Raw genomic sequence first — 70,958 nt, 5'->3', positions numbered from 1 at the left:
GGAACCCGCGAGGGGGTGAAGCTTTTTCTTGACACTGAAACCCGGACTGGGAAGGGGCGGGTCGAAGAGGGCGGGATGAAAGGGCGGGGATGGAGAGGGGTCGCTAAGGAAGCGCTGTACCAGCCAGGCCGTCCCGGGCCGCCGCACGTGCAGTTCGTGGCCCCGCGGGGTCCGGGGGGGCGGGTGGCTCTAGCAGCCGCGGGTCCGCAGAGGAAATCCGGCCTGGCCCCGATTTCCCCCGCTGTCGGCGCCGCCGCAATTAGCCGGGGAAACAGGAGAGGTGACGGCGGGGCTGAACGCGGAAGGAAATGACCCTTTGCTGGCCCTGGGGTGGCCACAGAGGGGGTTCCCCACACCGCAGCCATCCCATCTGGTGAGTCCAGGCAGGTAACTTCTCCTCTCTGGATTGTGCTCTAGTGTCCAGACTCTTCCTCCTTCATCATCTCCTGGACCCTTAAGCAGCCCTGTGAAAAGGTCCCATCAAAGCCCCCAGAATTCAGGTGGAGAAACAAGCTATGGATGGGGTCATCGAGTATAGATAAAAATCACTCGTCTGGGACTAGTAAGGTCACCATTTATATTTAGGGAAACCGAGTCTCAGAGAGGTTAAATAGCATATCCAAAGTCACACAGAATGTAAGAGACAGGGATTTCCCCCCAGTCTGTCCACAAAGCTAAGCCCTGCCCAAACTGGGTACACTTTTCCAGCACTATGTTAGTCAGGTTGTCTTTGAGTGCTGTGCAAAAAGTAGCACGGTGGTATTACTGTCTTTTACGTGGGAGGTTGAGGCGCATCTTCCCAAAACCACCTCCTCTTCTAGATGCCTTGGCCCTACCAGATCACAGCTGCCCCGCCCTGCCCTGCTGGGTGTGGACCTGAGGAAGGGGAGCCTAGGAGAGGAGGGTCACAGCTGTCCTTCAGGCCCTGGTTCCAAGGGTAGAAGAGAATTCCTCCTCCAAAATTTTTCTCTTCCGTGATGGTCACCAGCCCTCAGAGTAGTACAGCGTGTCCCATTTTACTGGTGGGAAAGTGACCACCCAAAGCTTTGTGGTAAATCAGGGTGAAGCTAGACTTAGAAGCTGGGTTCCCTGAATTCTATATAGATGGCAGCTGCATTTCCTTCCTCCCATCTGGCTTACTGTGGGGACAGGCCTGGGGAGATGGGGACAGCTCAGAGAAGACAATCTGTGATAGCTAGGAGGGCAGGGTGGGGGTGGGGCAGGGCCTAACCTAAACTCAGAGGAGGAGGTCGGGGAAAGCTTTCCTAAGGAGGGACCTGAGCTGCTATGAGGGCATAGGTAGGAAAGGTCACAGGACCTGGGAAGGGTGTCCACACCTTCCTCTCCCTCCCAGCCACTGGGAACCTCAGATCTATGCTGAGGGAGGGCCCAGCTGGTCAACCCCCTCTCCCCGCCTCGCCGGCTTTAGTCCTCATCTGGTCAAATGGAACCTCAGTTTCCCCATCTGTAAAATGGGAAAGATAGTAGCTTCTTCTCGGGTTGGTGCCAAAACAAAGAATAACGGACTTAGCCTGGGGCCTGCACCCAGTGGGTGTTAGGCAACTTCTGGCTGTCTTTCTTGTGGCGATTAATGATGCCTCTGCCACGCCCTGTGGGCTTCCTTTTCCAGATCCTTGTCCAAGGGGCCAAATGTCCAGGAAGTGCTTCGCAGCAGCCCTGCAGCATGGGCAGAACATGGCTGAGTTGGACTCAGACAATTCCTGGGCTCTCCCACCTGACCTGCTCCCCCCACATCCAGCGCCACCTCACCCTTGTCTGAGCTGCTGCCAGCAGAAACCGCTGGGCTGGCGCAGAGCTTTGGCTGGGGCTGGGGTAGGGCGGGGCTGGGGCTATGGTGGGCTTGGGGGAGAGCGACCTGCCTCCCACACACCCCCAAACGCTGCGGTTGTGGTTAGTCAGTTCACAGGGGTCCACTTCACTCAGTGCCTGGATGGGGCTCCCCAAGAGTTGGAGACAGATGGGCAACCAAGCGTGCCTACCCGCTGCAGATGCCTCTTGGGACTGGGGGCTGAAATCGGGAACCCCACGTGCTCAATGCCCCTTCCTTCACCTTTTCACTTCTTCAGCATTCATGTTGCTGTGGGACTTTTGGCAGTTTGCTTGATCTTTCTGACCTCAGTTTGCTGATCTGCAAAGTGAGACTAATAATAACACCTGATGTTCTGGCTTGTTGTGAAGCCCAAATTGCAGCAACGTGTGTAAATACCTGGTCGGGGGCCTGGCCTGTGGTCCTTGCCCAGGAAACATGACCTCCCTTCCCTGGCAGGTCCCGGAATCAAAACATAAAGGACCTACCCTTGTGGAGCTCCCAGACCAGATGGGAGGCAGATGAGAACATAGGATGATGGAGTCCAGAAAACTCAAAGGCCAAGTCCGGGAGTCGGAGCTGGATCTGAAGCGGGAGGAGAGGTGGGAAGTGAGCAGGGTTGGATTTGCCTGGCAGCCATGTGGAGGGTGGCTTTCTTTTAAAGGCCACCAAGGCCAACTTTCCACCCAATGTTGCTTAGCGCCTGCTCGCACCCCTCCAGCAATGGGGCGTTCTCCTGGACAGCTCAGCAATGGGAGGCTCATCTTCACTGTGTTGGTGTTTTTGCGGAAACGCTTCTATACCCTCATGCATCTGTCAGTGAAGATAGGAGACACATCCTTTCCTGTGTCTTCAGGACTACCATTCCGAGATGAGAAAACCCTCCCAGGCACGAAGACAGGCTCAAGGCTCCCTGGGGGGGGGGGGCGGGGGAGGGTTTCTTAGGCCTGGCTGATAACCAAAGGTCCCAAGTAGGAGTGAGTGCCCAGGAAAGCAATGACGTGCACATCCCATCTGACCTCGGACAAGTCGCTAAACCTCTCTGAGCCTTGCTGGCCTCATCTAACTGTAGAAATGGGGTGGGAAGGACCATGGCACCCTGGACCCCTAACTTAGTTTCTGCTGCTCTTTTTACTGAACGCCCACTGTGGGCCAATCCTTTATCTCATGTGGCAAATCAGAATAAAGATAGCCACAGACAGCCTCAGGTGTCTTTAGTCTCAATTACTGACTAGGAAACTGAGGCTCAGCGAGGTTAAGTAACTGGCCCAAGTCACACAGCTTGGGAGTCAGGAATTGAACCTGGGTCTCCAGACTCGCAGACTCCCAGACCAGATCGCAGTGCAAGGATGTGGCTCTCCTCACTCCCTGCCCCTGCCCAGCACCTCTGTGGGCCCCCAGGGAGTCAGGGAGTTTCCTCATCAGCCCCTTTTGGGGCCCTGCCTTCTGTGGCAAAACCTTGGGTTCCCCAGTTCTTCTCCTGCCCACCCTCCCATGCTCCCTAGGGCAGCTAGGTTTAGACCATACCAGCTATGGGCCACCTCCCAGAGGGACAGTAGGATAGGAGAGAAAATGCTTGGTGTCAGCTGTAGGGAGTTTGTGAGCCAAAAAGCAACCTAGGGTGCTTGGGAAACAAACGCTGATAAAGAGACAGGTGGTGTTTCCTTTCTTCTGAGGACTAGCTTACGTGTTTAATGGGTATAATGAGGGCTGCAGGACTGGGCATGGTGCCAGGTACTTTACTTGCACTGTCTTCTCCTCACAGCCACCCGGCAATAGGAGGCTATTGTTCCCCCCCTTTTACAGAAGAGGGACCGAGGCTCGGGGATCCTGTGACTTGCCCACAGTCACACAGCTGATAGGGCGGGGCACAGCAGCCCTTCCCATCGAGTCCTCAGACTCCAAGGCCCTCATGCATGTGGCCAGCGACTGGCTTGGCTAGTTTTCTGCTCTCAGTGGGGACACGAGACACCCCCTCCCTGGGCGCTCGAAGCCATCAATGCGGGGGGAGCGGGTGCTGTGTACCCCTTGGCCGCCACACGCGAGGCTCTGAGTCTGGTTAGTGAGACCTGGGGCTGAGGAGTCTGGAGGCTCCCGGAGGCCCCAAGGGAGAGGGGGGGATGTTAGGTGAGAAACTTCGAGACGGGGTGAAGAAGGCAGGGCAGGATCAGAAGCGTCTCCACAGCTTGACTGTGCTGCTCCGTGGACCATGAAACCACAGCTCTCTGCAGGCCTCAGGCTGCTGGGAACCTGAGGGTTTGTCCCTTTGAACCACACAACTTTTTCATCTGTTTTAACCATTTGAAGCTTAAACCCCATGAATCCTTTTCTTGATGATCCAGGGTTATCAGGATGGGCCTTGGTTAGGGTCTGTGATGTCATAAATGTCACCTCCAAATTAACACATCAGCAACAGAACCGAGCCCGGGGTGAGATAGCTGCGCACACACGAGTGCCCCCGAAGGCAGCGTTAATTAGAGGCGAGGCTGCTGTGGGGCGGCTTCCCCCCACAGGGGAGCTGGGCGCCCTTGGGCAAGTCATTCTCCCTTGGCGTCCTTGATTTCTCATCTGTCAAATGGGGACAGTCATTCTGCCGACTTCAAGGGGGTGTTGAGAGGATGACATTGTAGAAAGCTGAATGGAATGGGGACTGGGTCAAAATGACTGACATGGCCTTCCTCACACGAAAGCCTGTGACTCAGCGGTAGCCTGAAGGGACCTGTGGGCAGAGGGAGCACCCAGTGATGGGAGACAGTGACCGGGAGGGGCTGAGTCAGAGGGACCATGGCGCTGTGGGCTCAGGACCCAGGGCAGAGGTGGGTCCCAGGCCCTTCGGGGGAAGGGCTGTGACCCAGATAGGACAACCCATGGTGGGGCGCCCCTGCCTCTAGGGGTTCCCTGGAGGTCCCTTCCCACATTCCCAACCCTTCCAGACTTTGGGATCCCCACTGTGCTGAGCTCCCGCAGGCTATAGGCTCCTGTCTCCCTCCAGGTGGTCAAAGCCCCAAGGCCTGGCAGAACTTCCAGAAACTGGCTCGCCTGTACCCAGACGGTTCCCACAGATAACGGTCACCTGCTGAAGTTTCAGAGACTCCTTCTTGCCTCCTCTACTTCCACTCCCGGAAGGACAACAGATTCTAGGCCCAGATAGCATGAGGTCACACGTGGGTGATTTCCCCCCCCGCCCCCGCCACCCTACTTTCCTTCACTTGCCTCACGTGAGGGACTCCTGGATCACAGAGCAATCTTTTCGGAGGCCTCACCCAGTTCCTCTCAAACTTGAGAGAGTATCAGAATCCCTGAGGGCTTGTGGAGGCATATTGCCGGGCCCTACTCCCGAGAGTCTGGTTGCATTTGAGGGGCAGCAGCTCTATTTTCTTCATGCTCGTTTAGTTCAGGGCAGGAGTGAAGTGGTTCAGGAAGCTTCCCTTGTTGGTGCTGAAGGGATGTGGGGAGAGGACCTGCCTAAAATGTAGCTGTGGCTGCCCTTCAGGAGAGGGGACAGCATTCCCACCCTGCAAGGGGACAGGTGGAGCCCCCGGAGGTTGGGCGGAGGCCTGGCCACACCCAGCTCTCACTGGGACGGTCCTCTTCAGTACAGTTCACAGTGGTCTCTTCTTATTCTACTCACATTGCCTTCCTCCTCATGACCACAGGGCCTTCCTAGAATTCATCAAGTACTGACCCTTGAGGGGAATCTGAGGCTTGAGTGGGGCACTAACTAGCTCAGGTCACACAGCTGGGAGATGGTGAAGTTGGGGCTGGAACTCTGCCCCTTCTGCTGTGTTGGGCTCTCACACCTCCCTCCATGACATCCCTCCTCACACACACGCTCCCCCCACAGACACAGTCACCTGCAAAAGCACACTCTCCCGCCAACACACGCAGCACACACACATACACACAGCCTTCATATACACCGTCAAAGACAACACAGGACACACAGGGCCGCAACTCAGGAAAACAGGAAGCATGCATCCACCTCACATGTCACACAGGCACACACATTGTCCACAAACATTTCAATCATTTCAGAGACACCCTCAAAAGTCACCTAGCCACCACACACAGACACACCGCCCCCCCAAATTCAACTCTCGAATATCCACTATGCATGCACACACCGCAAGCGTGCACACTGAACGTACAGGATGTGTACGCAGTGCGTGTATCTCCCACGCAAACGCCAGTCACAAACACTCCATACGCATCGCCCACAGACACACTTCATAACCCAAGTATACAGCAAAGACTTAAAATACCCAGGCTCCCAAAAGCAGTGCACACCCACAGGACACAGTGCACAGAGAAACACACCATCTGTGTGTGTACCATCTGTGTGTGTGGACACACTCGTGGGAGCAAAGCTGTGATCTCGAATTGCTCGTGAAGCTGATTTTCTCAGAAGCAGACCACACACGAGTCGAGTGGCTCCCACTAGAGCTAATTCCCTGGGGTGTGAAAGGGAAGAAGGGGAAAGGGCACAGTTAGACTGTCGTGGCCTCCCAGGGATTCCGTGATTCATCCGTATGGGTGCTGTGGGCTCAGAACCCCAGGAACTTGGAGGCTGGGCTGGGGCTCCAGAATGCAGAGGGCTGGATCCTGTCCCCTGGGGAGTGTACGCCCTGCCCTGTCCCCAAAGCCAGCCCCTCTCTCTAGGTCTGGAAACTTAGAGATGGGTATTCAGCCTTACAGACTCCTGCCCTCTGGCCTCTTCTGGGCTGTGTGACTTCTTCCTGCTTGCCTTCCCTACCCAGGGAATAGGAGACCTGGGTTTGAGGCCTGAACCAGACCCAAAAACCAACCTCACTTCTGCCTGCATCAGGGCCCACCTGGCCTCCCGGAGGACAGGCTGTGCTTTCTGCTGGCGGTGGCCACCTCTTAGGAAGGCTTCTGGGCAGCTCCTCTCCCTGCAGGTTCTCCCATCAGCATAGACATGCCCCTATTTCACAACTCCCTTCCAGACCTCCCAGGTGCCCTGCCAGCCACTGCCCACCCACCCTCTTGTCTCCTCCTGGCCAGGCCTGTCAAGGCTGTTGCCTACTCTTGTGACCTCCATTTCCCAGCCCCATCATTCCACCCAGCTCACCCCCGGCCTCCACGTCCGGAACTGCTATGGACAGACACTCTTCCGTCTTCAGCTCGTTTGGTCACTTGACGGCTTTCTTCACAGCTGCCTGCTCCCGTGGCTCCTTGTGACACCCTCTCCTGGTCCTCTTCCCACCTCTCCATCACCTCCTCCTGCATCCTTTTCTGGCCCCTCATCTTCCTCTTCCTCCTCCTGATCTTTAAATGGGTCTCCCTCCCCCTTGGCCTTGCTCATTTCTCTTTTCACCTTCCTCTCAGGAGAGCTTCCTGCCCCGGGATCTCCCTTTCCTGTTCATCCATCCAGCCATTCATCCTCCACGTGGCGGCCAGATGGAGTCTCTCTAAAACACAGATTTGACCAGGTCACTCCCCTGGTTAAAACACTTTGATGGCCTTGGGGGTCCAAGCACATGTCACATTTCCCATTTTCCTGTCTCTTTCACTCTCACAGGGGCAGAGTCCCTATCAAGTGGCCACATGCATCCTCCATCGTCTCCTCTCTCCTTTCCGGATCTGTCCCAACTGTGCACAGTCATCTGTCAAACTCCCTCTCCTCACTTCTCTCTTCTTCCCTCTGCCTCTCCCTTCCCATCTCTCTGCTCTATCTCTGTCTCTGTCTCCGTTTAGAGTTGCCAGAGGGGAGGGCTGTAGGAACTAGCTTGTGGGGCTCGATACAAAAAGAAAAGAAAAAAAAGCTAAGCCCTCTGACTGAAAAGGCTCTTCATGTCCATGCTACAGAAGTCCAGAGGCCAAGAGAGGGGAGACTGTGGCCACAGAAATGAGAAACCCACCCTCCTTTGGGCTGCCCACAAGGGGAGCCTTGAAGACATCCTGCCCAGTGCCTTAACCAGCCCTTTAAAAGGCTCCTGGATGGTCAGAGTTAATTCACTCTCCCAGTGTCTCACTCACACTGCAGGTTCCGACCTTGACCTCTGTCCACAGCACACTCGGACGTCTGCCCCATTCGGCTCTTCCATCCACCATCCGGACACCTGACTGTTGGCCTTGGCTTCACCCGGGGCCCCAGCCGCACCTGCCTGCCCCTCCGGACCTCACCCCAGAACTCACCGCATTTCCTTTGGCTGGTCTCACCCTGCGGCTGGTGACTGAGGCTGTCACTGTGCCTGCGTCACTTTTTTCCATGTGGTATGAGGCTGTGGCTGACAAGGCAGCCAGGATGGCGTGCGTGGTGGGGTCTTTGGAGTTGAGGTCCAGTTCCACCACTGGTTTACTGGGTGACCTTGGACTGAGTCACAGTAGCTTCACTGAAAATACAGGGAGAATGTGTCTCCCTTGCCTGATTGTAGTGAGGACTAAAATGCAGATACTCCATCCACCTCAGGTCCTTCTTGTCAGTGAAATAAAGACCCTCTCATGGGCTGCCTGCAGAGGGAGCGTTGAAGACCTCCTGCTCAGCGCCTGGAAGGCCTGAATCAGTCCTTTAAAAGGCTCCTGGACCTTTGATCAATCCTGTAGTTGCTCTTTGGGTAACTACCAATGAAGCAGGAAGCTGAGGCTGGGTGCTGGTTGACTGGGGGCAACAAGGGGTGATGGGGAAGAGGAGGGGGAAGAGGAGGTAGCTGCCGGGGAGGGACCTGGGAGGGAGAACTGAGGTTCAGAGGGGTTCATGAAGCTTGGGTGCATGATGGGTGATGACGTACTCTCTTCTCTGGCTCCCAGGAAATCTCCAGCAAACTCCAAATTTCTTATTGCTGCACTGGGAGTTTGGACCTGGTTTTAGGGCTGTATCAAGTACTGAGTGTAGGCTCAAGGCAGACACACAGGGAGAACAAAGCCTGCACCCACGGCCTAGCTCCCCCCAGGCCATGCGCCTAATGACAACTCTGGAAATGGGCCAACTGGATATTCTGGTGTTCCTCAGGCTGGAAGTGTTCTGCATCTGGACACAGTGGTGACAGGTCAAGGTTACATAGTCTCCAGACCACTGGTCCCAGGTCTTGGGGGGTTATTATAACTACTAATAGGAATGCTTTTACAATAAAAATCCTCTAGGTTGAAACTGGGGGTCTGAGCAATTTGAGAGGACAAGACAGGGCTGGGCATGGGGTTGGGAAAGGCTGGGTGTCAGGGGAGATGGTGGGAGGGTCCATTGGCAGGAGCTCCATGACGGGCCCTGGCCATCAGCAGTGGGGGAGTGCTAAGGAGGAAAGCAACATGGCAAGGGCTGTGCTGCAGGCAGACTCGGGCCGGCAAGGGCCAGAGGGAATAGAGGCCGGAGAGTGGCACAGAGGCCGGGCTGTTGCTGAGGACGCAGACGATGGGGCCTAGACCAAGGCAGAGACCATCATGGTGGGTGGGACAGACTCGGGGATTAATTATGGGGGTGAGGGAAAGGGTCATGGGAAGGACAGGAAAAAGAGGGTGGTCACCCCTGGTTCTGGCCAGGGGACAGGGCAGAGTACAGTCAGGGTGACCTGTGGCTCATTGGGGAGATGCTTGGCAGGCAGCCGGGTGCTGAGCTGGAGCCCAGAAGGAAGGTCTAAGTCAGCAGTGGAAGAGAACTGCCAGCCTCACTCTCATCTGTGTGTGGGGACCATTGCCCCTGCCTCCCTGGAGAGGGTGTGGTAGGCTGCGTGAGCCAGCGTCCAGGAGAGCCCTGGATAAGGTTAGCATCACCTCCATGTTATTTAATAGGAAATGCAAATGGCTGGAGACTGGACAGACCCCTGACAGATGCTGACTCGGGCCAGGCCTTTCCGATGGTGACACGCTGAGATCTGTCGTCCACTCACTGCCCATCGGTCGTCAGGGAGATTCCCCAGGCAAGGCTCCCCTGTGGGGTGGGGCCCCCACCTATCGCTCTGCTCAGCACCATCCTCCCTCCCTGGCTGCACAGCTGAGCCCAGGGAGCCTGACAGCCTGGGGAGGGGCCCGGAATCTTGGGGTTCCTGGAGGGGCTCTGGTTCTTTCGGGAACAGCTTGCCTGCCCCCTGGTGGACTTCTGAAGAGTCTCAAGGACTCAGGGAAACCTCTTGGAAAGGAACCTCAGAGATTTATTTAATCACCACGCCCACCCCACCCTCCACCCCCAGTCCATGTCCTGATGGGGAGGCTGGCGCCCCAAGCAGGAGCGGTTTCTACAAGCAAGTCCAGGGGCAGAGCCGGGACAAGAGACAGCATGGCTGGCCCTCTGGAAAGCACCGGGCTTTTCATCCCACAGCCCCAGGTGAACTCAGCGGCAGTAGTGGTGAAGGCACCATTTCCTAGGGCTGCGAGGACCACTCCCTGAGACAGCGCACACACAACATGCTGAGTACAGGCGAGGTCCTTCCCTCCTGCTCTAGTCACGTCACCTCCCCTTGTAAGAGTGTAGACTTAGCTCTAAAGTCTTTGAGCAAATCTGGATTTTCACGCAGGTGCATTTCCTTAAAGCGAGATTCACCTGCCACCACGGTGGCCTTCCCCACCTCCCCTGCCCTGTTACATTTCTTCTCCCATCGAAGTCACAGAAAGAGGGCTTCGACTCAGCCCTGCCCTCAGGAAGCCCCCAGTCTGCAGGGACAGGGCTCAGTGCCCAGGGGTCTGAGAGGGCAGAGGAGGTGCCCCTCCTGCAATACGCAGGGGTGGAAGGGAGGGTTTCAGGGAAGGCATCCTGGAGGAAGTGACACAGGAGCAGAGGCATGGAGGGTGAGGAGGAGTTGGCCAGAAGGAGTGGGAAGCAGAGGGGCTGGGGAAGAGCACCCAGTCTTGTGCAGGGGTTGGAGGTGAGAGCATCCATAGCAGCAGGATGGGTGGCGGGGAGGAGAGACAGGGCAGCCATGGGAGCCACGGACTGACACACTGCCCACACCTACCTGGCATGCAGGATCCCAGCTAAGCATTAGACTAAGCAAGCCTAGATGCAGATACAGCAGAGGAGAAACTAGGCAGGAGACTCAGGAGCTGGCACTCATGCAGGAGGGGAGATGGTTCATCGAAACCTTTGGGTTAACTAGTTCATTAGCTTATTCATTCATCAATTCAACCTCCCAGTGCACGCCTCTTCCTGGGCATTGGACGAAAGGAATGAACTAGATAAGGTTCCTACCGACACGTGAGGGTCAGGCAAGGCAACTACTAATTACATACAGAGGGAGGTTGAGAAAGGGTTTTAGGAGGAGGTGGCTTTTTATTCATTTATTTTTAAATTAAAAATTTATTTATTTATTTATTTATTTGGCTGTGTTGGATCTTCATTGCTGCACACAGGCTTTCTCTAGTTGCAGCAAGTGGGAGCTTCTCTTGGTTGCGGTGCGTGGGCTTCTCATTGCAGTGGCTTCTCTTTGTTGTGGAGCACAGGCTCTAGGCACATGGGCTTCAGTAGTTGTGGCATGCAGGCTCAGTAGTTGTGGCGCACGGGCTCAGTTGCTCTGCGGCATGTGGGATCTTCCTGGACCAGGGCTGGAACCCGTGTCCCCTGCATTGGCAGGTGGATTCTTAACCACTGCAAGGAGGTGGCTTTTTAGATGGACATTGAAGGATGTGTAGAAGTTCACCGAATGTTGAAAAAGTTGAAAAGGTCATGTAGGTAGAGAAAACAACAAGAATAAGTTGTGGCATCATGAAGGGTATGGGGAAGAATAAGCAGTCTGACAAGGCCGGAGAGTTGGGAGTACAGGGAACAGATGAGGTGAAGACAGCGTGAGTAGAGCCTTGAATGCCAGGCTAATATGTTCATTGTTTCCAAGGAGACCATCCCAAATTGTGCCTGCCTGAAGGACCCGAACCAAACAACTCCAGATCACCAGGGCCTGCGAGGACCTTCCAGGGCCCCATGGCCCCATCTGCCATATCGAGAACCCCAGCCCCCAGAGATGCTGGCAGTGTCCCATTGCTGGGAACCGACCTCAAGGGACAGGAGGATAGCCCCGGGTTGGTGGGGGGAGGGTAGGGGACTTCATGGGGACCAGCTGGCACTGATTCATCATGAAAGTCATGACTTGGGGCCCCGTCTCTGAGGTTCCACACGAGCATATGCACGGAAGCCCCATGCAAATGCTAGGCCGGCTCCTCATGAGGGAAGGGCCAGCCCCGAGAGCCTCCTCAGCCTCACGAGGAAGGGTCTGTCCTCACCTCGTTCACAGAAACAAAAACAAATTGTGTGTCGCTGAGGCCACCCCCTCTGGGGTGCCGCTGTTTCTCTGGGCTTCTATAGCACTGTGCAGCCACCTCGGATCAGGAGATAGACAGAGACCGGCATGGACAGGTCACTTCACCCCTCTGAGCCTCTGTTTTCTCTTCCAGAAAGTGGGCAAAGCCCTCCTGCCCCAGCGGGTGGCTGTGGTTGAGATAGTGTCGTGGGAGCTCCAGGCACAGGGCCCGGCCCATAGCAGGCAGCGGGCAAATGTAAAATAAACGAACCCCAAAGCCTCTGGGGGCAGAGGAAACCGGCCCAGCCCCAGAAGGGGACACAATGCAAGAGCCAGACAGGCACTGGCTGTCCTCCTGGGTCCTCAACTGATGGGGGAAGGTTGGAGAGAGGTGAAGACCCCAGTGTGTGGGGTCTGTTCATATGCAGTGTGTTGGCTTTGGCGATAGAGTTTCTCCCTGGAGCCCCCAGCTTCTGCCCTGGGGGGTCTGAGCCGAGGCCTCTGAGAACAGAGCTGCCTCAGCCCTTCTCAGCATGGGCAGCTCAGTGCCAGGGGCTACTCTCCCCTCACTACCATTCTGGAGGGCTCAAGAGCAAGGAGACCCAGGTCAGATCCAGGCACAGCCTGACTTATACCCACACGCGCACAAGGTATGCACTGCGACACACACCACACACACAGACCCACATTTTGGGCACAGACACGAATATCAGAAGATCTGCAGCTGCTCCTAGACTTTGGTGCCGACAGACACACCTGGACACATAACATACACAGTTAAGGCAGCAGACATGCAGACACACCAATGCACACACACATCCGTGCACATGTACACAGAGGCACGGCACACGCACAGACATCCACAGACAAGCACACACTTGCAGATGGAGTCACGTGCACGGGAACACGGTCACCTGTCTGCTCAGCGTCCTTTGAACGCTGACATCCACACAACGTACACGAAGCCACCCAGGTCTGTTTACACACGTGCACCCTCAGTCACGGCCGCTGCACACTCTCCTCGGGGACAGCGTGCTTTCAAAGCGTTGCCTCCTTTGACCTGACAGCATCCCCATAAGCAGGTGGGGCAGGGCACTGGTCCCCATTGTGCAGTGAGGAGCTGAGGGCTTAGAGGGGCCCACAGACCAGTTCCTGGGAGGAAAGCAGAATGGAATCCCAGTTTGAATTCTGGTCTTGTGTCTGCCTGCTGCTGGGCCTCCATTTACCACCTGTGTGCCCATGGATACGCACAGAGCCTCACACCCAGGGGGACTTCATGGCCATTAGACCAAAAGCTCCTTTTACAGATGAAGAGACTGAGGCCCAGAGAGAAAATCCACAGGCCCCATGTGGGCCACACAGAGTTCATTGGAGGAACCAGGGCCACGCTTCTGGCCTTCCGGCCACAGGGGCACCGCACGTGCAGACACCATCACGCACAGAGCCGTGGGCACGTCCCACAGATGGGCATGTGTGCACCCTCCCTTCTTAGCCCTCCTGCAGGCCTGCTTGGGGCCAGTTGTGGTGTTTCCAGTCCTTTCCATTAATTTTCGCAACGACATGGGAGGTAACGGTGACCGGTCCCATTTTGCATTTGAGGAAATTGAGGAATAAAAAGATTAAGCCCAAAGTTGTGCAGGTCGGGATGGCAGGGGCATTTCCCAAAGTGGAGTCTAACAATTTCCACCACACAGCAGCTCATGGCTCCACACACATCGCCCACATCCCTCTCACATCTACACACACACACAGACACACACACACACACACACACACACACACACATGGCACAGCCCCCAGCAGAGCATTCTCCCCACGACACCCAGTTCAGTTTTAGTGCCAGCTCCACCTCCCAAGGGGTCTTTTGAAGAAGGACGAGTTTGTTTAGGGCTTAACCTGCCCCCTGGTCCCCGCCCTCTCCCCTCAGTCAAGGAAATGAATTCCACGTGTGCCTGGTCTGTCTGCTCTGAAATCAGCCTCGGGGGCTTTGGAAAGTACACTTTGATGTTGGAAGCTAGTTTAATGAGTTGGATGTGGATTTTTTTTTTTTCCTGTAAGACAGAAGTCTCATTTTCCTAAGAACCCAGGAATTATGACTCCCCTCCCGACCCCTCCCCTTAGATTCTGGGAGCCCAAGACCCGGATTCCCAACACAGTGCTCACAGATGCCCAAAAGGTTAGGCCAGCTCAGGGAGGAGAGGCGGGGAAGGAGGCAGCTTGTGCTGAACGTTCGCTGTGCGCTGAAGCCCTCTGTCAGGAACAAGCCTCATGCGGGCCCGCTCCACACCCATTTTAGAGATGACAAAACAGAGGCTCTGAGAAGTGGTGTAACGTGAGCAGGTGGTCCAGTGGCGCCTGGAGCCCTCGACTGCCTGGCTCCAGCTCCTGGTCCCCGTCTTGCTTCTGCCCGGGGCAGCTGTGCCACTCAGGACAAATGACCTCCTCCCTTGGGGCCTGGGCACCTCGGCTATACGATGGGGACGGTGTTCTCAATGGAAGGAATAGTGAGCTCTATAACAAGCTCTCAGAGTCAGAACCATTTGTCCAGAACAAAGCGCTCTGGGAAAGGAGAGAATATTTCTATTTTTATTGTTTCTGTGTCACGAGGCAAGTTTACCTGTAGGATTAACACAGGAACGCATCAATTACTATCACTCTAGGGCACATATTAACGAGTGCCCTGTTGGCGGCCAGGGAGCTCCCAAGGGAGTTCTTTGTGGGGAGTGGAGCAGGGAGAGGGCTTGGGGGTGTCCAGGCTCAGGAGTCTCTGAGCTAGACATTGCTCCGTCCCTCTTTTTAGGTCCTGGCCAAGGCCCTCCCCGAGCTCCAGGGCCCATCTCTGCTCTGGCGGGCTTTGGCAAAGGCCACCTTGATTTCTTGGTTTATGAGGTCCTGCCGGGTGTCCCTCGGGGAAAAGGACCAACAAGAATAATAAACCCCACCCAGAACAACAGTGGTGGGCGTTTAGAGCCCACAGCTGCTTACAAGGAGCCCCTCACGCTCCTTGGCTTCTCCTGATCCCTGCAGCATCCCTGTGACGGGCATACCACTGCCCTCTGCACTTCGAACTTCAGGGCACCGAGGCCCAGGAAGGTGAAGTGCCACTCACTCATTTGCATTTGTGGCTTTGAATCCAGAGGCCTCCCAGGAGATGGGCAGCTAGCCCCAGCTCTGTCCCCTAACGCTCTGCAGTGAGGGGCTCTGTGATACAAATCAGGATAGGGACACTGGCCCCTGAGCCTGCGTACACTTTCATTTTCTCGTCTGCTTCCCACATGTGCCCAGAGGAGCGTAGAATGGGGTTGTCACCTTTGCACGGAGAAGGGAACAAGGCTGTGAGTGACAGCCACGGCCTCACAGCAACCTGGCAGGGATACTTCTGAGCCTGGTTGTTAGGGGCAGAGCGGAGAAAAGGGGCCCCTGTGTGGAGTGTCTCTGTGACACGTGATGGGAGGCCCATCTGTGGGCACTGCTGCCTGGTCGTGGATATACCAAAACACGAAGAGGGGCGCGGGGTTTGGTCCCCTTCCCCTGATCTCCATCAGCTTCCCCAAACATCTCCAAATATAAAGATAAATAACTTCTGCAGATATGGCAAATACAGAAAGTGAGGATAAAAGCAACTTTAGAAAACTTGACTTAAAAATCAAGCTATAGCACACAGTTCAAGTAAAAATTTGGTAACTGCCTCATAAACACAAGTCCAAGACAAGTTCCCATCCAGCTGGCCCTTCCTGCAGAGATTCTGTGTGTCTGCCTGCATGTCTGTCGGTGTTTCTGTGGGTCTATCTGTGACCTCATCTCCAAGCAAATGGAGGGGCACGTGGTAGTGTTTCCACGTTTGTATGTATCTGATGCCCATGCCAGGCGGAGTGTGTGTGTGCGTATGCAGGTGCACTTGGGTGCTCGGGCCCCTGTGCGCCCACCTGCGGGATCTGAGCCCGTGGGCCTAGGTGGGTGTGGGATTCTTCCCTGCTGCCTAGAGGCCTGGGAGGCTCCCAGGTCAGGTGGAGCTCACTGGGGCTAATCTCCGCTCTCTTCCCTCCCTGAGTCAAGAAGATGAAAATGTTGCTGGCACTTTCTAAAGTTTCTGGCCTGGAGTGGAAACGTCATCAGCTGAGAGAGCTCAGGATGATGAATGGCTGCCAGACCTGCTGGTTCCCACTCCTAGGACGGGGTGGGTTGGAGCAGGTCTGGGAGCTCACCTCCCTGGGTGCCTGCCACTGGCAGACCCGCAGGCATATCGGCCAGCCAGACTATCCTGGGGAAAGTTCCGTAAATGCATCAGCAAGAAATATCAGGGAGACCCAAGTGCTGCAGTGACACAGTGTTGGGAGATGGGATGGCGGCTGCAGCAGGGCTCCGATTAGAGTGTGTGATGAGAGTCGCCTCGTGAAGGAAGCAGCAACAGAGCTGAGACCTGCAGGATGGGGAGGGACCAGGCCAGGGGACAGCGAGAACGAAGGTCCTGAGGTGGGAAGCTCGGTGTGTCTTGAGGAGCAGCAGGGAGGCCCCGAGGAGGTGACTCACAGCAGAAGGTGCTGGAAAGCTGAGCCCGAGGGGCAGGCCCAGGCCGGACAGAGCGGGACCTCAGAGGCAGCATGAAAGAGTTCAGGTAGGAAGCCCCCGAGGGTGTTAAACATGGAACTTCCATGTGAATCGTGTTTGTGTTTTATTGAAAGATTGCTCTGGCTGCCGGGCAGAGATGGATGAGGGGAAATGGCGAGAGCCCCCGCAGTGACCAGGAGAGCGGGGGTGATGGAGAAGTCGTCAGCTTCGGGCTGTGATGGAAGCAGAGCTCCAGGACTTGCTGAGGACTCCAGGACAGCGTCCAGCTTTCTGACTGAGGGTGGCGAGGCCACCCACAGGAAGAGAACTCTGGTGGAGGCCAGGCTGCCAGATGGACCTGGTGGGTCTGAGGTCCCATGAGAGCTCCAGAAAGAACTATTGAGGGGGTCTGGGGCCGAGGCCCAGAAGGGGTGTCATCAGCATCAGGATAGGAAGGGATGCCCCGGGGAGGAGCCCTGTGCAGCCCCAGCAAGGAAGAGTTGGGGAGAGGAGAAGAGCTGCCGGGGAGCCCAGGGGGGAGGAGTTGGAGATGGGGAAGCACAGCCAGGGCGCCGAGGAGGCCTTGGAGAACCTTTCTAGGAAGAGGGAGGCCGGGGAAATGTTACCATGCAATCAGGCTGGTAACTAAAACTGCCCACGGAGCTGGTGACATGGGTGGAGGGCACCGGTGACCTCACAGAGCCTTCTGGGTGAGTGGTGGTGGAAGTCAGGCTGCGAGGGCCGGCAGGAGAGGAAGATGAGGAAGTGAAGTCAGCATCAGCAGACAGGCCTTCTGAGAAGCCTGGCTGCCCGTGGAGGCAGAAGTGGGGTGGAGGCCCGACAGCTGTGAGGTCAGAGGATGGCAGCTGGAGAAGAGGACCCAGAGGGACTGAACAGGGTGAGGGGTCCACAGATGCTCCCCTGGGGGTGGGTAAGCTGGGGCTGTTGTGGCCCACGGGAAGGCCAGGGAGGTCAGGGACCTGCCCCACGTCACACAGCCAGTCCCGAGCCCGGTCCTCTCCCGGCAAACCGTCTGCAAAGTTGAAGGACCCAGGGCTGCCTGGGGGCCTTTCTGTGAACACAAGCTGGTTTTGCACCCAGGAATCTGGAGTGTCCTTATAAAAAGGGTGCATCTGTGTGTGTGCTGCACCCTGAGGGCTTCTCCATATGCCCATCCATCCCCCTCCTCCTCCCTACCTCGCTGGACCCCAGTGTGTGTCAGGGAGGGCACTCAGGGATGAAGATGAACAGGGCACTGCCTGCCCCCAGGCACTGCTCTGCCCGGGTTCCCTGGGGTCCTGAGGCCTGGGGGAAGCCTGATAGCTGGGGGGCAGGGATGCTCTGACGGCCCTCAGCTCCTGTCCATATCAATCCTTCCACCTGGAGGACGTGCAGCCTAGGCTGCTTTAGTGCTGGTCTTTTCCCAGGAAGCCCATGTGTGCCCCACACGTTTCTGGTCTTTGAGAGATGGGAGGGGGCCATCCTGGAACTGCTGCCAGGAGTCAGTTGGAAGTGCTAATGAAGGAAAGACCCTGGGCAGGAAGCTCTGATGTGGTCGTGCTGTGGGCCCCTGATGGGGCTCTGTCCATCCCCAGGCCAGCCGCCCACTGGTGGAATGAGCCCGTGGGCCCCTGTGGGCCCCTGGGCCGCCTCATTTCTAGGAAACTAATTCTCAGCTATGGGCAGCACCTGCGCCCTGGGGCCGTCTGTGGACCGCCCGGTGCTCGAGTGGAAGAGAGTGAGGAACAGCACGTTGCAGTAAAATGTTCTTGCTTCCCCCGCTCCCCCATCTCACCTGTGTTGCCCTCAGTGAGGGACATGGGGTCGCAAAGGACAGAGGACAAAGGAAAGAGCCCAACTGCAGGGCAGGCACCAGCTCTGAGAATCTGCTACTTTTGGCCCCTAAAATATGAGGGCCTTTGATCTGTAAATTCCTCGTCTGCGGAAATAGTCTGCAGTCAAATGCTCTACCACTGAGCTATACCCCCTGCGGAAATAGTCTGAATGGTGACAAATGCCCAGTGATATTTATCAACGTATCACCTGTAATGGGCTCAGAATGGGAAGACTCTACATGCTGAGTGACAAGAGGGAGGTTGAGCTAATGACGGCCGCCACATGTTGCAATCCTGATGCTGTAACTACAAGTGTGAGTGAAGTGCTCTGAATGATACCGAGGGCGCTCAGGACGTTGAGCGGAGAGCACAGACCAGAATGAGAAGTTATGGAGGCAGCATGATCTCATCCACGACATAGACATCAGCAACAGGCTGGCAGGAACCATGCTAAAGTGCTAACAGTGGCTGTCTCTCAGGAGTGGAAAGATGGTGATTATTTAATCATTAAAGAATTCTGTATTTTCCAAGTTTTCCCCGCTAAGCAGGTAATACCTTTATAATCAGAAAAATAATAAGTATCAAATTTCAAACAACAGAGGCCAAGCTTTGGGGGAAATTCCACTTACTCACCCAGGGTTTGATGTCCAGAGGTGTGGGGAGGGGTCTGGGGAAGCCCGCCTTCCTCACCAGCCAGTAGGTCTCCTTGAAGCCCCTCCCCTGGAAGAGAGAGGAAAAGAGTTGAACAAACCTTCTCAAGCAGAGAGCCAGGGCAGAGGCACGATTCCCACAGCTGGGAGGAAAGCAGCCTAGAGCCTGGAGGCAAATTGTCTGGGTCCAAATCCTGGCTCTGTCACTTCTAGCTGTGTGACTTTGGCCAACTTACTTCACTTCTCTGTGCCTCAGTTTCCTGAGTACCTCATAGAGTTGTGAGGATTCAATGAATTAATATTTATCCGTTAGAGAAATAAATAAATAATGAATCATGAGTTCTATAACCAGCAGACATGGAATGCTAAGATCCCAGGATTCTGTGATTTGTGATTCTCCCAAACTGTTGAAGGATACAGTGGTCTCCCCTGGGATGGGGGTGCAGCTACCTGGGGGATCAGGATGGGCTGTCCTAGAAGTTTCACACGCCACCTGGACCAGGGATGGGTATTGCCCCTTGGATCCCGCAGGTCAGCCCAAAGAACCTGAGGTTGGCATACTGCCCTCCCCACTCCCACTCTGCATCCCCTTCTGTCATCAGAATCCTCTGTTCCTTGGGACATCTAGTGCCTACTCCCCCAAACAAGACACGCCTGCCCTTATTCCACTCGCCCATAACCTCAGCCTCCAAGGCAAAGGATTCCACTTATGCTGGCCCCCACAGGCTGTGAGGCTTTGGACAAGTTACTGCTCCTCCCTGAGCTGCTGCTCTGACATTTCACCGTTTAATGAAGTGAGTCCCGTGGAGCCCCCCACTGGAGTCCCCCAATTTCTGGGGCCCAGTCGCAACCCTGGGCCTTTAAATGCCCCAGCTGCTCCAGTCACTCCAGTAGGCCTAGCTCTAGCTGAGGAATTGGGGAAATGAAAGGGGGTAGAGTAGGAAGAAAAGTCATTCATAGGATGGTACCATTACCTTACTGAACGTTAACATTAAAAAAAGAATGCAGAGGTGACAGACCAATTTCTGCCTTTGAGGGCTGATGGGCAGGTACAACCCAACATCACACTGACAACATCAGAGGGCCAGCTGTGGGACTGGTGGGTGCACAGAGAAGGCATGACAGTTATTACTGGGGGAAAGGAAGAAGAGGGATATTCCTGGGTCAGGGCAGGCTTCCGTGAGAGCTAAGGTCTGTGCTAGGGTTTTGAAGGATGAGTAGGAGCCCAACAGTGCTGTGGAGAAGGCACAGGCTTTGGAGCCACCAGAACTAGGCTTCAGCTGTGTGACTTTGGATAAGTCTCTTTGCCTCTCTAATTCAATTTCTTCAAATGTAAAATGGGGACGTGGATCCTCCTTTCATTATTTCTGTGGTAATAAATATGTTATTATCTGTGGTGCACCAGCGTGCTGCCCAGGTAGGTCATCAAGAGAAGTAACTTCTCTGCCCCGGCCCTTCTCCTTATGAGGAGCCAAATGAGGGAGGGGCCTCCCGGAAGAAATGTTTCCTTAGAATTTGGGGAGTGAGGAGGACATTAAAGGTGATCAGCTCCCAGGCTGGCATTTCCTTTAGCTATATCAGTCAGATGAGAATCTCTCCTGCTGCCCGCAGAAACTGGACCTCTGGAGACATTTCCCATCAATCCCAGGAAAGAAAGTCTCTCACCTTTAGCTCATTCTGGCCTCTGATATCAATTTTGTAGCCTTCATCCAGGCTGAGCAGTGTCTAGGCGGTGCTTATGCAGACATGAATTCTGTATGTTGAGAAGAAAGGTAGTAGTCAAGTTACCACCTGGTGACAGCATACCTAGTGTTTGGTAAAATCCTTAAGAGCCTGTAACAGCCCCAGTTCCAGCCAGTCATGCACACAATTCTGATTCATGCAATACCTTTTGCCTGGCCCTCTTGTCCCCCTAGTAGATTGCTGGGCACTAAAGTGGAGGTCTCAAGGGAAAGCAAACTACATGGATTGATTGTGAAGGAGAACTCAAGATGAAGTCAGAACCCTAGGAACATAATCTTTACTTGTAGGGAAGTCTTTGAAGGCTGAGTCAGTACAGATAAGCAGTTATTTTTCTATTAAGGGCAGGGCTCCCCTCTAGGGCCATACATTTGATTAAGCAGGATATGTACTGAACGACATTAGGGAGCACACAACATGTGCAGCCAGGAGCAGAGGCTCAATTTTTTCAGCTGCTCTAGCCAGGCCATCAGAGAGGCTCCTGCTGCCAGCAAGGGTCTAAAACGGCATTTTTTTTTTTTTAATTGAAAGGTGTCTCCTCATTGGAAAGATGGGGAAACCAAGACCTAGAGGAAGAGCATTTTGCTCAAAGACACTAAGGACACCGGACCCAGTCAGGGTGAGGACCCAGGTTTCCTGCCTCTGGAGTCATTGTTTTCCCTGCTAATTCTCTCATGAGATCATCACAAAAGCCCTGTGCAAAGTTAAAAGAACCAGTGACATACATCATCTCCTTCTAGTTGTTTTACTGATAACTAGGGTACGCTGCCACCAGGCGGTGATTTGGTTACTAAGCACTGTTTCAAACAGCCAGGCTGCAGGGGTCATTGAGAGAGTCCTTCCCTGGGCTTCCCTAGGATAGAAATATGAGACACTCATGTGTAGCCCTGTAGACTCCATCCGGGATGCGGTGTTAACTGTGTCCCCAAAGAGGCAGTACTGAGGCATGGTGAGACCCACAACCCCCGCCATGCAGGCTCCTGAAACTCAGATGTGCCCAGTGAGCTCCAGCAGGTCCTGGACCCAAGAGAAGTCTCTACAACACTCTTGTCCCCCCCAGTTTCCCCCAAACTGCTGTCCCCACCCCACATCTTGGGCTCCAGCTGGGGGGTGAGGATGAAGCTGTATGGAATCTCCAAGAATGCCCAGAGAGGAGATGACATCTATGCCAGGCTCTGGGCTGGGGGTAGGGGGGCACAGATAAATTGGAGCCAGGCTCTGCTCTTAGGGTGCTCCAAGCCTGATGGGGAGAGATGTATAAACGCTAATCAATGTTGTGAAGAGGGAAGCACCAGGACTGTGCCAGCCCAGAAAGAAGACTCTGACGCAGCCCAGAGGACTTCCTGGAGGAGGCAGTACCTAAACTGTGTCTTGAAGGATGAGAGAATGAGTTGGCAGGGAACAACAGGTGCAAAGGCATAGAGGCAGAGAGCCCACATGCCTGTGGGAAACTGCAAGTGGCTGGGTATAGACAGAGTACCAAGTGGAAAGTGGTGGAAGATGTGGCTGGAGAGAATAGCAAGGGCCTTGGAGGCTATGAGGGGGGTGGGGAGTTTGGTCTTTATCCTGCAGGTGAAGTTATGGAGGGAGGAAGGGGTGAGGGCACGAGAAGGATATTCTATAGTAGAGACCCTGAGGTTTCTCCTAGTCCCCTCCCAGCAAATATTTAGTTGTTTGCATGATCACAGAAGGTCTCTGTTCTGCCTCTTCCATCAGACTATCAGCTCCTCAGCATGGACTTAGAAGACCTTGACAGATGCTGAGATAAAAAAATATATATGTGTGAATCTGAGCATCACAGATTCTTTGATTTATGACATCTTAGAACCTTAAAATAATAGAAGAAAACAAGAATTGTAAAAATTTTCTATTATGGATTTTTAGAATCTCAGGATTCCAGAAGCACACCATTGGGGTTGCCCCAGCCAGCGCCCCAGGCAGGGTTGGGAGACTCCCGCAGCCCCAAGTCCATGTCTGAGTGCGGGCCAACCCTGATGCGAATGGGCACAGTGGGCGCATGCCTCATCCGGAAGTCGCCCACAGAGCTGAGGATGTCCAAGGCCATGTTGGTGATCTCAGCTGCATGCTGGCTCCTGTTGCGCCGGGGCAGCCCCACTGCCACCATTTAGGAATCCCCGATGGTCTCCACCTAGAAGTCACAGCCTTCATGCTCCGGGACAAGAACCCCCCTCCTTGGACTGACCCACATCCCACACAAGGCCACCTCTCTGGAGCCCCTGACCCAGCCCTCAAGTCTCTGGCAAACAGTGCCATCTTTCCCAGGCCTCCCATCCCAGCCACTCTGGCAATGATTAGACCTGCACATTTCAGATCACCTTTGTCTGAATTGCAGGTCTCACCTCTGACCCCAGACCATGAGCTCCTTGGCAGCAGCCCTGGGTGCCCCATCTGCACAATGCCGCAGCAGCAGATCAGGGCTTCATCTGGAGAGGAGTGCATGCATATTGGATATATAGCCTATTTCCCAAACCCTTGGCCTTCCAAGGTGTACTAAAAAGAATGTAGTGTTTGAAATCCGAGAGATGTGGATACAAACCCCGGCTCTGCCATTTACCTTGGTCAGGCCACTTCGCCTGTGCAAGCCTCAGTTCCTCTTATATGAAATGCATATTAAAGATAAAGATTTAAGAGCCAGTTTTGTCATAGATGCTCAATAAACAGCAACTTCTCTCGTTACCATCATCATCATCATCATCATCATCACCATCATCATCCATCACCATCACCATCATGATCATCATCATCATCTTCTCCTGGGCTAATGCTTTTGGAGACGATAGAATCCCAGAGTCTCAGAATTAGGAGGGACTTTAAATGCCACCCACTTGCCTCCCCGTGACTGTCCGGTCCTGCTCACGTCTCCTTCCTGAGGTGGCTGCTTCTCCCTCGGGGCAACTCCGATTTACAAAAGTTGAGTTGAATGGTAACCTGCCTTTCACCTGCTGGTTCCAGCTCTACCTCCTGAACTCAAGCCACAGTTCTTTCCTATTCTGAAGTTCATTCTCTATTCTGAATGCCCTGTTCCAGGTGCTGGGGACACAGATGTATACCGTGGCCTTCTCCCCTGCCACAGGCCAGGCCAGCCAAGGTTGAAGTCGGCAACTCTACACCCCAAGTCTTCCCATCTGCAGGTTAAAGAGCCCAGCTCCTGCACTGCCACTCCTACAGCAGGCACATGCAGGCATCCCTCGGACCTGTGGATCAGAGCTTTCCCTCTGGCCAGGCATAGCCACTGTCCCTCAGCACCTGGTAGACAGTAATAATAATGATGATGCTTCTCGTGCCCACAGGGGGTGCTATAATTCAATAAATTTCTTTTGCACACCATTATCTGTGGACTGTGCCCTACTACCGATGTCCCCCAGCTCTTTCCCTCACCCGGAATATCCCTGCCCCAATACTGGGAAGTGATCTGCCCTAATCCTACCACATTCTGCTCATATACTTAAATTTGCTCCCTACAGCAAAAGGCTTAAAATTCACTCCCCATGGAGCTAGCAATCAGGGACTCCCATGATTTGCAGAATGTCCTGACTTATTCCTAACACTTGCTCCTCGTTCCCCACGTTTCAGCCAAACGGGAAACTTCCTGCTTCCCGCAGAGACACTCAGTGCTTGCTCACCTCCAGGCCCTGATGGTCTAGTCCCTCTGCCTAAAATGGTCTCCCCGAGTCCCTATCTGTTGAGATCCAAGCCCTCCATCAGCCCAGTTTTCACTGCATCGAGTCCATTAAATCTCCCTGGTCACCAGCTGGGGAAAAGATGTTTCCTTCCTCAGGGCTGTGACCTCCATCTCCCTCCCTCCCCATCATCTGCAATTACTGTGGGCTGGCCTGAATGTGGCTGGGTCAGGGGCAGGGCTGCCCCCCACTGTGTACATTTCCACACAGGAGAGAGACCTCCCACCCCATGCCCCCGGGAAAAATATGAGCAAGCTCTGGCTTTCGCTCTGCCCACACCCTTCTTCCCCACAGGAGGACAAACACATTATCTGATTGGCAAGATTGGAAAAAGGACTAAGTAAGTGCTCCCTTATTACTCATATAACCAGACACTATTCCAAACCCTTTACAAGAATTAGATCTTCACAAGAATTCTGTGAGGTAGGTACTATTACTATTGCCATTTTGCAGACAGAAACTGGGCCAGAGAGGTTAAGTCACTCGCCGACGTCACACAGCACAGATTTGAACTTGTTCAGTCTAGCTCCAGAGCCCATATGCTTTGCTGCCTCTTGATGTACATGGCTTGGGCTCTTTCTTTCTCTCTGCTGGGGAGAATCTGCCTGCTATGTGGGGTTTCCCTCTGTCCCTGCTCCGCACATGGTCAGCACGTGTGTCTGGGCCAGGTCCTGCCTCCGAGAGGTAGCCTGGGAGATCTACTGCTTGCTAGCCCCTCTTCCAACCCACCAGGTGTGCAACTGCAATTCAGGAAGAGACACCAGCTCTGGGGACCCAGCACTGCCTCAGATGGGTGACCCAAGGTCCAAATTGGGGAGGAGGAGCAGTAGAAAGCCCCAAGGTGGCCACACATCCAGACCACATTCTCCAAGCGGCTAAGCTGGCCTCTAGCCCTCCACCTTGCCTGCCACCTAAGCTGGAAGGGAGAGTTTGGTGTAATTAATAACCACCCCTATAACCCCAGCAGCAGAAAGATGACCAGGCACAGGCCCTGCTCTTTAGGATCCCAGACTCACAAAGATGATCACTCAGAGACTCCTGTCGTAAGGGGCACTCAGCTACAAACGAGGGCTGCGCAGCTCCTTGAGCACAGGTATGGTCCTTTTGCAGCTGGGAGAACACAGCCAGAGGAGAGGTGGGTGCAAAGGTTTCCATACTAACAACACAGAGGTGAATTCTAACTCCACCACTGGCTTGCTGTGTGACCTTGGGCGAGTCACCCACCTCTCTGAGCCTGTATCCTCATCTGTACAGTAGGGACAATAATGCATCCCTCTGAGGGGCATTTCGAGGGTTAAATGAGATATCCTGTGACAATCCGTAGGCCAGGCCAGTCCTCTGTAGACATTTAGCTGGTACATCTATACCCCCCGCAATTCTGTGCTTTCGGGGGGAGGCCTCAGCGCCCGCACGTGCTGGTGCTCATCGTCGTGTTGGTATGAACGACAGCACTTCCTCTCACACTGCTTAATCTGCAGAACCACCCTAAGCCATAGGCACTTTCACCTCTGTTTTACAAATGGGAACTTGAGGCTCAGAGAGGTGAAGTGATGTGCCCAGGGTGGCTCAGCAGTATGGCCGGGGCCAGGCCCACCCGCCGGGCGGAGCGGCTGAGGTAAACCCTCTCCTGCCCCGCAGCCCACTCGAGCCCTGCTCCAGAGTTATGTCCGTGAAAGTGCTCACTCAGCGCGTGCTGGGAGGGAATCACAGACCCCTGTGGAACCAGGAAATGATCGCCTGGCTGCCTCCCAGCCCAGACCGGATTAAAGAGCAGTAACCAGATCCTGCTGGGACGGAGGGGAAACCAAGGCGGCTGCGTGAGCGATGAGAGATGCGCTTGCACATGGGGAGGACCCGGCCTCCTGTTTCCCCACATCTGGATGGGTGTGCAGGCCTTGTTTTATTTCATTTCACTCTGCCAGAAAGATGCAGACCTCTTGGCCAGAGTTCAGAGCAGATCAGAAAGCGTGATTCAGAGCTGGGAGGGACACATGTGTGAGAAAAGATTAGCAGGGGAGGAAGAGACAAGGTCAGGGGTGACTCAGGGCACATCAAAGCTGCAGGGCTCAGCAAGACGAGATGAGGAATCTTTTCCTGGGGCCCACGGTAGCTCTGGAGGCAAGAGGGAAACTCAGCCAGCATGACAGTGAATGCCTCAGACCACGGGCTGGGGCAGGAACGTGGGGTCCTGAACGGGGAATGGGAAGGAAGATGTGTGCTAGGAATGCCAGTGGCTCAGGTTTCCGCGGGTCAGTGTGGGGCAGTGGACAGAGCTGGGCGGTGGTGGTGGACATGGCACTTTCCTGTCCTGGCTCTGTCACCTACCAGCTGTGTGACCTCAGGCAAGGCACTTCCCTCTCTGGGCCTCAGTGAGCTCCTCATTTAGTCAGCACCCGTTTCCTGAGGACCTACCATGTACTGGACATGGCCAAGCACTGGGGACAGAGTCGTTTAGGTTGGAACCAACAGGTCCAGGGGTAGTTATGAGAGCATCACACAGGAGCTCCTAACCATGTCTGCGAGGGCAGAGAAGCTAACCTGAGACCAGGAGGGAGCAGAAGGGGAGAGAGAGCAGGGTTCCGGGAGGAGGGAACAGCATGTGCAAAGGCCTTGTGGTTAGAGAGAGAGCAAAGCTTGTGTGAGGAATACAGAGGACTGCAGGGGCAGAGTGCGGAGATGCAGTGGGGAGGGAGGTGGGGACAGCTCCTGGAGGGCCTTAGGGGCCGCTACGAACCTGTGGCTTTATCCTGAGGCTGTCCGTGTCCCGGGATGGTGAGCCCTGATGAAGTGGGGCTACAGGACCAGAATGCCCAAGTTCAAGTCTCAGCTTCATATCCTGCTGGGACTATGTAATTAGACAAGCTGCTTAACCACCTGTTTCTTCATCTGTAAATTAGGGGTGCTATTATCTACCTCATACATTGTTATGATGATCAAATGGGTTAATACATATAAGGCATCTAGACTGTGTACCAGTGTCTGGTATACAGTAAGCACTCACTAAGTACTGGCGATTACTGTTGTCGGGACACTGTGTGTAATGCTACCAGCAGACTTCCTGGCACCTCAAAGCGTTAGTTCTCTCCTCTGAAACTTCCTGCCCATGCATCCTTTCGATCCTGGCTTCAGCCCAGGGCCTGGCCCTCCCCAGTCCCGGCTTTCCTGGAGGGCGGTGGCAGGAAGGGGGATGGCATGTCACAAACGAAGGCTAAGGCCAGGGGAACCAGAGTATGGCTGTTTCCTGGAGCTTCCTCCCCACCTCATCCACTGTGTCTGAGGCTGACCTAGGACCCCCCAGCAATTGGATCAGAATAGGGGAAGGGGTGGGGTGGGAAGGTCCCCAAAGCAGGCGTAGAGGGCAGAAAGCTATTCACTTTCACAGGCTCAGAGTTTACACAGCACTTCTACCAGGGGGAGAGGATCTGCCCATCATCTGTGAACCCCTGGGACTGGAGTCATTATTCCTGTTTTATAGATAAGGAAACAGAGGTCCAGAGAGGGGAAGCCAAAGTGACACAGAAGCTGGTGGTCAGGGTGGGACTCAAACCCAGAATCGAGAGGTGCACAGGGACTAGATTGTGGAGGATCTTGACGGCTCTGCCAAGCCCCTGCTGCCCACTCCAGCGTCTCCCACCCACCACCCACTCCCACCGCTGGCCCACTTCATGTCTAGCCAACACAACCCATTCAGCATCCCTCTCAATTACTAGGTCCACCCTCTCAAGCCTCAAGCTTTAGCACTTTATTCCCCCATTGCTTGCCTGGAGCAACCACACCCAGGCTGGACAATGCTAAGAAGACAACACCTCCTCCAGGAAGCCTTCCTTGCTCTTTACACATCTACTCCTAGCTGGATTGGGGGCCCTCTCAGTCTCCAGCACTGAGAGCTCCCCGAGGGCAGGCACAGAAGCTGACTCACCTGTCGGCCCTTGCCTGGCACAGGTTGAATTTCTTTCCCCACCTCTTAAGTCTGGGCTGGCCTTTTGACTTGCTTTGACCAATAGACTATGTCAGAAACGGCAATGTGCCTGATCCCAGCTTAGATCTCAAGAGGCTTCTGGGCTTCTGCCTTCTCTCTCAGAACTTTGCCACACCATGTAAACCATACCAACTCACCTGCTAGAGGGTGAGATACCATGTGGACCAGAACTGAGTTATTTCAACAAAGGCTCCAGAGTCCAGCCAAGATCAGCAGAGTTTCCTCTCACCCACAACTGACCAGAGATGTATGAGTGAGACCAGCTGAGTCCAGGGACATTTCCAGCTGGACCTATAGGCTTGTGAGCAATAATAAATGCTTATCATTTTACACCACTGGGTTTGGGGGGATATTTGTTACACAGCAATAGCTTACTGATTAAAAAAATGTATAAATAAATGACTGGAAGTAAATGTATGATGCAAACACAACATAGAGGAGGGAGAGATGGAATGCCTGCCTCTTGGTCCTCTCACCTTATACACGTCATGGTTGCCCAGAACAGCATCAAACAGTGTGTAGAGGTCATTGAGCAAGCCCACCACCTCAATGGGCTCACTCAGGGCTGAGATGGTGGTAAAGCCTACAGTGTCACTGAAGTATATGGTAACCTGGTCAAAGTACTCTGGCTCCACAGTCGCCCCCATTTTCAGAGCTTCAGCCACAGACCAGAAGGGATGGGAAGGGCCAGAGTCACAAGGTGGGAGGACCCTCTTTCCACAGTTGGAAGTGAGAGAGGGATATTTGGGGGAAAATCCTGGGTTGAGTGTCAGGGGATCTGGGATAGCTCTGTTGGTGTGCTGGCTCCCCTCCAGCAAATACCTGCCCCTCTCTGGACATTATTTCGTCTGAGGTCAGATGGGGGACCCTGTGCCTTGTCCTTGTTCCCTAGGGAAAGAGGCAGCAGAAATTCAACACTCATGTGCCCCCAGCAGTGCCTAATACATGTAAGCGTTTTATTAAAATATGTTGGATAAATAAACAATGAATGAATTGAATGAATTCATGGAACCCAGATTTACTGAGCACCTACTATGTCCCAGGTCCCACGCTCAGAGCCACTGAGGCTAGAGGCACAATCAAGTCCACTCACGGCAGGAGCATCTGAGAGAGCAACCTTTCCGTCTTCTGTCTCTCCAACCCCAGCTCCTCAGTCCACTCCTGGATCAGGTCCTCCAGGTTCTGGGAATACTTCTCCAGCATCTGCAGCATAGAGTCAGCAACACTGGTCTTCTTGCCTTGGTTGATGCTTTTGAACTGAAAATGGAATGAAAATCCCAATTTGTCCATGAAGGTCACCACACTCGGCCCTCAGGTTGAGAATCTGAGCCACAGGAATGAACCAGACATAGTCCCTGCCTGGAAGAGCCAGATGGTGGGGAGCAGATATGTAATAGACCAGGGGTGGCAACTCTGACAAGCGAAAGCACAGATGGCTGGGAGGAAAAATGGGTTGGTTCTCTATGAGATGAACAGGCAGGGAGAGGACTTTGCACAGGAAAGTTTGCCCAGCATTGCATCACCATTAACAAACACATTGGTTCTCACAAAAACACTGTGGAATAGGCATTCTTTGTTCTCAAAGATAAGTGGATGGATGGATGAAGAGATGGGTAAATAGATAAAAGCAATGTATGTAGATTATTTACATATATAATCTATTTCTACCTCTTTATTTCTCTCCTTTTTCAAAAAATTGTTTACAAAATAAAATAATAAATATGTAAGGGCGCTGAGACCAAAGGAGAGTAAAGGTTAAAAAAAAAAGTTAATCCAGGAGTGAGGTCTATATGCAAAATGCATGCTAGAATTTGGTCACAATTTTGGATATGAGCTTCCTAGCAACAAAGCAAAGAGGGAAATAGAGATTACATAATCTATGGAGTCCATGAGACAATGGCGTATTAAACTAGTTGCTCAAAAGGAACACAACTACTGCTGGTGCTGAGCAGAGAGAAGTACCTCTCTTAGGTCTTCATAAGAGGACATTCACATGTTCTTATAAATTGTACATTCAACAACAACCTTATAGGAAATATGGCACCCCGTTTCCTAGGGAGACTTCCTAGAACCTTCCCCAGTGTGGTTTGCACCTTCCCAAAGTGCAGTCAGTAGGAGAAGCAAATTAATGATGATCAAAGTGGAGGGGTTCATTCCTGTCTAAATCCAGCATCTCGACCTTTGTGTGTGTATAGGTGTGCATATCCAACCTTCATTAATACTGCTTCTCTCAGGCAAATGTCTGTAAGGTAAGGAGTAGCAGCAGTCCCTGAAGAGCACCTATTTTGTATTGCTCATCAAAAGCAGAGGCATAAGCTTTAGAGGTCAGTTGCCATGAGTGTGACAGCTGCTGACCTTGAGACAGCAATATGGACAAGAAGCTGACTGTAAGGTCATCTCTGCAAGGAAGGCCCCCATTTTATAAATTAAGAAACAAAGGATCTGAGAAATATAACTTGCCAAGGACAACGTAATGGTGGAACAGAGTTTCAAACTGAGGTCTAGTATATATTAATGTTATCACCAGCCACCCCTCTGAATTATTTTATCATTCGGAATGTGTTTTCCGTTGTTTCCCTTGCATTGCCCAGGAACAAAATCATAGGATCTACAAATAACAATCATTTTCTTCTTCCTTTACAATGTTCATTTTCTTGCTTAATTGCATTGGCTGGTACTCCCAGAACAATGTTATATGAACATAGCCCAAGTCTTTTGACTTCGAGGTCAGTGCCCTTTCTCCTCATTCTCTCCTCAGAAAATTACTTTTTTTTTTTTTTTGGCTTGGTTATTTCACTTGATGGTCGCACCAACATGTCAAGTTAGACCAGAGTTAGTCTTTCTAGGCATCACCTGAGGAGATCTGAGGCTCAACAGTGCAATCAATTTGGCCAAGATCAAGTAGTAGGTAAGTGGGAGCATAGATCTGAATGCAGGCCTTCTGACCCTTAGCCTCCCCACAATGTGATGTAATTCTCACCTTCTGCATGTGAAGTATATCATGTGCCTGTCTCTGCCTTCTCTGCCACTGAGCCTTAGGCAGGCTCACCCCTCACTCAAGGCAAGAGCTTTCTCCCCCACCTCGCTAGCTATGGCAATCTCTGACGCCTGGAAAGATTCTAGGCTGGTGTTTTAAGAACTGGTTGCTCGTCCTAGCTCTGCAACCCACCCTCACAGTGGCCGCTGAGAGCTCATTCACTATGAGTCCAGATTTCCCATAGGGCACCTGTGTGCTTCTCCTGTCTTCCTGCCTCTCTCTCCCTATCACCTGTCTGGAAGCCCCTCTCGCTCACTGAACCTCTCCTTGGCAACGTTCCACTGTGGCTGGGGAGTGGAGGGCAGGAATGGGAGGCGCAAAGATGTCACCTCAGGCTTGATGGGTTGCTCTGTGGGAGCCATTAGCCAGCTCAGTCAGGCCCGCACACGCCACCACCGCCCTGCAAACTCGTACGGGCTTGCCTCCCCCCTCCCAGTGAAGTCCCCAAGGCAGGCCTGGGGGGCCCCAGTCCCCCTCACATCTTCCATTCCCTGATGCAGGGAACCAGCACTGCCTATACAGCCACAAATGGCCCCTCTGCTCTGGTGCCAGGAGGCCCGGCACAGGGTTGGGTCCCCAGCATCAGCACTGCAGAGACAAACGTGGGTTTGGGTTCCAGCCCCACCTCTCACTCCCTCACTTACCTTTGGCAAGTCCCCTCACCTCACTGTGCCTGGGTTTCTCTCTTGTAGAGCCCAGATAAAGCAGTGCTTCCTTGGAGAGCTATCTTTAGGGTTCAATGAAGTAAGCACAGCACTTAGCACGGGTCTTGGTGCTCAGGAAGGCAAATGTCCCTGAACCCAGAGTTCTGAGAAAGCTTTCCTCAGATGGTGGACCTCGGGCCTCACCCTCAGTGATGACGATGCTGGCCCATTGCCCCCTTTCTGCACAGTGGTTCCAGGCCCCGGGGAGAGTGCGGGGCCCCCACTGGGGAAAGTGAGGTGAACTGATCAGCCGTTTCTTGTGAGCAGCCAGCTCCTCTGGGGACACTGACCTGGGTACAGATCTGGTCCAGGTTGGGTCTGTCCTCCGGAGCCTCCTCCCAGCACTGCTCCATCAGCTGGATGCACTCAGGTGGTCCGTGGTCAGGAGACACCAGTGGCCGGCACAGGAGAGGGGGAGACACCACCTTCCTGATGACTTCTGCAACAAGCACGGGCCGGGCAGTGGGGCTGAGGTCCCCTGGAGGGCTGGTGGGAAGGGGTGGGCCTGGGATCCTGAGAGGGAGGGCAGGGTGGGCCTGTGGGGATGCAGATATCAGGCCCCGAGGGTATTCCTCAGCCCCTTGATCTGTGCCAGTGGACCAGGATCGCTGTTTTCCTGGGTCTGCCCCAGAGTGTGGCCGGGGAAGGGGTCTCAGTCTGGGAGACAGGCGAACAGGGTTTGAATTCTGGATCCGCCACCACCTCTCTATGAGATGGTGAACAAGACAGCAATCTCTCTGAGCCTCGGTCTCCCCGTCTGTGAAATGAGCTTAATAAACTGCCTTCTTAAGAGGGGTGCTGAGGGAGGAGATGACAGATGCTAGATCTCGGGGTACTAGGTTCACTCCAACCCCTGAACCCTGCACAACTTGTTACTGCTCTGTTACCAGCAATGACCACGAATGTGCTCGAGACCTGCGCAGTGCAGCTCTTTCTACCAGCCCTGCCACCTGGAGGCTGTCTGGTACCAACTCTCCACAAGTGTGAAGCAAGACTCTCTGCTTATCATTATCACCATCATGATGACTATTTTCCCAGGACCACCCCTGCTGTGGATCTTCCTGTCCCCACTCCACATGATGAAGACCACAGACTAAGTCGAGATCAGATAGATCAACGATCCAGCTCCGTCTCTGCCACTTGCCATCACTCTGTGCCTCGGTTTCCCCACCTAACAACCAATGGAAATAACCCCGCCTCGGGAAGCTGTAGTGGGGCCTGTGGGAGCTCAGAGATTCACGGGAGCACCGGGAGGAGGTGAGGCTGGGTACCAAGCTCAGGCTCTCAGCGGCACAGGAGAGGACTTCGAGATTATCCACTTATATTCTGTACAAGTTATGCCATCTCTCTGAGCCTCAGTTTCCTCACCTATCAAAATGGCATAATAATAGTACAGACCGCACAGGGCTGTTAGAGGTATAGCAGGTTAATCTCTGAGGAGGGCTGTGATCCTCCTCAGAGACGGTGAGGAGGTGGGTCCCTTGGAACCAGTGAGGAGAAGCTTCTTTCTGGATTTCCCTTGGCTGGCCTCCTTGTTGGGGGCAGCCCATGATTCACTGTCCCATTTTACAGACAGGGAAACTGAGGTTCCAGGGTGGTGAACTAGGTCACCCACAGCCACAGGGTCAGCAACAAGCAGACGCCGGAACTGAGCCTGATTGCCTCCCAGCCTGCACGATTTTCTCTGCCCAGAGGTTCCCGGTCTGCAGGCGTCAGACCCTGAGGGCCTCTGAGTAAAGGGTCTGGGAAGCTGTATGTGCTTGCAAAGGAGTGTGTGCAGATGGAACCAATAATATCACACACACACACACACACACACGTCCAGCTCTTTTTCAAAAGTATTTGGATGGTGTTGTGATGAGTAAAATACAGATCCATTTCAAAGTGTTGCTGATTTCAGAGCAGATTTTTGTCTTTGGGCATTTCCTCAGTCAGCGGATATTAAAAGTGAAATAGTAGCATGTGAGGCTCCAAACTTTTTTATCATTAAAGTGGAGTCCTCACAGGCAAGCATGTTGGGAACCCCTGGCCCAGGCCAGGCCGGGTCTCGTGTTCCCTGCCCATGCCGGGCCCGCTGTCCACACCCAATGCATCACTGTGATGGATCAGCCCTGCTGGTCGCTGACCGGGTAGGCTGCACATCCAGCTTCGTGGAGAAGTTGTTCCGTGGATGACTCCAGGAGAGTTTAGGGCAAGAGCACTGAGCTCACCCAAATCCTAGACCCATGGCTTCCCGCTAGGGAGTCCCTTCCCCTCTCTGAGCCTCACTTCATTCACCTCTGAAAAGAGTGCACTAGCCCACCTCACAGGGTTGTCCAATGGAATAACGCATATGAAAGTGCTTTGGAAACCACAAGTATCCCCCCCCACCCACCACAGGATCTTAAAAAGATGCTATTTCTAAGAGCAAGGAGGTCTGCTTCCAACTGGGAGAGTCAGGAGAGAACATGGGATTCCCCACTAGCACACCCCTAAAACCACCCAGGGCCCACTGTATGCCAGGCACTTTGTCTAAGGCATCTCATTGAATCCTCACAAATACTCTGGGAGGCAGGCATCATGGTCCCCATTTTACAGATGAGAAAACTGAGGCTCAGAGCCTGAAAGAGATTTACTCAGAGTCACAAGGTGAACTGGTGTGGAGCTGGTCTCAAGTTCGTGTCCCCCAAAGACTATGCTCTTGACATTTTACCGCCTGACACCAGGAAAACTGCAGCCAGGGAGTAGCAGGTCCAGGACTGACAGCCCAATCCAGGGGTGACCCTGGGGTTCCAGACCTTGTCCCTAAAGCATGAGAAGCCCCGGTCTGAAGGGCCCTGCACGGTGGCATGGCTGACAGACCCATCTGGCTGGTCCCCCCTCTCTTAGCAGGCAGATGTTGCCGGGGGTGGCAGAGCAGTTGAGGAGAGTTGAACAAACGGCATGACCAAGCGCCTTCCCTTCCCACCCTTCCACCCCATAAATCTGGGGCCTGGAATGCTCATTATTCATGGAGCAATGCTTTGTGGAGAAAAGAAGTGAGGCCAGGCCTCCCTGTGAGTTAAAGATTATCCATCTGGGGTGGGAGGGGTGGTGGGTTCTCCTCCATCCCTGCCTGTACTGCGGGCCGAGATGCAGGGTATCTGTGAGACAGGTCCCTGGAACGGGACAGAGGCAGCAGGGGGACAATTAGAAGAGCAGCCTAGAGTCCAGGGAGCCCTGACAGTGAACACAGAAGGGGAGGAAATATTTCTGAAGTTGGGCCCTGGCACTGGGGTCAAAAGAGAAAATGCCTAAGACCAGGTGATGATGAGGAAGGTGTGAGTGATTATACCCAAAAGCAGGGGGACAAAGATGCTCTTCAAGGAGCCCCACTCAGGCAGAGGACCAAGCCCCCAAATACTGAGCAGACTGGTGACATCAGGCATGGACCAGATGTCTGACACATTTTAAAATCTGATCCCCACTATAAAGATGGGAAAACTGAGGCTCAGAGAGGGTAAGTGATTTGTGTAAGGTCATGTAGTAAGTAAGTGATCCAGGGGGAGTACTGAGGTCTACATAGACTCAAAGTCTGTGCTGGGCAGCCCGGTGGTTAGGGCATGAGCACCTCCGGACACGGCAATGACATTGGGAGAGGAAGGAAGGGGTTGGGCTTATACCCAGAAACCAACATCTTTAGCCCTGGAGCTGGTCAGCTGCCATTTTGGCAGAGTTGCTGAAGGCTGCCTGGCTTAAGTCAAAGAAACCCAGTTCTTGCTGTCAAACCAGGCATGTGTGTCTGTGTGGTTATTTTCAGGCCCCAATTTCCTGATGCTCACAGAGCTCCTCAACTACATGGGGTCTCCGCCCGAGACAGGCCAAGGAAGGAGGCGGAGGATGCTGTGCCTTCCGCTGAGAGCCCTGGGGAACCATAGAGGGGGCCCAAAGTCAGCATCTACTGCAGGATGATGCCGATGCTGAAGGTGTCTCCTTTGAGGGTGCCCCGCCCGGGTTCCCCGGGCCCCCGCAGCAGCTCCGGAGCCGTCCACAGCAGCTCTGCAATCACAGGATGAGGCCACACAGCCGTCACCCGCTGACCACCCAAGCTGGGCGGCACTTCACACATGTGGTGTCGTCGTCCTGTCCCTACAGCCTCGGAGGAGGGAGGTGCTTCTGTCCTCCCCCATTCACAGGTAAGGGCCCCGAGGCTCAGAGGGGAAAAGCCATCACCTCAAGGTCACACCACAGGAAGTACCGGAGCACCGGACATCTCCCCCTCTCCCCTTGCCTCACAAGCACCCAGTGTAAACAGAGGCTCAGAACCTACTGGCAGCCTCCTGCCCACACCTGAGCTGACCTTCCGGGGCTGGCCGGGGGCGGGGAGTCCGCTGAGCGTCCAGGAGCTCTGCATAACCATGGTCAGTGACCTTCAGCACAAAGCGTCCAGCCACCACACAGTTTCAGGACTTGAGGCGGCCATGAGGGAAATGCCGATGGTGCAGATACCGCACTCCCTGGAGTGGAATAATGGGGGTCCCTGAGGCCTGTGGTGAATGAGAAGGACCCCTGCTTCTCTCAGAATTCCCACGGACCCCAGGAAACCTTCCTGCCTCCCCCTCACCCTTTGCCACACTGTCAGATTTTTCTCAGTTAGACAAAGTGGAAAGAGCCCAGGCCTAGGAAATCTGAGCATCTCTTGTCTCCCTTCCCTCCCCATTGCCTCCACAGCTCCAGGTTTGAGAAGGGTTCTCACACGGATCATATCCAGCACCAGGGAGGCCTTGAAAGTCCAGTCCAGCCGCAGAGCCTCATTCCGCAGCAGATCCTCCAGGCTGCCCCGGGCACAGTGCTCCAACACAAGAGCACTGACCCCAGGGGCCACAAAGAAGCCCAGGAAGAGGTGGCAATGTTCTCATGCCGCAGCTCCCGCATCTGCCAGGGCAATGGTCCCCTTAGCAGCCCTCAGGGGACTCTCAAAGTGTGGACATCTGACCCCCAGTACTTAGCACCCAGCACACAGCTGAACACAGAGAGGCATCAGAAATGTTGGATGGATGTGATGGGTGGGTGGATGGATGGATGGATAAAGGATGAGTGGATGGATGAATAATGAATGGGTGGATGGATGGATGGATGGATGGATAAAGGATGAGTGGATGGATGATGGATGGATGAATGGGTGGCTGGGTAAATAGATGGGTGGATGGATGAATGAATGAGCCAGCGAAATGAATGTGTGGAAGCATCACGGATAAGTGAATAGGCTGTAGCCAACTCCACAGAATAGGGATCTAGGCCTATTCTCAACCTAAGTGACATCATGGACCTAGAAACTGTGTAAATTCTCTCCCCAAGACTCAGAGACTGATGAGCAGAAGAGCAGAAGAGATCAGTCACAAGCAGAAAGCAGTCCAGCAGGTCAGAGAGCTCGAATCCAGCCAGCAAAGCTAGCATTCGCCCAAGCAGGAAAGATGAAACCATTGTCTGGCATGGCCTTCCTCGCTAAAACAGTTTAGGGGTCAACTAAGTGGAGGAAACCTGAATACTCTTCCCCCTCCTTAGAGATTTGCATGCTTATTAGCATACGCGGTGAGGTAAGAATGGCCTCAAATCCTTTGACACTCCTGCTGTCAAGAGCTTGGGCCTCTGACCCCTCCCCTTGAATCTGAGCAGGCTCTGTGACACTGTGACCAATAGAACACGGTGGAAGTGATCTTGCGTGTTTTGGGTCCAGGTCTTAGGAGACTGACGGCTTCCATTTCCTGTTTGTTGGAGCCCTCTCAGTTGGAGGCCTGAATGCTCATAAGAAGTCACTCTACCCTGAGTCACCACACTGGCGAGACCACGGGGAGAGGCCCTGAGACTACCCACAGTGGGAAGGCATGTCATGATGAGTCCTCTCTTCCAACCGCCCAGCCAAGGCCCCAAGCACGCAAGTGAAGCCATCAGAGGCCTTCTAGACAGGGGGTCAGCAAACTTTCCTGTTAAAGTCCAGATGGTAAATATTTTCAGCTTTGTAGGCCTTGCAACCTCTGTCACAAATACTTCTGCCATTGCAGTGTGAAAGCAGCCATAGAGAGTTACATAAACGAACCCATTGGCCCATTGCTGAGAGACGCCCCGGGGTAGACCCACGCAGGCAGTGCCCAGGCCCAAGCATGGCTGTGTTCCAATCAAATTTTTTTCTACAAAAACAGGCAGTAGACTTGGTTTGACCTGAGAGCCAAGCACTGACAGCCCATTTACAAGCCGAAAAACCACTGAGTGACCCCCAATACAGGTCAAGTGGAACTGAAGAACTGCTTGGCTGAGCCCTGCTCAAATTTCCTACCCACAAAATTGTAAGATATTATAAAATGGTTGATGTTTAAAGCCACTACATTTTGGGATAAGTTGTTACACAGTCATAGATAACCAGAACAGCATAGTAAAGGTTCTGAGAAGTCCTGTGTCTAAGCCAAGAAACTTCCAAACTCATTTGCCCACAGATAGAACCTTTTCTTTTAAGAAACATCTACACATAGTGATTGCAAGATTCCCACTGGGAAATGCCTAACCTAACCTCCAGACACTGAATCTCTCCGAAGCTGATTTCAGATGGCGGTGGTGTTGGAAATAATAATAAAATCCACAATTTTCCAAAGGCACTCTAGTTGCCAGAGACAGTTCTAGGTTATTTCATCTATTCTCTCCAATCCTCATAATTCCCCTGGGGTGGATTTCATCAGCTCCATTTTACAGGAAAGCTAAGTGTTCTATGGAGACAGGATTCCATCTCAGATCTTCCTGACTCAAATCTTATGCTCTGTCCTCCATCCCAGAGTGCTTCTCAGGATGGTGACCATCTCGGGGGTGAAGGGGCTTATGTGAGTAGTGACGATAGGTGACTGGAAGCTCCCCAAGGAAAGGAATCCTGTCTCTTTTCTCCACTGCTGTGTCCCCAAAGCCCAGAGCATAGGCGGTGCTCAAAAAATAGTGGACAAATGAATGGATGTGTAGAGGGATGGAGGATACAGTTGAGGTCCTTCAGTGGTGCTGATTGTACCATGTGATGATAGTGATGAAGAGGATTGTGCCCCTGGTAGTCATGGTGATGATCATACTGGGGTGGTGATGTGACGCTGGGGATGCTGGTGTGTGATGCTGACAGTGATGGGGTATATCTGTGATGACAATGGGGCAGTGATCATGATGATAGGAAGCACTTCCTTTTTTGAGGCTAGAAGCTTCTGCATTGAGTAGAGACCAATCCAGACCGGTAAGGGTCTCCTGACAGCACCCCCTCCGCAGCCCACCCTCCACACCCTCTGCAGCTCTACCTTTCTCAGGAGGCTGAGGCAGCTCGGCCACAGCTCAGGGGCTGTGCCAGCTTCCAACTTCTTCAGCCACACCCACTCTCCCTGTTTAAGAAAAGACAACAAGAGTTCACCCGCTGCTGGTCCCCAACTCAGGCAAACCCTCAGCCTCTCTCAGCCTCAGCTTCTTCCCCATAAATGTGCTCTTTCTGTGTGCTTCAAGCCGGGAAGAGCCCGGCCAGCGGAAACTAGTCAGACTTTGTCTCCTTTGGTTGACAGACCTGAGTTCTAGTCCTCACTCCACCATCTCTAGCTCTGCGACCTCAGACAAGGGACTTCAGTTTTCTGAACTTCACGTCCCAATTCTGTAAAGCGAGGATGACACCCACACCCACACTGAGAGGGCTAACGAGATAGTGGATAGAAACTGTGTCGGCTCCCAAGGCCGAGGTCGGCTTTACTCTGCAGGCCTCGGGCACCTATGACACCCCAAACCCAGCGAAGTGAGGGGGTCTCTGTGACCCAGGAAACCTAGGGGAGGAGAGAGGGGAGGGTGAGAGAGGCAGGGGCCTTGGGCAGGGGCTCTGTCCTCGCCCAGGGCTTTCTGTAACCTGAGCCTTCTCTCCCCTCATCACTGATGGATTTCTGCCTCAGCCTCGCCCACAGCTCATTCAGAGGAGCAGGCAAAACATGCTTTGTACATCATTAAAGCCTCCTTTCAGCAGAAGAGAAAAATGATGGGATTCTCCAAGGGAGAAGGTGGAAAAGAAGGAGCAAGAGCCTCATGCTGCTTCCCCTAGAAATAATTAGCCCGGTTCATCAACCGTGGGGCACGGAATAGGAGAGTCAGAGCATCAGTCAGTTGTTGAATTTGAGAACCCAGCCCCTGAGAAATCACAGTGTCCTCAGCAACTTTAAAATCTTGCTGGTCTCACCTCTGACCTTCCAGCTTCCCTGTCAGCTGGTGGCCCAGGCTCTGTCCGGAGGCTATCCTGGGCTGGGTGCTGCCCCCAACTCAGGGCCTCAGGGACCCAGGATCTCACTGTCCCTTGCCAAAGCAAGCAGGAGGGTGACCTAGGTTGGCCCATTGCTGAGAGAAGCCCCAGGGTAGACCCACGCAGGCAGTGCCCAGGCCCAAATAGCAAGATGCTGAATAAATACTGTGGATCCCTGTCAATAATTATCCTACTTCTTGCACACTCTCCACGATGGGCCACTCACTACCTCTTTTGGCAGCCAATTTCAGTGTCATTCACTTTGACTGTTAGAAGGGCCCTCCTTACACGGAATCTAAACCTCTCCAGCCCTCATATCAGGATTGGGTGTGAAAAGGCTGCTCAGGACCGCTGGGCAAGGTGGAGAGGGCTACTTTGCTTGGGCAACCCCAGCTTCAGCCTGGGCTGGAAAGGTGGTGAAATGCCAGGTCCTATTCTGGAGAGAGGACATTGACCTCCACTGCCACAGAAGTTGGGGGGAGGCATACCTTCTTCCTTCTTTGCCTCCCTCCCTTCCTTTCTTTTGCTGAAGGATAAGCACTGTCTGTCTGCCCGCTGATGAATCTCCCCCAATTTGAGTTAAGTCCAGATAATAATAATAGCACTGAATAGCTTGTAGTACTCACTATACTATTGTACATTGTATTGCACTAAACACCTATGCTAAGGATGTCACGTATTTCAATTCAGTTATTCTGTACAACGACCTCTAGAAGTAGGTACGGTCATGACCATGATTTTGTGGAAGAGAAAGCAGAGAGATAGGCAACTGTCTGTGAGTGGCAGAGCCTAGGTTCAAACCCAAGCAGCCTTGCTCAGGCATCTGGGCTCCCAACCACCGCCCACCCTGCCCCTCACCCAGGCTCCTAGAAAGGAAGCTTGACTTGCGATCTGGAGGAGGTGAGGGAAGAAGCATAGACAGGAAAGCAGTCCAGGCCTAGGGAGCCGCAAGCACAAAGGTTCTGAAGCAGGAGTGTGCCTGGTGTATTCAACGGGAGGGCAGAACCACATATGAGGAAGACGGAGGGCAGGGAGCTGAGGGCAGAGAGGGCTCTGGCTGGACTCCGGGCAACGGGAGCATCTGCAGGCTCTGAGCAGGGGAGAGCCAGATCTGACTGTGTTTTCCGAGGATCCTCCAACCTGCCACGGTGAGGTCCAGGACAAGAGCAAAAGCAGGGAGGCCTGCGGGGAGGCCGCTGCAGTAACCTAGCAAGAGACGACGGGGGCCTGGACCAGGGAGGAGACAGGGGAGTGGTGAGCAGGGCTCTGCTTCTGGGCGAATTCTAAAGATGGAGCCCCAGGGTGCTGCTGACAGGCTGGGTGTGGGGTGTGAGGAGACGAGGGTGCCTGAGCCTCGGGGAGGATGGGGTTGCCATTACCTGCAGTGGGGAAAACGATGGGAGGAGGCCGGGGGGCAGATCAGGAGTTCAATTTCAGACAAAGGCAAGTTGGAGATGCCAATTAGGCACCCAAGTAAGAGAGGCCGCTGAGGGGTGGGGGGACCCTGAACGAAACATCGTCCCAACCCTCATGGAGCTAATATTCTCGAAGACCAGCCCCAGGCTCCACTCTCTGGGGGATTCTGTCTGGTGGCAGAGGTGGGAACAGCAGAGATAACACCACACAATGTGGTAAAGCCGTGATGGAGGCAGCCAGGGGCTGCTGGAGCTCAGAGATCTCTACAAGCACCTCCTCCATCAGCCCTGGCTCGCAGACTTTACCCTCTGACAGGTATTCATTCATTCATTCAACAAATCCTTCAGCAGTCGTTTCTGGAACATCCACTGTGTGCTGAGCTCAGCGCCGAGAACTGAAGATGCAACGGCAGATGAGAGTCACGGTCACTGCCAGCCAGCACTGTGATGGAGCTCACGGTGTACTGGGGGGTCAGGGGTGAGGGCCAGTGCTCTAAGCCAGTGCAGGGACGATGGTTCATTCATTCCTCCTTCCCTAGGGCTGAGCACAGTGCCTGGTGCCTAGGAAGTCCTCAATCAATATTTGTGGAAGAAAAGAGAGGCAAAGAAACCGTTGGGTGAAGGCTTCTTCTTATGAGCTCCCATTAGTCTGGGGACAGATGGCACTGGTCCTCCCCAGCACAGGACACACACCCTGTGAAGTCGTGCACCCAGAGGCTATGGGGAGCACAGAGGTGGGCTCCCAGCCCTGACTGCAGAGTTGTTCTGCAAGGAAAGGAAGGATTTAGCCAGGCAAAGTGGGAGCACTCGAGGAAGAGGAAAACGCACATGCACAGGGAGGCCAGAAAAGGTGGCTTGTGTTTGGGGAAAGGAGAAGCGAAGCAGTGTTGGGAGATGGAGTAACAGAGCCACAGAGCCGAGGTCACGGGGTGGGGTGGCTGCTGAAGGTCTGGGGCGGGCAGGGACATAAGCGAGCCTGGCCAGACCTGAATCTACCCACCGACGGTGGTAACTGTAACTAGGTGTGCACTAGGAAGTGTGGGTGAACTTGCGTATACATGTAGATGTGTGCTCATCTCTATCTACCTATGTGCTTGCATGTCAGTGCAATTCCATCAGGGATGAAAATCCAGGTAGATGAATGTCAGAAATGAGAACATGTGGGCCTCACAGCTCACACTCCCCAGTGGTCATGAGGTAAAGGGAATCCTGCACTTGGAGTCGAAGACTGGAGGGCTCCCTGTGTGACCCTGGGCAAGTCACCTAACCTTTCTGAGCTTCAGCTGTCCACTGGGGCCCACAGAGGACAGTGTCCTTGTCACAAGGCTGCGGTGCAGTTTAGGAGAGCTGAGACATGGGAACGTGCTCTGTAAATGCTTTAGCTCTGCTAGGCTGAGGCGAGGCCTTGCTAGTCTTCCCTGGAGCTTCACAGCCTCTGGGTCAGTCTTCTCAACGGCGGGTCAAGTCTCTTCCTTGCTCCTTCTCCTGCTCCTCACGTGACTGTCCACATGGAGAGCCTTAATGAATGAATGATGGATGGATGGACAGATAGACAGATGGATGGATGGGTGGATGGATGGATGGATAGATGAATTACCTCTCATGCAGAGAGTATTAGGGTCAAACCAGCAGCTGGAGTCAAGTACCAGAGGGGCTCCTCCTGGAAAGTGTATGGCCCTGCCCAGGGGCTGCACTTGCCATGTGCCTGTGTCCAGGATGTGAGTGGGGACCAGCTGGCTTCCCCGACCATCTGTGTTCAAAATGACATACTGAGCCAGCCTCCTGCCTTTCTCATCTGTCCGGATCCTCTGGCTAAAGCCAGCCACATCCAGAGACCCTGTGTGGTCCCCTAAGTGGGTCCCTGAGAGTCCTGCCCCGTGGTTCTCAGAGCTGTTCAGGGCATGGGCCAGCAGGACAACAGCATCATAGATGGTTCCAAAGAGTGGGGACACCTGTGGAAGAGAAGGTCTCTCAACCCCATAACCCCATGGCATAGGCTCCCAGACATTTCTGGGTCCTGGCCCTCCTGCCAGCAGCAATTGTTTGAATTATCATCCCCTTTCCCCATTCCCCAATGCAGTGCTTTCTTTAGTCCCACCATTACTTCAGTCCCCACTCAGAAGCCTCACCATCTCCACCATCATGGCGGCCACCACCACTCACAGACATCTCAGACTTACCTAATATGCCCAAAACTGAACTCCTGATTCTACTGCACCAAAACTCCACTCCTCCCAGATTTTAAGAAATGGAACTACCACCTGCCCAGTTTCTCAAGCCTAGGCTTGATTCCCAATTTCTCTATTTCTCTCTTCCAGTTCATCATCAAATCTTTTTGGTTTTATACCAGAATTTGTTCCCAATCTAACTGACCTTTTGCCACATCTACTACTGTCACTTGGGTCCCAGCCCCCGTCACTGCTCACCTGAACCACACAGGAGCCTCCTAAGGGCCTTATTGCTTCATCCGGTCCTCTTCAGACCATTCCCCAAAAAGCAACCAAACCATGTTTCTAAAAAACATAAATCTTTTCTTACTTAAACCTCGCTGATGGTTTTCCATTTCATCTGTAAGATCAGACTCCTTACCTGGCTGACAAAGCCTCACGTGATCAGGCCCCAAGCTCATCTCAGATCCCTTTCCCCATCACTCATGACGGTCCTGCCGTTCCACACTCCCTTTCCTCCTGTTCCTCTGGCCATTGATGTTCACTCTGCCTCTGGGCCTTTGCACTTGCTCTTTCCCCTGCCTGGTGGCTCTTCATCCAGATCTTCGCCTGGCCGCCTCCTTATCCTTCAGAGCTCAGTTCAAGTGCCACCTCCTCCATTCTCTGCCTATCCTGTCTCTTGTTGCCCACTACTCCATCCCAGCCACTCTCTGTCACTTTATCCTGTTTTATTTTCTTGGCGACACAATCACTATTTAAATTTGGTTATTGGGTTGCTTGGTTATTGTCTGTCTTTCCCTAACAGAATGGAAGCTTCTTGAAGGCCAAGTCTGTCTTACCCATCACCACGTCCCTGATGCCTCGAACAGTGCCACATGAGAGGGACTCAACCCACATTTGTCAGATGAATGACTGATTGAATGATCCTCCATCGTCATCCACATCCCTGTCACCACCTCCAGACACTATGGTCTTCTTATCACCAAGAAGCAGACATCCCAGGAGAGCCTCAGGCAGCTGAGTCCTATAAGCCAAAACTGAGCCGGCAGCCGCATCCCGGCCACCCACACTCTTCAGATCCACAGCAGTGACTTCAGAAAACCTTCCTGCTCTCCCACACTTCCATTGCTCTCTCTTTCTCACCTTCACAATGTGCTAGAGAGATGTGGAGAAAGGAGAGGAAGAAGGTGTGCAAGAGAAAGAGCAGCTGCGCCGGAGATGAGAATTAGAGGAACTGAGTCAGAGATAGAGAAATGGAGGCAGGAGAGACACAAGAGGAGGAGAATTGACAAAGTGGCCAAGACAGTGAGAGACATGAGAAAGAAGTGAGATGGAAAGACAGACAGACAGACACACACACACACACACACACACACACACTTATAAGAGATAGAAAGAGACAGACAGTACATCCAGGGACTGGGCAGAGAGACACTTTGTCCAATTAGGGACAGGTCATGTACCCACAGCAGAGGCAGGACGGCTGTCCAGGGGGTAACTGGCCGAGGCCAGGAAGGCCCAGAGTGGGTGAGGAGCGTGCACACCTGTCCGTGGCCCCGCGCCCCGGGCCCCGCGAAGGTCTGCACTGACCTCCCTGCTCTGGCTCCAGGTGGGCAGCCACCTCTCTGCCGGCCCCGGCAGCTTCGAAGTCCTTGTGTCTGAGGCCGGACTCCAGGTTGACAGCACCGCACCGCAGGCCTCCTGCAGGTGCCTGCCGTTGCCCAGGGCCGGGTAGGAGCGGTTGCAGTAGGGCAAGGCGAAGAGCAGCATGTCGTAGGGCAGGAAGGCCAGCCTCCCGTCTGCCAGGCCCCGAGCCCCTGCCCGGCTCAGCAGGACGGGCTGCTCAGAGCCGCCCAGGAGCGCCAAGCACGTGCACAGCACCGCGACTGGGGGAGAGGCCGCAGCTCACCTTCCATGCCTTCCGCGAAGCCCAGAACTTTGTGGCCCTGGAGAGCAGCTCAGGTCCCCTCCTCCCCCTCTGCTGCCCCTCCCCAGGCCCCTCCCCTCCCCCTCAGTCGGGAGAAAGGTGGAATTTCCCCTTTATCTGCTCCCCCTGACAAATCTGGGTTTGACTTGGTGAAAAAAAAATCCCCTCAGCTGAGGATACATTTGTATTAATATGTCCCTTCCAACCTTCCCGCCGAATAATTCTGACCAATTTCCACCCTCCCTCTGCCCCACTGGCTCAGACAATTGCTAATATTTATTGACAGCATGCTGTGTGTTGTCCTAAAGTATTTTAACAAACATTTAGTCATTCAGTTAACAGCAGTACGAAAAAGTATGCTCACCATTAGCTCTACTTTCAGATGAGGAAACCAAGGCAGAGAGCGGTTAAGGAGTTGCCCCAGGATACATAGCCGTCAGGGACGTAGAGCCAGCATCGGAACCCGGGCAGGCTGGCTCCCAGCTTGTAATCTTTTTATTTTTTAACATTTAAAAAAAATTTTAGACAATTCATATATCATAAAATTCACCATTTAAAAAGTGTATAACTTAGTAGTTTTATATACAAGGTTATGAAACCACCATCACTATTTAATTCCAGAACATTTCCATCACCCCCGAAAGAAATCCTGTACCCAATACGTGTCACACCCTATTTCTCTCTCCTCCTAACCCCAGTCAACCACTAATCTACTTTCTGTCTCTATGGATATGCCTCTTCTGGACATTTCATATAAATGGATTGTACAATATGCAGCCTTTTATGTCCGGCTACTTTCACCTGCCATGTTTTCCAGGCTCATCCATATATAGTAGCCTGTATCAGTACTCCATTCATTTTTATGGTTGCACAATATTCCACTGCACAAACATTTTGTTTATCCATTTATCATTGGCTTGTAATCTCAACCGTGGCTCTGGGTGGCATGCTCCAGGTCTAAGCAGACATGAACGCATTCCCCTTTGCCTTTGCAAAAGAAACCAGCCCATGATAATAAGGCAGCTGATTTCATCCCCAGGCACCCAGGACAGAAGAGAATCCTGCCCAAGGTAAGGGTCCCACGCATCTGCCCAAGGTAAAAGTCTTCTGCATCTTGGGTCCCTGACCAGGGCTGCAACCCCAGTCAAAAAAGGGTCACCACTTGTTTTGGCTGGGGCCCAGGTTCCAACTGCAATCCCTTTCTCCAGAAAATCCAGGAATATGGAGCCATCAAGGAAGGCCAAGGGTTTCCTTGCTGAGGAGGAATTCCTATCCAAATAGGGGGCCCGAGGACTCCTGGTCATGTAGAAGCCAGAACCAGGAGCCCCAGACTCTGCTGACCCCTGGGGGGCCAGGCTATATGGGCCATGGGCGGGAGCCACCCCTCCCTGCCCCCAAAATAGTGGGGAGGGCCCTCAGAGAAAGACCCACCAGGACTGAGTGGACACAGAACCGGGGCTATCTTGGTCCCATCTCCTCTGCCTGGCTTCTGTTCCAGCTTCTGCCAAAATGCTCCTTTCTCTTTCAAGGAGTCAGAGGCGCTGTTCTCCATTTGGCCACAAGGGGGAGCTAACCCACACAACGGGAGCGGTTAAAAGATAAAAGCCCACATTGATTAAAAGCAGTGCTCACTGTGTGCAGGGCACTGTTTCAAGCCCTTTACCTGCAATACAGTAAGTCCCCTACATACCAACCTTCAAGTTGCGAACTTTCAAAGATGGGAACATGCGTTCCATCTACCTCAGGCATGAGTGAAATTGCAGCTTGCCCTCCATCTCCTATTGCCGACGATCCCTCAGCTCTACCATCTCCCACCTCCTCTCCCTCCTCCAGTTAGTAACTCTTCTTGCTTGTTCACTCGATGCCAGCCCCTGTGTGCCAGCTGTTATAGTGTAAACTGTACTTTTCAAGGCACTGTACTGTAAGATTAAAAATATTTTCTTTATTTTTTGTGTTTGTTTTTTATGTATTATTTGTGTGAAAAGTATTATAAACCTATTATAGTACAGTACTACATGGCCGATTGTGTTAGTTGGGTATCTAGGCTAACTTCATTGGACTTACAAACAAATTGGACTTATGAACGCGCTCTCAGAACAGAACTCATTCATATGTAGGGGACTTACTGTAGTCCATCTCATCTTCACAACCCCATGAAGTTGGGGCTTTCATTAACCTCATGTCATTGATGAAGAAACTATAGCACAGAGAGGTTAAGTGACTCGCCTGAGGTCACACAGCTGGTAGGAAATGGGGCCAGGAGTGGGATCTTGGTGATCTGATCCCAGAGAATGTGCCCCTAACCACTCTGCCTTCTGGCTTCTGAAAGCCAGCACCATGGCCAGAACTCAACCCCCTGCAAGAGGGGTGGAGCAGGCGTCTGGTGAGGTTTCCCTCTCACTGCCACACAGAAGTGAAGTGTTCATTCTCCTAGCCCCGCTAACATGCTACCTCCATTCCTTTGCTCTAGCTGACCCCTGTGTCTGCAATGCCTTCCCCTCATTTCCATCTGCCATCACTTCTCATTTACAGACTCTGCCCTGATGTCGCCTCCTCGGCAAAGCCCTGCCCACACCCACACCCATGCAGATCAGCTCCCCCAGCCTCTGGGCTCCTCGGTTCCCCGTATCCACATCTGTCTCCCGCCAACCTCAAGCTCCTCCCTGCTGGAGCCCGGCCAGTTCCTCTCTGTGTCCCCAGAGCTCAGCCAGCATCAGGCACAGAGCAGAGCTCAGTGCCCATGGTTGAATGAAGCGTGTACAAAACACTCGACCCTGTGAAGTGGGTCTCATTATCCCCATTTCCCCTGCTGGCAAACTGGACTCAGAGAAGTGAGGTGCCCGTCCTGAGGGGCGGCAGGCACACCTGGGCCAGGCCTCATCCTCCGCTCGGCTCTAACTCACTACAGGCCACATGAGCTCAGAGGCTGCCCACCCCAGCCTTCCTCACTGGTACCAGCCTCAATTCCCTCAAAGATAGAGCACAGTGGTTGGTCTCAGTGGTTCTCAAACTGTTGCCAGTGCCACAGTAAGAAACACATTTTACCCTGGTGTGCTAGCAAAGCTGAGTATATAAAAGGAGTACACACGCAAAACTGGAAGTTTCACAGAATGAAACCTTCCTAGCTGCCTGCCCTCCACTCTCACATTCACCATTTTTATTCTATCCTACTCAGTTCCATTCTTCTCTCTCTCTTTCTAGTTCAGCCTCTTCCTTTCTTTTTTTTTTTTTTTTTTTTGCAATGCTAGTCTTGATTCACTAAATTGGTTTCTTGACCTAAAAGGGCCATGACCCACAGTTTGAAAAAGCTTCAGTCCAGATGAACGCTAAGGTCCCTTCTGTCTTCCAGGTGCTACCTCTTTTCTACACCCAACCCACCATGACTCTCCCTGCCTAACTAATTCCTTAAAGACAGGCCAAGTGCCACCTCCTCCAAGAAGCCTCCTCAGATCCCCCAAGGCCTGGACCGATGCCTGCTCTTGTTCTCCTGGCCTCCACTCCCTGGGGTGACCTTGACCTCTCTGTCATAACCTGCTTATACACCTGTCTCTCCATCACTTGGTCGTCCACTAGAGACCAACCACTCTGTCTGTCCTGTTCACCAGACAACCCAACATCCAGCACAGCAGGGGCTTAATAAATGCAGGAAGCATTCCATCGATCAACAAATCCATGAAGGATCTGACTCTAACTTCAAGAAACTAAGAATGGCTCTAACAGCTTTCCTGGGACTCAGGTCCTGCTACACTCTCCTTTTCTTCACTCTACCAGGCAAGAACCAAGAAAGCCCTTGGCTCCCACTTCACAATTAACACATGCATCAGAGCTCAAAATCCAGCTGTACTGCTTGCCAGCTGTGTGACTTGGGCATGCTACTTACCTTCTCTGAGCTGCAAAATGCAGACCTCAGCAGAACTAGCTCACAGGGCTGCTGTGGGGTTAAATGTGGGCCTGTTGTCAAGTGCTCAGCCCAGTGTCTGATATAAGAAAACTCCCCATCAGCAGCCATATGAAGTCCCGGCTGCCCAAAGGAGGAAAGCACCCACATACACTTACTTTTCAGACCATCCACGCTGCAGAGCTGCTTCAGGACCTCTGTGGCCCCCTGCTCCCTGGGTCCCAGAGAGGTCACCAGCCCCACAGGCAGCCCGTATGCCCTGAGAGTCATGGCCACCTACCGGGCAGTAGCCAACCAGATGTCCTGGTGGGAGGACACAATGGCCACATGAGCCCAGCCAAAGTGTCTCATGACGGACAGCAGCACGTGGGCAGCCGAAGGCAAGGTGGGCACCAGCACACCTCCTCCCTCTGGAACCCCACACACCAAGGCTGGGGAAGAGGGTCTTTCCCCAGCCTTGGGCCAGCAGGGCTGCTGCTGGGCAGTAACCAGGATTGACAGGGCCCACAAAAACAGCTACAGTGTTCTTATGGGCCAGGAATGTGGCCAGGGCACTAGAGGTGTCACAGCCCATGGGAAGAACCACGGAAGTCAGCTGTGAGCCCAGTGTCAGTGAGGAATCCTGGTTGGCTTGGTTCACAGCCAGCTGGGCAACCACATTGGGGAGGGCCTGAGCAAAGATGGGGTCACAGTCCCAGGGACCCAGCACCCCCAGGGTGAAGGTCCAGCCAGCCACAGGAGAGCGCCCCAAAGCAGCACAGAGAGAAGTGGCAGGAAAGGGACTATCCTTGGATGGTTGAGAGTAGACCCTCACGGGCCATGGCAGGGTTGGCAGGCCTTCCTATGCAGCAGCTTCCAGGACCGCCCTTCAGGATACAAGCCCTCCTGCAGTCCTTGGAAAGAGGGATAAAGACAAGGTTTGCTTTCTAGCATTTTCTGCCTGTGCTTCCTGCATGATTTTGAGGCAGACACCCCTCCTGCCCCAGAACCTCAGTCTCCTCATTGGTAAAATGAGGGATTTGGACCCGTAATATCGGAAGACCCCCAGCTCTGGGGGCCTAACCTCCTCCGCAGGACTGGCTCACAGCCCCGTGATACCCACGCACGGTCCTGGGCTGGAGCTCAGTGGCTCAGCGTGGGCTCCAGAGTCAGAGCTGGCCAGACCCGGCTCACTGCTTCCCATCCTTGTGGCTCTAGACCAATCTCTGAAGTTTCTGAGCTTCATTTTTCTCTTCTGTAAAATGTGGATAATGAAACCTACTTTATGGAGTTATCATGATGATTAAATGACACGATGTGAAGCACTTAGCAGTCCCTGGTGCTCATATGTTCAACAAATCTTACCTCTTTCAACCTACTGTTATTATTTCTTCCTTCACTCATCTTCCAGAGCCTCCTCTGCCTCTGACCCTCAAGCCCAGCACCATTCACAGCATTTAAATCTGTCAGACTCTGCGGGCCCCAAAGCACAAGCAGCACCTGGGTAGGGGTAGCTCCCCTGTTGTGTGCTTGGGGCTCAAGGGTTTACAGTGCTTGTGCACAGCCCCATCTCTGATCCCCCTCACAGCCCTGTTCAAACAAAGGTCCTTCTATCTCCACTGTACAGATGAGGAAACTACAGGAAACTGAATGGAGCTGGCAGAGACAGGATTTGGACAAATCTGTTCAGCTCATGTCCCACCCCACACGGGACCTCCTTGACATTTGGACTGGGGCATCCCCACTCCATCTTACAGTTCCAAGACCCTCATGCCCATCCTGCAACTCCTGCCTGGCCTCTGCCTGCACCCCTGCGTTTGCTCATGCCTCACCCACAGGACTCATCCATCTTCCTACCACACTATTTATGCAGCCAACAGCCTTCCACTGGGGGCACCCCAGGAAGGCAGAAGATCCAATCTCACCCTTAAGAAACTGCCAAGCTGGTAGAGAGGCAAGTCCCAGCCAAGAGAAGAGCGGATCCCGAGTGCGGGCAGTAGCAGGACCAGTAGTGAGGCTCTGAGGGCCCTGGGAGGAGGGCTCACGGAGGGTTTCCCAGAGTCTGAACCACCTACACTTGGAGTGTAGATCAGGAGAGTAAGAGGATGCCCTCCCAATGCCAACTACAGTGGTCTGTGCAGAGTAGCTCCTAGAAATTATGTTCAGTGCAGAGGAATGAGAAGGGCCTTGGCATCACACAGAGGAATAAATCCTGGTTTTATCACTTACTAGCCCCTGACCTTGGGCAAGACACTTAACTTCTCTGAACCTCAGTTTCCTCATCTGTAAAATGGAGATGACAATAGCTACCTGGCAGAGCTGTGGTGAAGACTAAAATGTGTAGCGTATTTACAATGGGGATAGTCATTGTGGTGAGTAGGTAATTAACTAGGCACTTATTAAACAGAATAGTTATCATCATCACCATCACCATCATCACCGTCTTTGGATCTTTGAGGAGAGGCAGGTGTACTGTGGTGTAAAGAAAGCTGGACAGGGAGGTGGAGGCCTGAGCTTCAGCCCCAGTCCTGCCCCTGACCCATTCAAGGCCTCAGCCTCCCCATCTGTAGAAGAAGTCGGTTTGCAGGGCTGGCCAGACCTGAGCCCTTCTGGCCTGTGATGCTATGTTTCTCCCAGCTCAGAGGCCAGGGTCTTGGGGAGGGCTGCTCTTCTACCAGTCTCTGAGGGACCCTCTGTACACTCCCTCCTCTTCCGCTGTGATGCTCTAAGTGGTCTCCTAACATCCCACCCCAAGGGATGAACCCCTCAGAGCAGCTGGGTTTGTTCTGGGCTCACAAAGAGCTAATCATTTCTGGTTGGGAACATAGGCATATACGGCTGATATTAATGACAGACACCTCTCCCCTCAATCCATACTTCCCAAAGCACCTGTGATCCACTCCTTTGCCTGGTGCTCCTAGAGACCCTGAGGAGAGACCTCTTATCCTCTTTTTCAGAGGAAGAAACTGACTCTGGGCAGGGCAGTGACTTGTCTGGGGTCTCACCAAAAGTTAGGGCTGAGTTGGTCCTGAGCCTGGCTTCCCACCTCCCAGCCAAAGACAAAAATCACCTCTTTTATTGAACACCTGGAACATCGGAGTTGAAGGATCCTGGAGATCTAAGCATCTGAACCAAGTCCTCTGTGTACAGATGGGGAAATGGGTACAGAAAGGGTTGTGGACTTCCCTCCATCTCAGAAAGCAGCAGGAGGCTCCCCTGGTCCCTCAGTCCTGCTGGCCATGCTCAGTGTCCCAGGAATTCTGCGGCCGATGGCCTGCAAGGGGTCACAGAAGGCTCAGGCCCTTAGCGAGGGCAGCCTCTGGCCAGGGCAGGAGCCACCTTTAGCCCCACCTCCACCTCTGACTTGTGAGACAGTGTTCACACCCTTTTCGGTGCCATCTGTACAGGGAGGGCTTAGTTTATATGTTTAGGGGCTCCAAAGATCCTTCATCTCCAATATTCTAGCTGTCAACAAAAATTAGGAAACAGGTGATTTTTGTCTCTGCAGCTGGCCACGTCCCCTCTCCTAACCCTTCCCCCAGGAGTGTGTGAGCTGCAAGTGCTCCCACCTCTGGCACAAGGGGTTCAGGTGCCACCCTCCTAGGGAGGGACTGTTTGTAGTTTTAGACTCAAGGGGATGGACACTGAGGACCAGCCACAGATAGCTTGGCTCATGGAGCCAAGTTCATGAAGCTAGTCAACTCCATACTACCATAACGCAAAAAGATGAAGATGCCTTTAGTTACATTAACAAACAAATGACCCAAATATTCCAGGGAAGGAGGATGGGGGATTCCTGTCAGAGCCAGGGCCCCTTCAAGCCCTGTATCCAAGGGTCACTCTCCTGCGCCCCAACCTGTTCCTTCTTGCCTCCTTCAGGGCAAGCTCCCCAAAGACCCACCTGCCACGCTGTGCTGTTGGAGCTGATTGACCGCCTCTCGGCAGATCCTGAGGTTCCTGAACAAGGGTCCTCGGATTTCAGACTCTCCAAGCGGGCTCTGTTCTGGGGAGCCCCCGTACCCACCACAGCCCGCACAGTCCCACAGTCACCACTCCGGCTGCCTGCCAGCTTCCCGAGACTCCTGCTGAGGGAGGGCCTCGTATATGGCTCGTTCCCTCCTGTCCTCCATAGATGCCTGAAGAAACCGTTTGGAAATTCCATCTGTTCAGACCCTAGGGCTCTGGGGAGCCAAGCACAGACGAGAAGGAGGGAATGAAGGAGAGAGGAACTGAGGGAAGGAGGCAGGGAGGGAAGGAGGATGTCTTCAGCACTACGGACAGCTCCACACCTGGCTGGGACTCCCAGGAGGAAAAAAGAATGGGCGAGCACTGAAGAAACCAGCATTACTGAGCATCCACTATGTGCCAAGCCCTGTGCTGGGCACTATTTATACAACCCACTGAGAAAGGTACTGTCATTATTATTCTCACTTTATATATGAGGAAAGTACAGCTCAAAGAGGTTAGGTAATTTGACAAAGGGCACAGAGCTAGTAAGTGGCGGGGCTTCTGCTCATCACACCACGTTGATTCTTCGGGAATTATAACAGCGGTTTTTCTATCTTCTCTTTTGATGTGGACCCTTATGTGGAGATAGACGCCAGAACCCAATGGATTTTCAGCCCTTCCTCTGCCACCTGCTCTCTCCTACTAAGGTGAAATTAACCTTTACTAAGTACACGAAGTTTGTACTATGTGCTAGGGATTGTACGTACCCTATACAACCTCTCTGGGCTGTACATAGTGAATGCCCAATAATGCTGGTTTCTTAGTTCTCGCCCATTCTTTTTTCCTCCTGGAGTCCCAGAAACCACTGTTTCTGATGGTTAAGTGCTGCCATCTACCTGGCTTCCCATTATTCACACTGAGATCAAGGAGCTTCCATTACAACACCCCCCATGGCCATCTCTGGCCTACAAAGGACAACTACCATAGAGTTCTTCAAGGATGGGGAGGTCTCCCACCCCCATGAATGCATTCCTTAATGCTTGGGTGAAGGGAGTGTCCTCCAGCTTCTTCTAGGGTTGCGAGCAGTTTGCATATAATAGATCCACTCCAATGTGCCCACTCTCCTGAGCCTTCAGACTTTCCTACACAGTGTTCCAAGGAAGTTCTGGAATTTCAACATTGTTCAGTAAGGCCATCACTGTGTCCAAGCTTCAATTAATCAGATTATTATATCCAAGACATGTGAACAACCTAAATGTCCAATGACTGATGAATGGATAAAGAAGATGTGGTACCTATATACAATGGAATATTACTCAGCCATAAAAAGGAATGAAATTGGGTCATTTGTAGAGATGTGGATGGACCTAGAGTCTGTCATACAGAGTGAAGTAAGCCAGAAAGAGAAAAACAAATATCGTATATTAACACATATATGTGGAATCTAGAAAAATGGTACAGATGAACCTATTTCCAGGGCAGGAATAGAGACGCAGACGTAGAGAATGGACATGTGGACACAGAGGGGGAAGGGGAGGGTGGGACGATTTGGGAGATTAAGATTGACATATATACACTACCATGCGTAAAATAGCTAGCAGGAACATGCTATAAAGCACAGGAAGCTCAGCTCCGTGCTCTGTGATGACCTAGATGAGGGGATGGGGGGGGAGTGGGAGGGAGGTCCAAGAGGCAGTGGATATAGGTATACATATAGCTGAGTCACTTCATTGTACAGCAGAAACTAACACAACATTGTAAAGCAATTATACTCCAGTAAAAAATAAATTAAAAAAAAAAAACCACTCCTGGGTGATCAAGTCAAACTATTAAATTCCACATCCTAGGCTAGGGCACCCATGTCAGTGAATTTGGCACAATCAATTCTTATAATTCTTCCCCTTGGTCTAACACCCTCGGAATCCACTCCCACAGGCTCCTGCTTATACAGATTGACAGAGTCTTATAAGTATTTCACTGTCTAGACTATCTTCTCACAGTGCAGGGGTTTTTTTTTGTTTTTGTTTTTGTCTTTGTTTTTGTTTTCGTCAAATTTAAGATTTATTAGATGTAGCAAGACCACATGGGAGTAATAAACTTACTAACTGCCAAGTTTACCTTTTCGATTACAGTATCAGTTCCTTGGTCAACTTCTGAGTATCTGAGGTTACTAATTTGCACTTCTCCTCCAGGCTATGCTGGGGCTGAGTGCTGGTCATGGGCTTGGAGGCAATGAGGACGATGAGGGCGTTCTGAGGAGCACAGGTATCAGCTTATAGAATTACTGCTCCCCTGCGACCACTGAAAGGCTTTTATGCAGATAAGGAAGTGCACTTAGGTAGGGAGGGGCTGCTTCCGCTGGTGAAGGGGATTTAGGAGAATTTGCAGATCAGAATTCTCAGCCCCATCCATTTCTCCCCAGATGTCTCCACCCCAAGTCCTGGGGTCCCAGTCCTTTCCTATTAGCACTCCTCCTTCAATATAAGAGAGCTGGGGTGGAGGTGTTGCAACTCTGCAACCTTTACCGTCAGACCCTGGGTTTGGTCCTCGGTTATACCCTCCTTGCACCCACAGACATGAGGGACTCCTTCAAGCTCTCATGGAAACCTGTTGTTCACACACGTTCTCAATTTTATGGTCATAATTTTCTATTTATTTTCTCTCTCTATATATATATGATCTCTTGGGCTGTAGGAAGAAGTCATGTTCCTCCACTGTCTGTTTTTTTTTTTTTTTTAACTTCATAAATGCCCATGATCTTGGAAGATGGTTTTTTTTTTAATAAATTTATTTTTGGCTGTGTTGGGTCTTCATTGCTGCACACAGGCTTTCTCTAGTTGCGGAGAAGAGCGGGGGCGACTCTTCCTTGCAGTGCGCGGGCTTCTCATTGCAGTGGCTTCTCTTGTTGCAGAGCACGGGCTCTAGGTGCACGGGCTTCGGTAGTTGTGGCGTGCGGACTCAGTAGTTGTGGCTCTCGGGCTCTAGAGCATGGGCTCAGTAGTTGCGGCGCGTGGGCTTAGTTGCCTCGCAGCATGTGGGAATCTTCCCGGACCAGGGCTCGAACCCATGTCCCCTGCATTGGCAGGTGGATTCTTAACCACTGCACCACCAGGGAAGTCCCTCCACTGTCTTTATAACCAGTATTGTTGCCACAGGGCAAAGTGCCACAGCCACTTGATATGCCAAAGTCTGGCCTTCCAACCTGCACTGCATCCCATGCTACTACCTATGATCATTTGAGTAACTGTGTTACTACCAGATGTCATGAATTACTTGCATCCTATTTCCCCCAGCAGGAGATTATCCCCATGTTGCTCAAATACAGGACCAACCCAATTCCAGAATCCTATTTGGAGAATCTATTTCCTAAGGCCACTCTTGGCACTAGACAGAGTCCTAGCAGGAAACTGAGGGCAGACTCAAATTAGGGTAATTCTAGAGGGGCTTGTTTACAAAGGCCTATTATAAAGGTGGGAGCAGGGGTTTCTAAAGAATATTGCAGTAACTTGAGACTAATGGTAGCGGAACTATTGCCTCTCCAGGTCCAAAGGGATGAGAGGAAGGAGTTTTCTGGAGCCCGGAAGACAGTTGGCTGCCTCGAAAAGTGAAAGGACACATCCAGACTATGATGTCCCCACAGGGAAGAGTCAAGGGAAGTAGAAACCCAATCCCATGTCTCTTACCCTTGCTGCTAGGGCTTCTCATTGGCCCAAACTAACCAGAATCCAGGATCTCTCCAGGGGTTCTAGAGTCCACTCCATCTGTCCCCCAGAAAAATGGAAGTCCTTAGCTGATGAAGGAGCCTTAAGTGGCCTCTGGGACACCTCTCAGACAGGACAAGAACTCTGTGTATCTCCACCCACACTTGCTCATATCCACTGGTTACTGGCCACTCACTATTCCCTGGGCCACTGCCCTGCTGTGAGCCAGTCAGCTGTTAATGCTTCTGCCCTGTTGAGTTGAGAAACCTGTGTCCTCTGACCTCTACATCCTGGTCCTTGTTCTATACTCTCTGCCAGCAGGGCAAGCCTGTACCCTCTGGCTGTCATCAGCCCCAGACGGTCAAGAGGCATCGTCAAACACAAAGTACCAGTAAATACCATCCATAGAGCCTTTGCAACAGCCAAGATAGTCATAATAGCAAACACGTTATGTTTAGGACTATTATAGGTGTTTCCCATGTAATGATTCATTTCATCGTCACACTCTTATGAGATAGGACAGGCCTTCCCTGTCTTGTTCATTTCTGGGGCCTTAGGACACTGCCTGGCACTTATTAGATATACAATAAGTCTGTGTTGAATTTACTGTCTCCATTTTGCTGCTACAGATCACAAAGCTCTTGAGGGGAAGAGCTGGGATTTAGAACCAGGAAGTCGAGCTCCAGAGCCCATGACCTCAACCCCAATATGTGCTGCTTTTATTTTTTTAACATAATGCCAAGCTTTCCCTCATCTTTTCTTTTCCCAGGAAAGCATCTCCAAATCCTTTCACGTTCCTCACATAGGTAATGACATGACATAAATGGCACTTAGGTGGTGCTGTGGTATATTCTCACCTCATTTAAGCCTCATCATAACCTTCACAGCGCAAGGCTTGAAGGGGCAAGGACCTGTTCAGTCCCATTCATTGCTGTAGCCCCAAAGCCGAGCCTGGCACAGAGCATATGCACATTAAATATCAATTGGGCGAGTTAACTTTACAGATGAGGGATTGAGGTTCCTAAAGCTTAATAAACTTTCCCGAGGTGGCAGAATTAGTAAGTGACAGAGCCCTGATTTGTAACCTGTCTTTGTCCCCAAAACCGTTTCTACTGCACTGTGCTGCCTGGCCTCTCTGGGTCTCGCTTTCCTCGCCAGTTAAATGGGGATTTTAACGGCCCTTAGGGTTGCTGTGGGGACAAAGGGTACAATGAGGTGGAGGCACTCTGCAAACAGGAAAGGGGGACACAGATGCAGGGCTACCTTCTTTCCCTCTCTGTGTCGCTGAGCCCTGGTGCAGAACAGGAGCCCCAGAGAATGAGAGTGGTGCCTCCAGACAACAGTGAAACTGAGATGGATGGAAGATGGGTGGATGGATGGATGGATGGATGAAAAAAAATGCCCTTTTGAAAAAGATGTTATTGTACCAGGGTGGACGCTGGCTGGTCTTTTAGCCTTTATCCAGCAGAGGGCACCAAGGCTCCAATAATTAGCCTAGACTAGAGTTTCCTGGCAGGAAAGAGCCTCCTGCAGGAGGGCACTGTAGCCAGCCCTGGTCCTGGTCTGTAGCTTGCTGGCAACTCTGGCAGGTGAAAGGATAGATACACAGAAAACCAGGTCAGAGACCACGGGGCACGGGGTGAGGCGTAAAGAGCACAGGCTTAGAGACAGACCCTCACGCCTGCCTCCAGTAACAGTGGCCTCAGGGAGAACACTTCACACACCAGAGCCCTGTTTCCCTTTGTAAAATGGGGAAATAAGTGTACCTTTTAGGTTTGTCGTGAGGATTAAATGAGATACACTAGAGAGCACTCAGTATGCCGGACGCCCTCAACAATTACAAGTGAGGTATTCACGGTTCAGAGTGGTGGTTTGACTTACCCGAGGCCACCAAGCAAGGACAAGATGGGAAGTAAAGATGGTCTCCAAGGATCCTGACGAGATTTCTAAGTGAATAGAGAAAATTCTGTTAGGATCAAAGTGGTTTGGGGCAATGGAGACAGTTCCAGGTGAGTGTGGAAATTTTAGGGGTGGAAACTGCTCTGAGGCTGAGGAAGGCTCTTGGAGACAAAGGCTGAGTTAAGTGAACTCATCCTGCCACCTGGGGTGGATACCAAATAACCACTTAACAGCCCGCACAGGAGCTCCAGGTACACTTCTATAAAGTGGGAAATTAACATTTTAATGTGGAACTCGACTTGCATCTCCTCAGGAGGCTGGGTGTAAATTTGCCATCTGTTTCAGAAGGCTGAGTTTTTCCCTAGGCATTTATTTTATGTGTTGTTGTCACTCGTGATCCCTGCCAGGGATTTATCGCAAGGACCGGGCCTGGCTTGAATTGCCTTGGAATGAGCTTGTCGACTAGCAGCAACCTGCAGAAAGCCAAGACCTTCAAAAAATGAACAGAAAACCAACGTCGTGTTTCCCTGGAGCAAGTGGAGAGTCCTGCCCGGAACACAAAAGAGCGAGCAGGCTTTGGATCATAAGCTGGTCCCCTGGCCCTGATCCTGAGGAGGAATATGGTCCACACTGCAGCGCTCCTGTTTTAGCAAGTGGCTTGTAGAGAGCAGGGCTTCCCTGAGACTGGGAGAGGACCCAAAGGAAAAGTGGCGGTGCTCTATTTGCCCTTTTCCTCCTCATAAGCCAGCGCCTAAAACCTGCCAAGGTGCTGCAGGCCAGTGTAGACTTGAGTGGGACCGTACCCACCCCGGTCTAAACCTGCTTCTGCAGCCCCCAAAGCTGCTCACCACGGTGAGTGACAGGCTCTGCCACCTGAGGGTCTGCCTCTTCCACCAGCAGCACGTGACCCCACTCCCTGTCCTGGCTTGAGCAGGATCTTTGCCTTCATTCTTCATAAAGCTCCTCCCATCCATGAGTCCAGCTTGTTGAGATTCACCCCTTCATCCGTCTGTGACTTCAACATTTTCTGAGCCCTTATTCTACGCCAGCTCTGTCTTTGGTACCAAGGAGACTGGGTTACTAAGCCAAGGTCCCTGCTGTAACCTAGTGGGAGAGGCAGAGGATTGCCACCTAGTGGAGGGTGTGTTATAGGGAAGAACAAATCTGACTCCATATTAGATCTGTTTCTTTTACTTTAACCTTTGTATTCTACTGCTTTTGCTTCAAGTTAAGAGTGTTGCCTATAGCCTGAAATGTACAGGATAACCCATTCTCAAGGCTCTGACTTTTAAAGGTATAACACTTTCCCATTCATATAGAGATAAAAAATAATATTTGTCTTCTTGGAGGTTTACAGGAACATCGTGACCTGACCTGTATGGACAGCTGCAAGAACAAAGGATTCTGACATCAAGAAGTTTTTAAGAACCAACCACGCCCCTCCCTCACCTTGCCTTTAAAAATGCTTTGCTGAAACCCTTCAGGGAGTTCAGGGTTTGGGGGGCATGACTGACCCGTTCTCCTTGCATGGCCCTGCAATAAACTTTTCCCTTCTCCAAACTCTGACGTTTAGGTTTGTTTGGCCTCACTGTGCTTCGGGTACGTAAACTTGCGTTTGTTCAGTAACAAGTGGAGGCACAAAAGGAGGTGGAAGCAACCCTCTTTGGCATGGATCCTGTGGTCTGGTGAATCTCAGCCCCTCCCCTCCTCATGCATGTGCTGGACCCCAATCTCCAACAAAATGATTGAGCAGGACAGAGGCAACAGAGGGCAAGCTGGCAGAGACGTGTCAACTGACAAGGAGCCAGCAGCAAATAGTAAGAAGTAGATGGGAGAATCCAGAAAACCGTGAGCAGCAGCCTGATGAGAAAGTGAGCCACACTTGTCAGGGGGGCCCGTGGCAGTGCCCTGGAGGGCATGAGGCTGAGAGTTTGCAGCCTCAAGTGCTGTCCAATTCTTCTCCGTGGCCCCAGGACCCCAGAAAGCTCTGGCCCAGCACAGTTCTGCAGAGCTAGCCACGTTCTGGGAGCAGGGCTGAATGCGTGAGGTGACACCAGGGCGTGGAGACCTGGGACATCCACGCTGGCTCCATGTCGAGGGCCCTGGCAGTGAGTCGGGGCGGGAGACAGCTCCTCCCTGTCCTGCCAGACCACCGGCTGGCACCTCCAAACAGGCAGCCTGCCACTTCCCACTCTGACATCTGAGGCCACCCTTTGGGGCCATCTTGTTTCCTTTAAGATTGCACTACTTGTGGGACTTCCCTGGAGGTCCAGTGGTTAAGACTCCGAGCTTCCACTGAAGGGGGTGTGGGTTTGATCCCTGGTTGGGGAACTAAGATCCCGCATGCTGTGCGGTAGCGTGCCCACCCCCCCACAAAAAAAAGATTGTGCTACTTGTGATGTGCCCCCCAACCTCACTGCCATGTTCCCTCACCTCCAAAATGCAGACCCTAAGCCTCTGGTCAGATATCTGGCTATAACATGACACCTACTGAGATATCAGATCTGACAGCTTTTTTTGCTGTTGTGCCTTTTCTAAGACTAGAACCAGCTGCCAATGGTCTGCTTGGGCAGGATCTCTCAGCTTCTCCTCCCACTGTCAAATTTTCATCGTTGGATTGTCACAGTGGGTACAGGACACTATAGGCAGGTCAGACTTGTGCTGGGCTGAAAATGCCTCTGAACTGGCCTGTGATCTTGGGAGCCTGTCTCCTCACCTCCCTAATGGGGAACAATTGTGCCTACCTCCTGGGGTTGCTGTGAGGTTTGTGTGGGGTGGCAAGTGCGCCTGGCACGGGTTGGGAGGTGCGCAGCAAATGTCTGTTAGGGGTTCTGGAAAGCAGGGGGCCAGGCAGCAAAGTGCAGAACCTGTGGGTTTTATAGGACAGAAACCAGATCCTAACCCACGGATGGGTCAGAATTCTCTCTCCTTACTGAGCCTTGATCTGTGTCTACATGGGGAACGTTCCAAGGGCTGAAAGCTTGCAATTAAGGCCATAGTAGACTCCAAAGAGAGGAACACTCTCTAGGCAAACCTGAATGCCAGCTCAATGAGAGATGACTGCCAATGCTCATGCCCCAGCTGTGTGTGTGTGTGTGTGTGTGTGTGTGCGCGCGCGCATACACGCATGCAAACATGGGATGCGATTAGTTGTACAGCTGACGCCTGCTCTCCAGGTTTGGGCTGTGGCAGGACGTGACACTCCATCTGAGAGCTGCGTCTGACTTTTGGAGCCTTCTTTCAGACAGAGGCAGCCAGCTGGGCCCAACATGCTTTCTGGAGCCAGCCTCACAGCTGCTGTTTCCATTACAGGGAGGAGCCTAGCTCTGGTAGGGGCCGCGTGGCATCAGCTCCCAGATCCCAGCCCCAGGCCAGGGCATGACTGGGAAAGGGGACTCTGGGCAGGGATAGAGAGGGGGTGTGGACCCAGAAACACTGGTCCAGGAATAGGTTGAGAAAGCAATGTTGGTCAGGGAGTTAAATGGAGCAGTGATCAAGTAGTGATGGGGTAAGAAGGAGAAACAGTTCAGAACACAGGTGTCATAGATGGGGAAGAGATAGAAAGCCAGGGAGAAGGGCAGAGAGGGAAAAGAGTCCATAGAATCAGAAGCAATAGAAACAGAGGAAGGGAGAGAGGGAGAAAGAGATTCAAGAAAGAAAAATTAAGATAGGAAGTAGATGTTCAGAGAGGGAAATAAAATCATAGTAAGAGGAAAGAGAGAAACTCCAAGAGAATCAGAGGCAGACAGGGAAATAGTGTATGATAAATAGACCAGGAACAAAAAGAGAGGTGGCAAATAAAAGGGAGTATGCCAGAGACGGGAGGAGGAAGGGCAGAGCCTGGAGGGGCCTTAAGACCTACCACATTCAAACCTCACCCTTATTTTCCAGATGAGAAAACTGAGGCCCAGCAAATCAGTGGCAGAATCAGGCTTAGAATACAGGTGACAAAGCTAGTGAAAAGGGAAAGAAACCTGGAGAAAAGATGAGAGTCCAGCAGAAAGCCCCAAATGGTTGAGGATCAAGAACAGAAGGGGTGGAGGACTTCCCTGGTGGTCCAGTGGTAAAGAATCCGCCTTCCAATGTAGGGGACGCGGGTTCGATCCCTGGTCAGGGAACTCAGATCCCACATGCCATGGGGCAACTAAGCCCCACGCGCCACAATGACTGAGCTCACACGCCTCAACGAGAGATCCCGCGTCCGCAAACTACAGAGCCCACGCAACCTGGAGCCCACGCGCCACAGCTAGAGAGAGAAAACCTGCATGCCGCGACTAGAGAAGAGAAAGACCGCGTGCCACAGCTAGAGAGAAGCCTGTGCGCTGCAACAAAGATCCCACGTGCCGCAACTAAGACCCGATGCAACCAAAAATAAATAAATTAATTAATTAAAAAAAAAAAAAAAAGAAGAGGAGGGGTGGGGAGAGGGCCTGGGGTCTGGCCCACAGGCTGGGCTGCTGTGATGGGGAGACCCTGGGCACCCAGAGCAGGGAACACCTGGCCTCTCCCTAAGTTGGGGGGCTGGCACTGGCCCACAAACCTGAGGACCTCCTGTCTGTCCAAGTCCCAGCTGCAGGCAGAGAAACTGGGGGTGTGGTATGGGCTGAACCAATACTAACGCAGTGATTTCCACTTCCACACATTCTTATCTAGTCCAGTGATTTGGCTCCTCAGACCTCTTCAAATTAAACCAATAAATCAGAAGGAAGCACCCTGGAGGTGGGCACACTGGCAGGCCTAAGAAATGTCAGCTGACAACCAAGAAGGAGATAGAATAATCGTGAACAACAGATACCAGAAGTCAGTGTTTCTCAATCTGGGACCAAGCAGAGCAGGGCACCAGAATCGTTAACAGTGAGCCTGCTTAACAATGATTCATAGTTATCAAGATTGTGTAACCACCCTAGTGAACGCTGCTTACAAAGGTACAGAAGCATAACACGCATTTTAGAGAAAGGGTCTCAAATCAGGAGTCCAGCAACGTATTCTGAGGGTACAAGAATTCTTTGAGAATTTTTAACTGTGTGTTTTCCTTATTTGACATTATTTTTAAAATTCTCTTCCCAGTTATGGGAGCAAATGATTTCCTTTGCAGTGACAATTCAAAGTTAAAAGAGATTTTCATAGAATAAGATTTGAATTTCTTGGTCAGTGTTAAGGACTGACCATTGAGCGGTCAATTCAACAAATGTTGACCTTTACTTCCCCTTTGCCAAGTCCTGGGCCCATATGGGAGTTGGCCTGGCACAGGGTATCAGAGCACAGAAAGGGTTAGGAAGTTACCCACATGAAGGAGGGGGGCAGTGCCTATGATGGCAGCCTGGTTATATATGATCAAATAAGTAAATATATTCAGCATAATGGAAGCCAGTTTTCTCACTGTTAGAGGAGGGAGTTACAAATATGGAAAGAGAGAAAAATAGAATTTTCTGTGTGATGTTGGAGTGGAATTGGAGGTAGTGGGATGAACACGTGGTTTTCCAGATAGATATGCTTTCTAGCTCTTTCCACTGAGAGGAGCTGGAGTAGTAACATTCCAATAGCAATGAGCACCCTTAACACTTAGATCTTAGCTTCTAAAAGGAACCGGGGATCCTTGTTTCTGGGCTTATTCCAAGCCTGGAACAGGGAAGGAAAAAGATGAGCCTGGAAAAGCTCATGGAAAGTAAGGAAGTGCTCAAAGAATGACTGGGATATATCAAAAAGACACAGAAGTTGCTGGTCAAATCTGGAATACTCTGTGTGTCAAAATACATAATAAGAATAACAGATTATAACTCATTGAATAAGAAACCAGAAGTCCAAACTGTCAGGGAAGGAGGGAAAGAAGGAGGAGGAAGGGAGACTTTGATGTAGAATGGGTTACTGATACAGTTTCAGAATACTTCCCCACAGAATACTTATTCATCACCAATGGAAAAGAAATAATTTTCTGCAGTAATTTTCCTGTGGAGAAGCTTGGCAAGAACCATCAGAGTGATCAAAGTGAACATCACCAGTAATGGAGCAAATGAAATCATGTGCCACCTGATGGGAGGCACTGAGCAGAACACAACATCACTTCTGTGATGTTCCTGCTCAAGGTTCTAATCATGAGGTAGCATCAGACAAACCAAAGTTGAAGGGCATCGTACAGAATAACTGGCCTGTAATCTTCAAAAGCATCAAGATCATGAAAGTCAAGGAAGGGCTGAGGAGCCATTCAAGTCTGAAGGAGACTAAGAGGCACAGCACAACACAAGATTTTGAACTGGATCCTTTGGCTCTAAAGGACATTATTGGGACAATTAGAGAAACATGAATCGGGTGTAAGGAGTAGATTATAGTAATGCATACATGTTCATTTCCTGATTTTGATGTTCCTATTGTGGTTATGTAGGAAAATGTCCTCGTTTGGAGGAAACACTAAAATATTCTTTCAGGGAAAATATGAATTACGGGCACTCACAACTTTTCTGTAAATGTGAAATTGTTAAAAAGTTTTTTTGATCTTCCCACAATAAAACTCCCAAATAAAGTTTTTCATCTGAACAATGCCAAACCTTCAAGGAATGAATAACCCCAAATTCGTAAACACTTCCATACGAAAATCAAAGTAGGTGTGATAAAGAAAAATTGTAAGCTTATAGAATATATGAACATGTATGTAAAAAGTCCCAAATAAAACTGCAAGCTAAGTCTAGGGTACCAGACTCCAAGGGCCTTTCTTGAGAGTCAGCTGGCTGGCCCTCTGCCCCTGCCTGGCGGGCCCTCCACTCCCTGTGTTGCAGGAGCACCATCTTGGATCCTGAGGGCCGCCCCCTTGAGAGGTGACCCAGCCTGGGCCGTTGAGGGACTTCCTGCAGCAGGTTGCCAAACTACCCCTGAATTGCCTACTTTGGATTGGTATATGAGAAAGACATGAACTCCTCTTATGTTTAAGATGCTATTATTTGGGGATTTCTGTCATTCACAGTCAAATCTTTTTTTTTTAATTTTTATTTATTATTTATTTATTATTTTTATTTTTGGCTGTGTTGGGTCTTCGTTTCTGTGCGAGGGCTTTCTCTAGTTGCGGCAAGCGGAGGCCACTCTTCATCGTGATGCGCGGGCCTCTCACTATCGCGGCCTCTCTTGTTGCGGAGCACAGGCTCCAAACGCGCAGGCTCAGTAGTTGTGGCGCATGGGCTTAGTTGCTCCGCGGCATGTGGGATCTTCCCAGACCAGGGCTCGAACCCGTGTCACCTGCATTGGCAGGCATATTCTCAACCACTGCGCGACCAGGGAAGCCCCAAATCTTATCTTAACTAATATTGATCAATAGCAGATTCAAGGAGAAAAGCCATATTTTCATCTAGTAGGTTTTTTAGAAAAGGATTCAGTGAAATTCAATGTTCATAATTTTAAAAAGAACTCTTGGCAAACTTGGAAGAGACAAAAACCTCCTAAACCTCGTAAAGAATACCTACACAACTCACGCAAACAAACATTATGGTCAACAGTGAGTTGTTTTTTAAAAAATCCTCTTTAAAATTAGGAACAGGACAAGGATACTTGCTGTCACAAATTCTATCCAATTCGGTTCTGGAGCCCCTAGTCAAGGCAATACAGTAAAGAGAAGAAATGAGAAGTACAAAGATATGAAAGGAAAAACAAAACTCTCATTGTTTACAGATGATATTGTCTATGTGGAATCTACAAACAATCCTGAAACAAATCATTAAAATAATAACGTTTAGGAAGTGGGTGAATATAAGATAAATACATTAATAGCAGCTGCATTTTTATATACTGGCAACATAAAATTCAAAAATGTAATTTATTTTTTTTTTTGGCCCCGCGGCATTGTTGCAGCATTCCCCACCAAGGATCGAACCCGTGCCCTTGGCAGTGGAAGCACAGAGCCCTAACCACTGGACCTCCAGGGAACTCCCAAAACTGTAAGTTTTTTAAAAGATGCATTTGCAATAGAAACAAAAATTTAAGTGTACCTTGAAATAAATTTAACAGAAGACATGCAAGCTCTTTTGCGAAGAAATATTTTATTGAAAACATTTTATTGAAAAACATTAAAGACCTTTTAAAAAAGTAGGGGATATTTAAGATTCATGGATAAAAAATCATCAATTATTGGTGTCAATTATCTCCAAATTGATGTATAGATTCCATATCATTCCAATCAAAATTCCAGCAGATCTTTTGCAAGTCAATTTTAACAAGTTTTTTTAAAATAGACAAGCAAAAAAGCCAAGATGCTCCCCCAAAAGAAAAATCAGGTGAGGGGCCTGCCCTAGCAGATATTGAAACTTATCATAAAACCATAGAAATTAAGAAAGTGTGGGTGTTGACATAGGTGGTAAACAACTGGAGCAATGAAACAGAATAGAGACCCTAGAAATAGGTCCTTGCATATGTGGAAACTTGATCTATGACAGCTGTATTGCAGATGAAGAAAGGACTATTCACTGAATGGCGTTAATACTTCTTGTTAACTTTTGGCAAAAAATGAAGTGTGATCTGCACCTCACACCAGACACAAAAATCAATTCCAGATGGATTAAGAGCCTAAATTTGAGAGCCAACTTTTCTGTTAATTTTTGGAGAACATATAGAACATATACATTGCCTTATGAACTTAAGATAGAGGACTTTTTTAAATAAGACATTAAAAATGCAAACATAAATGCAAAAGTGCAATAAATTTTATTGCTATAGAGTTTAGAACTTATGGTCATCAAAAGATACCATAAAGAAAGTGAAAACATGATCTGCAAAATGGGTGTGGCAAATTTTATTTTCCGAAGATGGCTGCAACAATATCTCCCATCCCACATGCTCTTTTAGAACCTTGCCACTCCCCATCAAGAAGCAGAGTCTACGTCCTCTGCCCTTGGACCTGGCAGGCGTTTGTTGGCGCTTGCCTTGACCAATAGGGTACAATCAAAGTGATGATATGTGACTTCCAGGTCTAGGTCATAAAAATGCCATACATGTTAACCTCCATCCCCTGCTTCTGGCCTCCTCCCCCACTCCCCACCTGCACTTTGCAGGTGACACATTGCTGCTTTCCGGTTCAGACCCTCGCCTTCACCACATCTGATATGTTAATATTTGCCTGGGCTTGGTTTCTTCAGCTGTCTCAGCAAGACCCTCCCCCAGCACCACCTGGTCTAGGCCTTACTTGGGGCATATACTTTCACAGTCTGCAACTTGAGAGGTGGAGAGAAGCACAGAAAACAGAAAACGGAAGTCAAAGGCATATCCAACTTCCATTTGTGCTGAGGAATGGGGGAGAGAGGGATGGTCTGGAGTAAGTGCACATGAGAACACTCAGAGTGGGGGGCCCTGTCCCCACCACTGCCTGGTACTGTCCTCCAGAGTCATGCCCAGTAAGGGTGGAAAAGGTTGGGACTTAGAGAGTTCAGTTCTTGCTCTGCCCCTGATGTGCCGTGTGACTCTGGACATGTCAGTTTGCCTCTCTGGGCCTCAGCTTCCTTAACACCAAGGTTCCTCTGTTTGTTGTTTTCATACATATAATAACTAGCAGGGGGCCTGATATATGGAGTAGATGCTCCATAAATGGAGTTGAAGGAATGGTCTCTTGCCCTGCCCCCCGCATATTTCCTACCTAGCAAACTTCTGCTCATTCATCAAGACCCATCTCGTGTATCACGCCTGCAGGACGTCTCCCCTGTGACTCATAAAGCTACCTGGGGCTCTCCCTCACAATATGGAACTCTGCCTCCTATCTCAGCTACCCCTGACTGTGAGCCCTCTGCGAGCAGAAATCATGTCTGAACCACCTCTGCATCCAGAAGCCAGCCCCGGGCCTGGCACAAAGCAGGCACCAGGAAATGGCTGCTGAACTGATTATTTAATCAGCACATAATGACATTTGTTCCTTTAAGATGACCCAGGGCTTCCCTGGTGGCGCCGTGGTTAAGAATCCGCCTGCCAATGCAGGGGACACGGGTTCGAGCCCTGGTCCAGGAAGATCCCACATGCTGTGGAGCAACTAAGCCCCGTGCGCCACAACTACTGAGCCTGCGCTCTAGATCCCACGAGCCACAGCTACCGAGCCTGCGTTGCGCAACTACTGAAGCCTGCGTGCCTAGAGCCCGTGCTCTGCAACAAGAGAAAACACCACAATGAGAAGCCCGTGCACCGCAACGAAGAGTAGCCCCGACTCGCCGCAACTAGAGAAAGCCCGCGCGCAGCAACGAAGACCCAACACAGCCAAAAATAAATAAATAAATAAATATATATATATTTAAAAAAAAAAAAAAGATGACCCAGAGGGGTCCGTTCTGGCTGACGGCCACTCAGCATGCATTACCAGCCAGACTGGGAAGTGAGCCCCCAGGCTTCTTTGAGATTCCTGTGAGTGAGGCCAGTCACCAGACTGTTGGGGAAAGTCCTTGGCTTCCAGACAGCTGTTTTCTCAGCTGATCTCATGATACACATGAGCAGCGGTCCCCAACCTTTTTGGCACCAGGGATCGGTTTCATGGAAGACAATTTTTCCATAGACGGGGGAGGGGTGGTGATGGTTCAGGTGGTAATGCGAGCGATGGGGAGTGATGGGGAGCAACAGATGAAGCTTCGCTCTCTTGCCTGCTGCTCACCTCCTGCTGTGCGGCCCGGTTCCTAACAGGCCGCGGACCGGTCCAGGCCCAGGGCTTGGGGACCCCTGCACATGAGTGTCTCATGTATTCTTTTATTTTCCAATATTGGCAATATTCCAATAGTGCTATACTTTTTTCTAGTAAGATCTGCAGACATATATGAGGATATTAATTATCATCAATGCTGATTTAAATGCGTATTCATACCTTTCATGCCTTAGTCAAACGGCACAGGGTAAACTCTCAATTATCTGCATGTGGATTGTCCATGACAAGTGTGGACTCCCAGGTGGCTTTCCTGGGCCTCCTGGGCCACCTTCCCCTTCTTGTCTGATGCTAAGGACTCAACCTTTCCAATTTAACCTGAACCAAAAGAAATCTGATATCCTGAGGCTTACTCACACACCTCTGGCCTGTTCCAGTCCAGTCTGGCCCAGTTCAGCTGAACTTGAACTGAACTCAGACACGAGGCAGCCCATGAACCAAGCTGTAGCCCCTCAACAAGCCCCACTGTGGGAGCCAGTCTGTCCCTGCACCCCTCTACCTGCTTCCTCATTTTCACACAGTTCAGCCTAGGACTCTGTGTTCCAGAAAGACCCTTGGGGCTGCAGAGTGGAGACGGGCAGGAGAAGGACAGACTGAGGCAGGAGACCAGTGTCTCAGTTGCTATGATGCCTGGCCCTGGATCCCTTGGTCCACCCCCAAATTCTAGGGTGGCCACAGGAAACAGTTCCCATACCTGCTGACAGCTTCCCACCCCAAGCAACATCCTCTATTTTCTGCCCAGGGAAGAGAAGTCTTTCCCAGGAAACTGCTCTGCCCTACGGACACCTCCGGGGCCCCAGGGAGACTGAGCTTTATTGTTTTTTCTCCTCACTTTCGCCACTGCCTGATTTACTCTTAGGATCACCCTCCAAAACCTGTGTGCATCCAAGTTCTTGTATCAGGATCTGCTTTTGAGGGAACCCA

General features: G+C 51.9%; 1 protein-coding gene across 1 annotated transcript; it reads right to left on the bottom strand.

The window, feature by feature from the left end:
• Positions 1-11,323: 11,323 nt before the first annotated feature.
• On the bottom strand, positions 11,324-51,042 carry LOC133099859 (guanylate cyclase 2D-like). Its single transcript, XM_061203711.1, is given in 21 exon segments — positions 11,324-11,374; positions 19,023-19,109; positions 20,705-20,799; positions 21,661-21,764; positions 22,759-22,928; positions 28,936-29,128; positions 29,553-29,716; positions 32,491-32,639; positions 36,068-36,217; positions 36,519-36,675; positions 36,915-37,058; positions 37,061-37,093; positions 39,481-39,561; positions 41,515-41,657; positions 41,765-41,830; positions 43,464-43,818; positions 44,475-44,490; positions 45,656-45,920; positions 50,018-50,294; positions 50,296-50,646; positions 50,962-51,042. Coding segments are annotated over 21 exon segments (3,102 nt in total). The 3' UTR covers positions 11,324-11,353.
• Positions 51,043-70,958: the final 19,916 nt, after the last annotated feature.

This window comes from Eubalaena glacialis, chromosome 10, assembly GCF_028564815.1.
Source record: "Eubalaena glacialis isolate mEubGla1 chromosome 10, mEubGla1.1.hap2.+ XY, whole genome shotgun sequence".
Taxonomy (NCBI): domain Eukaryota; kingdom Metazoa; phylum Chordata; class Mammalia; order Artiodactyla; family Balaenidae; genus Eubalaena; species Eubalaena glacialis.
Note: the sequence above shows the minus strand (reverse complement) of the source record. Positions and strands in the feature narration are given on the sequence as shown.